The sequence below is a fragment of the Typopeltis vanoorti genome, chromosome 11 (genome assembly GCF_054136105.1).
Source record: "Typopeltis vanoorti isolate ZY-2024b chromosome 11, IOZ_Tvanoo_1.0, whole genome shotgun sequence".
NCBI lineage: Eukaryota > Metazoa > Arthropoda > Arachnida > Uropygi > Thelyphonidae > Typopeltis > Typopeltis vanoorti.
The window spans coordinates 44,917,950-44,976,533 of record NC_143559.1 but is presented as its reverse complement, the minus strand read 5'-3'; the positions used below and the strand labels follow the sequence as shown (position 1 = coordinate 44,976,533).

The window sequence follows — 58,584 nt, the reverse complement described above, 5'->3', positions numbered from 1 at the left end:
CATTAATAGATAATTATTGTGAATTACTCGTATCTATTATTGATAAAGATACGTATCAGTAATAAATATAGATAATAATAAATAGATAATTATTGCATTAACGTTATTGACGCAAGTACCTCATCGTTCTTAAGATATATCGAAACGACAATCTTTTTTTTTTCATAATGCATAAATGGTTATAAAAAAAAAACACGCCGACATCATCCACCAGAATTTACCTGATAAAATTAAAACCCTAATTATTGTGTATTGTGTATTGTGCATCGCCTTTGTATCATTCAGCGATGTATTTTATTTGGATGGGATTTACCTCCTGGTTCAAACACTCGATCACCTTCAACAGAAAATGATTTGATGATTTAAAATGTAGGCGATAGGAATTTTCTGCTGAAATTTTGCTTCTTAAAATCAACAGGGTAAACTGAAACTTTTATGGTCATAATTTAATTTTAGATTTAAAACTAAAAGTTGATGTTAGCAACAATCTTGCGGATATTTCGGACTGATCCTCAAGATTGATCGCTTTCATCCTAATTATGAATATTGGTATGTAATACTCCTTTAACATCAACCTTTTTTCCAAACGCTGTTCCATTAAATTAGCGAAATGCTGTTAGTAAGAGGCATGCTAATTATTTTTACAAAACACATTCTGCTGGAAAGAGGACACAAAAAGAAGCACACAATATTGCGTTTTATGTTGAATATCATGGAGTAATATCTACTCCGTAATATTTGTAAAATCGATGACATTCATTATTATAATTGTCGATAAATTCTATGGTTAGTTTTTATCTATCTGATGAAGGTGGAACCACCTAACTTTAGCTGGTTCTACCTTAGAGTCCCGTCTAAGATGCGAATAACCTTTATCAGATTTCCAACTCAAGATAAATTTATTCAAGCTCGTGCAAAGGAGGAAGGACTTTTCGTCTACTACCAAGCTAAACTTCCATGAAATAAATACAGTTTATTCATAAAAATATTTGGGGTTAACACTAATCACCTTATCCTAAAATTATGGTTATTAAAATCAAATTAGACAGGTCGTGAACTATAAGGACACAGTTAATATAGCACTCAAACCTATTTTCACTTCACCAACTACCAGCATCCAACGCAATGCCTGCTTTCAACCCATAAAAAATACCAAACATAAATAGTGAATGCTAAGCCAACTCTCTTCATAAAAGCTAACCCCAGCTTCGAAGTAGGTGGGAACAGCATGGCTTAATCAAATAAGCATCATTAGCCAATCACTACAATTAACTTCAAAATCACAACACCTTAACCGATAATAATAAGAATGATATTTATTACACATATATAATAAAATGTGAAATGCAGCAAGTAATCATATTAACTACCTTGTGTAACTGTGGGCAATATTTGTAAACGATTACAAATGTAGAATAAAAACCGTGATCGTTTTTATTCTACAAATATTCAATTATAAACATAAGAGTAAAAAGTGTAACATAAGAAATTACAGCACTGTTTCCTAAATATTATTAAATATAAATCATTCTCTGATAGGTAATGATAAGTAAAAGTAAAATGATGTACCAAATTGAACACGTGGTTGGTACAAAACTGTAAAGTTTAAAAATGTAAAGTCTCATTGTTCATGTCACAATAATAATTATTATTATTGTGAAAAGTGAAATGAATGTATTTAGCATTACTTATTTTATGTTAATAAAAAAAGTAATTGTTAATGTGAATTGTGAATTAAAATGGTTTAAATATTAAAATATAAATGACAAAAAGAAAAACAGCTATTTAACAGTTTTAATGTAAAACTGTAACTGTAAAATGTTTTTGTTAGCGTTACTATTAATTTTAACATTAATTATAATGGTACATTGTTAATCATAATAATTTTAATAACATGTAACAAAATGTACCATACACTCATATAATTGTTTTGAAAGATAATAAACTATGTTAAAAATATATTATCATTATCGTTTCGAAGTATAAGTTCGAAATATACGTTGGTCAACTACGCAATAAGAGGAGAACAAAGGAAGTCGCCATTTTAACAGTCACACCAGGATCGCCAAACAAATCTAGAATTATGAAGGGCTACAAATGCCAAGAAGACCTAACAGGTGAAGACAACTATATAACATGCAGGAACTACCAGAGAAATATGTTCGGGATTGTCTCCGAGGCCACTTGGCAGTGAAAGTCGAATGCGAAGCATGACGAGTGGAAGTGCCAACATTGTAGAGAAAACGGTTACAGGAAAATTCATCGAAAAACGAATTCATCGAAAGACAATTCATCGAAAAGGCAATTCTGCGAATGAACAATTCATCGAAAGATAATTCGTCGAAAATGCAATTCATCGAAAAACAATTCACCGAAAATTTCAAATTTTCGATAATGGTATGGTAAAAGTCATCCATTTAGAACCAAAAGTGAACCATGCAGACAGCTTCTTGTACCAACAACTTCTACTAAGTCATTTAAGTAAGAGAGTTTTTGTAATCCAGTAGATAATTTGGAAACATTATTTCTTTGTCGACCCGAATATAGCTGAACTGAAAACTGGAACGGTTCGACATTTTCTTGTAAAAGTTTTCAAATAGCGAATCTGAGTAAAATTCATCCCATAATAATTGCTGTATTGAAGTCGCATATTACTACTGGTAATAATAATAATAATAATGAATCCCGCATAGTTCAGTCGGTAAAAACGAAGCCGTTTAGTTAGAAAGACCTGGGCAGTTGGATCCCATTTACGCATAATTTTTATCAGTCCTGTTCTGCTAAAGGCAAGTTAGCAGGCATAATATAGATACGGGTGGGCTTTTCTTCCGGAAACAGGCAAATCAGTCCCATGAACAGACATGAAACAGTTATCGGACAAGAAAGACTATAAGAACCATATTGTCCTATAATTTTTCCCTATGAAAGTAGCATTGTAATCTCCTTATTCACGGTTCATGTTTTGTTCTAAATGGATCAATTTTCTCATAACATGTTCGAAAATTTAAAATTTTTGCTGAACTGTTTTTTCGATGAATTGCATTTGCGACGAATTGTCGTTCGATGAATTGTTCATTCGATGAATTGCATTTGCGACGAATTGTCGTTCGATGAATTGTTCATTCGATGAATTGCCTTTTTGATGAATTGTCTTTCGATGAATTGCCTTTTCGATGAACTCTCCGGATACCGTCAAGATTTGGATCAGTAAGTGTTTCTTTTAGTCTGTTGAATGATAGCCATGCAGCTTTCTTTCTTTCTGCTAGTTCTTCAGATAAATCCTTATTCATTTTTATTGTTTGTCCTAAGTACTTGTATGAGTCAACTTGTTCTATAGGAATGTTATCAATACATAGGTGACTGTCACTTGTGTAGATGTTTTTGATCCATTTTGATTTTTCTAGATTCATTTCTAATCCAATCTTACTGCTGTTTGTGAATACTTTTTCGCCCATTTCTTCTAGGTCTTTTGGGTTGTGGGATATCAGTGCTAGATCATCGGCAAACATAAGAATTTGTAGCTTTTCACCATTTATGCTTATTCCTCCGTTTAGGTCTATTTTTTTTCAGAATGTATTCTAAAGTGCTGGTAAATAGATTTGGGGAGATCACATCGCCTTGGCGGACCCCTCTCTTTATATCTATATTTATAGGTTGATCAAATAGGGTTATTTGTGTGGTCTGATTTTTGTTAATTTCTTTTATCATGTGGATATAATTTTCACATTTATTTCCAGTAAGACACTGATGACTGCATTGTGTTCTATGGTATCAAATGCTTATTTAAAATCAATAAAGAGGAAACATAGAGGGATTCGGTATTCTCTGCATTTTTCTGTTAGTTGTGAAATGACCTGGATATGATCTATTGTGGAGAAGCCTCTTCTGAATCCTGCCTGCTCTCTGCTGGAGTTGTCTTCTAGAGCGTTTTTGGATTCTGTTCAGTATTATTCTGTTCATTGTCTTATATATGTAAGAGAGATTGGACGATAGTTTTTTATGTCTTCCTTGTTCCCTTTTTTGAATAGAAGTATGGTTTTTGAAGTTTTCCATTCCTCTGGAATCTTTCTTTGAAGTACCACGTGAATTTGGCAGCCAAGGCTTTGAAAATAATTGGTCCACCTTGTTGGATTTCTTCAGCCTTAACATGATCAAGTCCTGAGGCTTTTCCTTGACTCATTTTCTTAAGGGCATGTTCTATTTCTTCTGGAAGTATATCTGGTATATTGATTGGTTTTAGAATGATAGGTTCTGAAACTTGGCACTTAGTTGCATAGCGATCATTATAAAAATTCTTCAAAATTTCTTCTATCCTTTTTCTATTAGTATGTTTTTCTTCATTTTGATCCTGTAAAGCAGATGGAATTGACTGTTTAAAATTTAAGTCTTTCTCTATTTTTTTCAGGCTAGTTTTTGTCTGCACTGCTTCTCTTAATTTTTGTATCCAGTTTACTATGTATATTATATTTTGTCGTTTCCATTTTTGTTTTACCTTTTCCATTCCAGGGTCGTTTCCCATAGAATCAATCCGATTAGCTTTTTCCCAGCTTACAAGTAGGATTATGTTCTGCATGTCAGGGGACTAGCCTGACGATGGAACAGTTCAGTGGTAGGGCTCTGCTACCTTAAGGCTTCAAAACTAGCCTTCTTCCGAATTTAAACCTATAGGAGGAATAGGGTATATTGAAGGGGGGAAAGAGTATATTAGAGTAGAATTATAGTAAGGTTTATAGATAGGACATAGTTGTAAGGCCAGAAATGAAAAGACCCCATGTCCCCGAGTATTCTAATAGCGTAAGGGTCATAAAATAAGAAGAGTTGGCTGATAAGGCCTTATAGGAAAGATTAAAGTAACTGGATCTTACTCAAAGAAAAAGAAGGAGAGGATAGATCCAGCTAGGGGTTTATGAGAGTGCCGCTTCCCTTACAATCAAGATGATTGTCCCTTATGGCCCTGTTGGTCACGAGTCCTTATTCAGTAAATTCGGACCACCCCACCATACACACACACACACACACACACACACACACACACACACGCACACACACACACACGCACACACACACACACGCACACACACACAAACATGGTGGGCTCCCCTATCCCCCACCCAGGGGACGCGCTCTCTAGGGGTTACAGGGTCCCCCGAGAGATCAACGATACATTTTACTATAATAGTACTGTGCTCTTGGGGAATTCAATGGTGGTCTTGTGGAATGACGCTACGATAAAGAAGTGGTCAGCTAATTTAGTAGTGATGACCGATGACGTATATGTGTTTATGTGGTCTATGCATGAATTTGTTAGTGAGTCATTTAGAATTTCTTCTCTTGTTGGGATGCTTATAGTCGGGTTTATATATGTCAAGATATCTGTTAGTGGTTGGAGAGCTACGGTCGAGGGTGTTAATGTTAATACCGCCTATTAGCATAAGTATATTGGTAAGTGATCATTGATGTCATTTAGTGATTTTTCTAATTCTTGTAGGAAGCTGAGAGGGTTTCTCTCTGTGGGGGGTAATATTGTGTTTATCATGTATTTGGGGTTGTAGTTGAGATTTCCAAATGTAGTGTTTTTGCATGCTCGGAAGTGGTTATAGTTTCGGCCACACTGTGTTTTTCATTTACAAATGTAATTATGTCGCCTCCTCTTTATTGTGGTCAACGTAATGTGTAGCGTTGGTAACTGTTAATGCTTTACGCAGAAGCTTCTGTTTCACATATGAAACTTCTCTCAAGATTAGAACATGTTAGAAGTTGTTCAGTTCAGAATTTGTACAAAAGTTATCTATCCGATTATTTAAAGATTCGGATACAACACAGTTAAAGTTGTCCTGTTGAATATCTTCGGCAGGATTTATTGTAACCATATTAGTGTGAGAAAATAGTGTAAAGCTTGTTCTTTGTAGGTACAGAAAGAGATGAAGGGAGAATTAAGCATCAAATTGGGAGATGGGTTAGATCGGAGTCACAGGAGATAATATGAATACGATTATTATCGTCCTTTTTCATACACACCTGGGAATCTTTACTCCATACAGACTTATCGTTTTTTTTTGTCGTTTTTTCTCCTCGCTTGCTACAATACGTTTCTGTAATATGGAGTGCAGTTTTCAGTTATGTACATTGGAGTTGAGAGTTACCTGTTACTAAGAATTAAAGTTGTTGACTTTATCTTCTTGTTCGCAGTTAGGATGCGATTTCTCAAGCTTTTGCTGGTGAATGGTACGATTATGTCAGTGAATTTGACCGGTATCCCGATTGGTGAGCCATTTGATTGTATTAGGGACTTCAGATCTTCTGTACAAAATATAACTTCAGATCTTCTGGAGTCCCTAATTTCGTTTTTCCGTTCCCTTTTTTCGTTCTTTCTGTAAGACATTTTTCATTTGAGATTTGAGGGTTTTCACTTCTTTTCTGAGGTCTTCGTTCTCGTGCGTAAGAGTTTGCAGTTCCATTGCTTCCATTACTACTAACAGATCAGATTTAATAAAGCGCAATTCGAAGTCTTTCTTCGACGCGTTATATTGTAAATCGTGTTCCTAATCCTTTTCTTCCATATATGAATTAAATATTTCTTTCGCTGTGTTTTAAAGGAATCTAAATTATCAGTATCAATAACAGTCAGGTGACAAATTGACGAACCCTTCCTTATTTCGCTGCTTTTGCTCGGGAATTGATTTTTGCATCTCAAATTTCTAGCCACTGTGGGCAGCGCCATTCGGTGTGTTTAGTTAATTCTTTTCCCTTCCAAGTGCTTTGAATAATTCTGGAACTCTGGTAGTTTAACCTCTGTTGACAACCAGAGCAGTATGGACAATGGCTAAAGGCATTTTTTGCAGGACGTAGTGTTCGCGTGCTGTTCTACCATCTTGATTGTCTGATAGAATAACACATGAACGGGCTGTTGAATAAATGGGAGGATATAGGATCGGAATCTAATTATTGACTTGGATAAATGGGTTACTGATGTGCAGCTATTTTAGGTACAAATCTCAACATTTAAGGTGATCGGATGTCAATCCCACTGATTACTTCATGAACCATTGTTGTTCACTTTATACTTTAATGATATTGGGAAAAAAAATGACAAGTCTTCAAATTGCTTGTTTCCTCAAAGAGGAAAGGACAATCGGAGATTCTACAGCAATAGAATTATGCATAGAATAACTGACAAGGATAGAGTTCTTGGATGTATTGTTAATCGTAAACTGAATTTCAAGGGTCAGCGGAAAATTTGTAAATATTTCTCACAGCAACATTGTGTGTGTGTGTGTGTGTGTGTGTGTGTGTGTGTGTGTGTGTGTGTGTGTGTGTGTGTGTGTGTGTGTGTGTGTGTGTGTGTGTGTGTGTGTGTGTGTGTGTGTGTGTGTGTGTGTGTGTGTGTGTGTGTGTGTGTGTGTGTGTGTGTGTGTGTGTGTGTGTGTGTGTGTGTGTGTGTGTGTGTGTGTGTGTGTGTGTGTGTGTGTGTGTGTGTGTGTGTGTGTTGCGTTTTCCTCCTAATAGTATCCCGACCAGGAGGTAATTTATTCCTACATGCTCCAATGCATGCAATGCGTATATTTCATATAGCTTCCAAGTACTGATTAACATTTACATTTCCAATTTTGTATCAGCATTCATATATATATTTATATTTTTACATCTATGTGTACATGTTCTGACCTTTACATCCATATTTATATTTATACTTTTATATATACATATATTGACACTATATAATTCATACAATATCAGTAATTTATGTTACTTTAGAACGACTGGTAGTTGATCTTAATTTCAAATTGAATTAGTTCTGAGTAATACTTTTCGATAAGTCTCTATTTTGACACCGGCCACTTGTCTCCAGAAGTAATGACGTGTTGCAGTAGGGGCATCCGTATGGAGTACCAATAGCTGACAGTCCTGACGTATGTGGTCAACAGTCTGTTGAAGGCGTGACCTACAAATACATGATGGTGATTCCAGGATATGGAATCTGTGTAAGTAGCGTCTTAGTTTTCCATGTCCCGTTAGTAGTGTGGTTACACCTGGAGAAATGGATTGTTTTATCAGCCGGAGTCTGCTTCTGATGCTAGGAAAGAATTCTTTTGTTGTTGATCGGTTTTTTTGATGTTTTGCATTCTTCTTACCAGACGTCTAATCTTCTTTATTCTGCAAGTGTTTTTATAGCAGATTTCGAGTACTTTTGGTAACTTGTTTCTAGCCGCTTCTTTAGCCATCTGATCCGCTCTCTCGTTTCTTGCAACCCCTGTATGAGCGTTCACCCAGCAGAACTTGATTTCCCATCCCGATAGAGTGAGATTCCAAACCAGCATTCTTGTCTGTTCTATCAACGCTATATGGTTGTTCTGGTTTTTATGTCGTTTATAGTGCTTCTACTGTCACTGTAAATTGTTGTTGTTATTTGATGAGAGGTGTTGACTTCTCAATTCCTGGAGATATATAAGCGAATGAATGATAGCAAGTTTTTCTGCTTGGTTGTTGGAACAGAAGGGATGCAGTCTAGAACGGCGTTCTTGTATAATGGACTGTCTCTTATATGCAATGAAAGAACATCCAACATTCCCTCCGGTTTTGCTTCCATCAGTATATATATGTGGAATTCGTCACTTTCAAAGCTTTCCTTCTCCTTTAATATTTGTTTTCTTAGCTGGGAGAGGCCACTTACTGTAGTGAAGCGGACGTTCTTAGTAATATGGATCGATTTTGGAATTTCCATTATATCTTCCGGAAGTGACTACGTATATTAGAGATAATTGTTGTATTTTCAAGCAGATCGGTGGTGTTAGAGCTGCAATAAAGGCGATGAACTTTGTTTAGCTTTTGTCGATATTTCTTTGATTTTAGTGAATGTTTCCAAGCAGATGCAACATAAGATATTAATGGTAGTATAGCTTCGGTATGTATTGTTTTCAGCGCTCGTTGGCTTAATCCCCACTTAATCCTTTTTATGTCATTTTATGACTTTGTAAGAAGGTTTACAATTTGTTAGATTTTTTCGGCGACATATGAGATGTGTTTATTGAAGGTGAATTTTTCGTCTATTATTACTCCTAGGTATTTTAGCTCACTGGCTACCTCGAGAACTTCTCCCCTTAGGAAGACTGTAATAGGTTATTTCGATTTTTTACGTGAGATATAGAGCACTTTACACTTGCTGCTATTGAATGTAACTTTTTTCTCGCGTGCCCACTCTTCAATTTTAAAGAGTTCTTCGTTGGTCGTTACTTCTAGATGTAAGCCGTCGCGTCCCCGAATCATTATAATAGCATCATCAGCGAAAGCTATGACGTTTGTTTCAGTAGTGAAAGGAAGTACTAATAGCGAGTCGTACTGGATGTTCCAGAGGCGTCCACAGCAGAAGCCTTGAGAGCAGCCTCGTTTGACTTCTTTCCTTATAGCTTCTTCGTATCAATTTCACTGGGAATATCATATATTATGAGCCTAGGAAGATGTTTCTTACTGGGATTTGCTACTACCGTGTCTTTGCATTCCTTAGATATTTCATTATGTAGCAACTCTATGTCAGCCTTTTCTTTGGATTTAATTAACACACACCTCCGTTATTAATACTTTTCATTTTTGTGATTCCGATTTTTATTTTACTTGGGTCTATTTTTTCTTTAATGCTATTTTTGGTTTCTTCGCTGTTTAGTTGAGCTATCGGTTTTTCTCTTAATTGATAATTTATTTATAGGATTATTTTCGGATTCGTCGTTGTTTTTAGCATTGTTTTTAACTTTAACATGAGCTAAGTTAGCCTGTCCTTGGTTGTTTGTAGTAGTCTGTTGTTTAGTTGCATTTTTTATTTTATTAAATGTCTTCGTTATTTCGCTCACTGCAGTTAGTATTTTTTATATCATTGTACTTAAAATTAATCACAATTTCTATTTTTGATGGGCATTATGAATTTCATGTTATCAATACTGCGCGCGAAGATATTTCATGGGTGTCACTGTTTCATGAATTATGCAATATGTTTGATCAGTTATGGTCAGTTGATTAGAATCTCTTGGTTCTCTATTTTTTCACTGCTGATAGAGCCATGGGCATGGCCAAGTGACACTAAAGGAATACTAAAATCTAGTTTTCTTATTTTTTTACATGTTAGTTTAGTCAATACACGACCAAAACCATAAATTTCATTTAAAAAAAGAACATTCTTCAAATCTCGAAATTTCTTTTATTTATTAAGTTTCTGCATAAATATTACAATAATTTATTCTCTTTTCAGGAGACATAAAGGCTGAATTTTCGGCACGTAAGTCACGTATGAAATCCCTTCCAAGTCAATAGTGGTTCCATCTGTTGGCATAATGTGAAAACGTTGAAGAATAGTTGTAAAATATAAAAAGACTTCAACCATCCCAAGAATCTCACCAGGACATGACCGTTTACCTATTAATTAAAATATATTATATTAAAAACAGCAAGTTTTTCTATAACAGTATGTGTTTTTCTGCATATATATATATATATATATATATATATATATATATATATATATATATATATATATATATATATATATATATATATATATATATATATATATATATATATATATATATATATATATATATATATATATATATATATATATTTCACCTTTACCACGAGTTGCCTAAACTTGTACTACTTTACGGGTCACTTAGACTTGCACTGCGTGCAGGCGCAAACTTGACTTAATTGTCTGTTTGCTTACTCGGGAAATGGAGTAAAACCTGGTTTAAAATAGCTTGGCATCTTAACATATATTATACCCAAGGTAAAAAACTTCCTACATACAGTATATATATATATATATTTCCCAAGGAAGTAAACGTTTTTGCTTGTGAAATACATTTACGTCTGAGCTACTTCTATATAGAAGTTAATAACTTAATATCACTTGCCTTAGTATATCCCATAATGCAAACCACACACCCGTTTCTTTTTACATCTTTCTTTGAAATCATTATCCTCCATATACAAGTAGCTCAGACGTGAATATATTTCACGCACAAAACTTTGTTTTGCTTCCTTGGGAAAAGAATTAAATCCGAGTATAACATTTCTTGGTATCTTTAACGTATGTTACACTATTACACCCAAGATAAAAACTTTCTCTCTCTCTCTCTCTCTCTCTCTCTCTCTCTTTAGAAATTTTCATAGCATATTGATTCGATTACAATTGATAATATAAAAAAGCAGAGGCAAGAAAGACGATATCACCAATATCAAATTCCTCTTCAAAATACTGAAGACGATTAAATAAATGCATAACTTATGGAAACTCTACACTCCTTATCAGGGGATTAAGTGGCAACAAACGGAGGTTTCTTTAAAAATATGTACATTTTGTGCAACTTACTCTGCACAGTTTTATTTTCTTCAAACGTTTATATGTGGCAAATAATTTCAGTTACATCATTATGTCTCCTTTCCTAAATCTTTCATTTTGGAATCCATTTCCGTAAGCAAACGAATTACCTTACTAGGGTGGTATGAATCGTTCTCGGCTTCGACCATAGATGATGCCACTATCGGCAAGATTTATTTTTAAGTTGGTACATCTGTCGTAAGCATCCATGTGAAACGCAAGTCATTCTATCACGTTGTTTGTTTTATACAGCTGTCTGAAGCAAAAATGTTGTATGTATATCCCTTGAAATGAATAAAATTGAGTATCATGCGGTTATAAAATTCTTTGTAAAAGAAGTTTTAAACCCAAAAGAAATTCATACGCAGTTTATAAAAGTTTATGGGCATCTTCTGATTCGTTTTCGACAAACAAGAAATGGGCTGCTGAGTTTAAACGTGGCAGAACCAGCCTTGAAGATGATCCGCGTGAAGGACGTCCAGAAAGTGTAACAACACCAGAAATCATTGATCAACTGCAAGATATCGTATTGGATGACCTGCGATTCAAAGTGCGTAAAATTGCTGAGACTAAAGGCATTTCAAAAGAATGTGTAGGACATATTTTGCATGAATAATTGCAAATGAAAAAGATTTGCGCAAGATGGGTGCCGCGCTTGCTCCCAGCAGATCAAAAACACACTGGCATGAAAATCTCTGAACAGTGCTTGGAGCGTTTTAACAAGAATGAAACTGATTTTGTGCGTCGATTTATTACTATGAATGAGACGTGGATTCACCATTACACATCAGAATTCAAACAGCAGTCAAAACAGTTGGCAGAAGCGGATTGTTCATCGCCAAAAGGACAAAGTCGGTTCCATCAGCAGGAAAGGTCATGGCATCGGTGTGTTGGGATGCTAAAGGCATATTGTTTAATAGTTATCTTGAAAAGGGTAAAGCAATAACCGGGGAACACTATTCCTCTTTTAACCAGACTAGATGAAAAAAGTCGTGAGAAACGAACCGCTTTCCAGGGGACAAATTCATCTTTCATCAGGACAATGCACCTGCCCACAAAGGTGTTTTTGTAGTGGGAAAATTAAGGGATCTGCACTATGAATTGTTGGAGCATCCATCCTATTCCCCAGATTTGGCTCCTTCTGACTTCTACCTCTTTCCAAAACTAAAACACTTCCTCGCTGGTCAGCGTTCTTCTTCGAATCAAGAGATGATTGCAGCTGTAGAGGGGTATTCTACAGGGACGGGATAATGGCGCTGGAATATCGCTGGAATAAATATATTTGTTTCGATATAATCTCCCTCTTAAGGGAGATTATATTGAAACATGAAAATAATTTTGAAATTATAAATGCGTTTTTTCATTGTTAGACTGCTAACCTTTCAGACCACCCTCGTATGTCCGCAAAAACCACTTACAACTTATTCACTTCATTTCTGCAGCCTCAGAATATATATATATATATATATATATATATACAGAGAGAGAGAGAGAGAGAGAGAGAGAGAGAGTTCCTCCTATAAATAAACCAACAATCTCTGTCTCTAACATGCATTATTCCTATTCCCAACTTGCTGATAGTACCCTTTGCCCTACTTTTACACTTTTAAAATCTTTTCGTGCTCTGATAATTCACGCTTCAATATCTTCTAGTAGGGCGACGATAACCTGGAAAATGACAGCAAAAGGCAACTCTGTCTCATTTCTCTGAAAAAGGACCATACTTCATCTTTCCTCACTTTTGTAAATATGCTTCTCATCAACCAGGATCAGTTTTCTCTTGTAATGTTGTCTTTCATATCTAAACTATTCTGGCAAAAGCACATCAAACCCATGGCTTCTGCTCCAAAAGCATTGATTTGTTTTCGTTCTGAACAGTATTTTTATCCTACTGAATCCGTTCACTATCTGTTGCTGAAATCCGACTAATGTGATACTATTGTTTGGTGGTAGTCCTCCCTACGTATAGATGATTGTATTCATAAAAAAGCAATCCGTTTAATTGATGCCCTCCCTCTGTCCACGACTGTCTCCTGCAGTTAACCCGTAAGCGATCTGCTGTTGCATTATATCTTTTCTCCTGGGCACCGCTCCAGAAAACTAGTCACTACCATTCTTTCAATTTCTTCATATCACAAAATATCACGAGCAGCTGCTGCTTCACACCCATATACAGTTCAGTTCCAAACACTTTAAACCAAATTTGCATACTCCCACTTCATTCCCTCCACCTCCGCTTCATTCCCTCAACATCTTGCCCGACTTCATTCCAAAATTAAAAAAGTAATAGTCCATAACACTAGGATTCCAAGTTCCAAATCAGTCATTTAAACTATCATTATCACTGTGTGTATATATATATATATATATATATATATATATATATATATATATATATATATATATATATATATATATATATATGTTTTTTTATAAATAAGTTTTTTTTTTACCTTTGGTAATAATGTACATTAGGGTTACCAAGTAATTTTATAAACTTGGTTATTTTACTACTAATTTTGGTATCCCTAATGTACATTACCCAAGGTAAAAAAAAACTTATTTACATCTATATCTCCTCCAGAGATTCTTATTCAAAATAAAAACACCTTGAAGCAACTTGTATAGGTAAAGTTGATAAGGTTCTGTATTACTAAAACCTTCTTATATTTAGAGTCTAGCTACTCACTGAGGAGACCTCAAAAAAGGTTGAAACCGGTCTGGGTAGTGACCCCACCCATAGTGTATTGCAGTATACATCTCTTAGTGAGATGTGCTTTACATTACGGAAAATAATAAGAATAGTGATCAGATCTTACCCACCTTTACAATGAGTTGTCCTGGTGTTGCACTACCTTTAGACTTGAACTACGTTCAGGCGCAAACTTAACTGTTTGCTTACTTGGGATTAGGAGTAAAATAACCAAGTTTATAAAATTACTTGGTAACTCTAATATAATATATACAGTAATCCCTCGATTAATGCGCCCCTGATTAGTGCGTTTTCGATTAGTGCGTCATTTTTTTTGTATACTCAAATTAGTTTAGTGTGCTTATATACATCTTAAAAATAAATTTTACAGATTTTAAACATTTTTCTATCTAAACATTTTTATGGTTAACTATTTTAAAAAATCACTTACCAGAATTAAATAATTTAGTTACCGATTTAAAACATTTTACAAAGTTATTTTTAATGACATGCTACACTACTTCCATATACACTATGTTCGAAAATCGAGACCCTTCGACATTTCTGCGCATGTCACAAAAAGGATAATCCATTCCGATAATAGGGTAATCAATCCGTATTGTGGGATGAGTTGTTTATTATTACACGTCGGAAAATTAACATCTCTTTTATTAACATTGTAGTTTTTAAAGTGGTAACTATTTTGCTTGTATAAAAGGAAATTTATTTTTTATTAAATTTATTATAAGGAAATTTATTATATTATATAATATTATAAGGTATTTATTAAAAGGAAATTAACGTGATTTCGCGTGTTGGCGACCAATTCGTACGTCCTTCATTTCTTTATACGCTTCAATGATAACGTCCAAGAATTGATTAAATCTCATTCTGAAGAATTGAGTGAATCCGACCTGCTAAATTTAGATGCACAGCGGAGAGATCCGGAAGTATATGAAGAAAAGTTAACCACTGATAGTCATCCTAAAGAGATTTCACAGAAACAATTTGAAAATATTTTTCGTACAATCGAAGATTTCAAGCAGATGCTTAGAGACTGACCCTGATCAAGATAGAAGCAGTAAAATTTGAAGAAGAGCAGAAGAGGCAATAGGACCATACTGTCGGTTGTATGAAAAAAAAGAAACAAAATGCCCGCAAAGTATGTTAGCTCAATTCTTTGTTAAGAAGTAGAATAATAAAATTTATATTCTGAATATGTTTTATTGTCTTTCAGCTTCATGGTTTTCCTTTAACTACGCCCTGAGACATACCTTAATTCTTTTATAAAAAAAATTAAGGGTCAAAAAAGAAATGTTACGAACGAATTATACTTTTCTCCAAAGGTTATTATATACGATTAGTGCGTTTTCGATTAATGCGCCTGTTTTAAAGAACGCATTAGGGATTGCTGTATATATTAGTGCTAACACTAATAATGTACGAAAAGAAATCCATATACCGGGATTCCAAGGAAGAGCAGAGGCACACAATCCGAACATCAGAACAATGAACAAGGCAACTCGTCTGACCTGATGCAAAGAGTGTGTTAACTGGACAATTGACGGTTCGTAAACGGTACTCTGGAGCGACGAATAAAGATTCACCTGTTTCTTGTCTGACGTCAGGGTGTATGTGCGGAGGCAGCTGGTTTGGATTGAGACCACTGTTCGTTGTTCGTAGGTCTACACTGTGGAGTTTTTATAGAAGGGCCACATGGTACTATCAAGACGACAATACCAAATGCAACACAACTGCAGATTTTACAGAATGGTATGAAGTTATGGATGTTAAAAGACTGCCCTGGCCTGCCCAGAGTGCTGACCTCAACGCGATGAAACAACTGTGAGACGGATTGAAGCAAAGATTGAGGTACAGAGCAGAACCATCTCTATCTGTAGCCGAACTCACTGTTGCTTTGATGGAGGAATGGAAACAAATTCCACCTGATGTCTGCCGCACATTGGTGGAAATCAAGGCGGCAAATCAAGAGACTCAAGGTGGAAATCCTACCCCAAAATGTGCAAGAGGTTATCAAAGCCAAAGGTGGACATATCCGATATTAGGATTCGCCTGTTGGTATTCATTGTAAATTGCTATAGTATCCAGACAATTATTGGTAGATAGTACACAATTGTCTTACTTCCATATTGACAATGTGACACCTGCATTGATTTAGCAGCATCTCCAACGATCTAGCACCCATTGATGAAATTTCTATAGGGCTTGGTTGAAAATTCGAATTCTCTCTCCCACCTTGGATTTTACCTTAAATTTTACCGAAAGGGGAATCTCGACTACAGAACGGAAATAGTAGAATGGTTGTGAAAATGTTTATAAATGTACGTGATCCATCCAGTGCAACAGTTACAGGATGATTCTTCCAGGAAATGCATCACCATTAATACTGTGCCGACCACAGCATATCATTTAGCGGCTAGGACTGTAGTGAATGTTCTAAATTAGACAAAACGGAAGGTGACCTTCATTATACCAGAAGTAGAAATGAAGGATCTCTCAGGGGACCCTGTAACCCCTAGAGAGCGCGTCCCCTGGGTGGCGGATAGGGGAGCTCACCATGTGTGTGTGTGTACATGCGCGTGCGTGTGTGTGTGTATATATATATATATATATATGGTGGGGTGGTCCGAATATACTGAATAAGGACTCGTGGACCAACAGGGCCATAAGGGGCAATCATCTTGATTGTAAGGGAAGCGGCACTCCCATGGATCCCTAGCTGGATCTATCCTCTCCTTCTTCTACTTTGAGGAAGATCCACTTACATTAATCTTTCCTATAAGGCCTTATCAGCCAACTCCTCTTACTTCATGACCCTTATGCTATTAGAGTACTCGAGGGCCATGGGGTCTTTTCATTTCTGGCCTTACAACTATGCCCTCTCTATAAACCTTACTATATTTCTTCTATAATCTACTCTTTCCCCTTCAATATACCCTATTCCTCCTATGGGTTTAAATTCGGAAGAAGGCTAGTTCAGAAGCCTTAAGGTAGCAGCCTTACCACTGAACTATTCCATCGTCAGGCTAGTCCCCTGACATGGAGAACATAATCCTACTTGTAAGCTGACAGAAAAAGATAATCGGATTGAATCTATGGGAAACGACCCTAGAATGGAAAAGGGAAAACGAAAATGGAAACGACAAAATATAATACACATAGCAAACTGGAATGTAAGAGGAATAGCATATAAAGAAAGAGAATTAGACCCGTTACTAAATGAATGAAATTTTAAAATAGCAGTAATCACTGAAATAAAAAAGAAATTAAAAGGAACTATGAGAACTGAAAATTTTAATGTGATATACAGTGGAGTCGACAGAGACCAAAGAGCACAAGCAGGAGTCATGATTTGGATTCATAACTCCCTTTCAAAACAGTTAAAACATACATTATGGAATGAAAGTATAATAGAAGCTAGAATAAAAATAGATAGAGGTTATTTAACAAAAATTGGTTTATATGCCCCAGAAGAAGGAAGAGAACAGGATAATATTGATTTTTATAATCAGCTACAAAACATATACAATAAAATAAATAAAAATGATTACATAATTTTAGCAGGAGACTTAAATGCAAGAATAGGAAACACGAAAATTAATAATAATATAGGAATACATGGAGAACATACTCTAAACAGGAATGGTTAAAAAATTGATTGACTTTGTAGTTTATAATAACCAAAAATTAATGAATTCCTTTTTTAATCATAAAGACATACATAAATATACTTGTGCAGCAAGAGGATGGAAATCAATATTAGATTACTTCATATTAAACGAAAAGACATCAAAATTTTCACTAGATGTTAGAGTTCACAGAGGATATGAAATAAGCAGTGACCACTTCCTTGTTAAAATAAAATTAAGATTACCACCTAAATGGCTACAAGTAACAAGAACAGAAAGAAAAATTGAAACATTTGCTTATAAAACTAGACTATTGAATGACACAAATGTACAATGGCTATATTAACAAAGAATTAACCAATATCTAGAAAAAGAAAACAAAATGAAGAAATAGAAATAGAATGGCTTAATATAAAAACGATACTAAATGCAGCAGCAAATGAAAGCTTAGGAAAGACCAAAAAATTCAATAAAAGAAAAAAAAACTGAAGATCTGGGATGATAGAATCAAATAAATAATTAAAAAGGAAAAAGAAGCCTATCACAAATGGTTAAGCAGTAAAAGATTAGAAGATGAAATAGAATATAAAAGAATAAGAGCCATAGCTAAAAGAGAAGTCATAAAAAGACATAGAGAATCATGGAATAAATTTGTTTCTAATTTAGAATATGATTTATATAAAATAAGACCCAATATGTATAAGATTTTGAAACACCTAAATGCAGATACCAAAGAAAACATTAAATTAAACACTGAATTAAAATTAGAATAATTTCTAAATTATTACACAGAACTGTGGACAGACAAATATTTAAAAAAAGACAACTGGCAAACAATTGACGAAAATGAAAAGGAAATAACTGAAGAAGAATTAGAAATCAGCCTGAAAGAAACAAGAAACGGAAAATCACCTGGAGAAGATAAGCTAGGTTCAGAACTATATAAATACGCAGGAACAAGATTCAAAAAAAAAGACTCTTATTATTTTTAAATAACATTTACTCAACTGGTATCCCCCCAATAGAATGGAAAAAAGCAATTGTGATTCCTATCTTTAAGAAAGGTAATAGAGATGACCCTAAAAACTATAGAGGTATCAGTATACTAAATTCATGTTACAAAATATACAGCAGAATCTTAAATAACAAACTAACGAAATATTCCGAAAACTTTATTCTAGAGGTACAGAATGGATTTAGAAAATTACGATCATGTATAGACCCAGCCTTTTGCCTAAAATAAATAGTAGAGAAAAGAAGAGAATATAACTTGGAAACACATATTGCATTTATTGACTTTAAAAAAGTATTTGACAAAGTTAAAAGAAACATATTATTTAACATATTAAAAGAAAGACAAATACCAAATAATATCCTAAAAGCTATCACAAGTATATATGAAAATAATCAAATACAAATATGATTAAATCACGAGCTATCATATACAAGAGAGATAAACCAAGGGGTCCGACAGGGATGTCCCTTCTCAGCAACTCTTTTTAATATCTACTTAAATGAAATAATAATAATATAATGGAGTAAAAATTTACACCAAGGAATTAAACTTTCACCTACAGTTAACTTAAACACTCTCCTCTTTGCAGACGACCAAATAATAATTACAAATTCTGAAGATAACTTACAGAAAGTTATTTTAAATCTAAATGAGATATTCAAAGATTATGGTCTGATAATATCAACAGAAAAATCAAAAACTATGGCCTTTAAAGGACAAGATCCGCAAGAACAAAAATAGTAATAGATAACAAGATCTTAGAACAGGTGAATTCATTTAACTACCTAGGATATATGATCACTTATGAAAATGAAAAAGATATAAACATAAAAAGTGCAAAATATTTAAAACTAACAGGTGTAATTAACTCTATATTTAAACCAAACCTAGTTCAAAAACAAACCAGGCTAAAAGTATACAATACATTAGCCTTAACGGTCTTAATGTATGGAAGCGAAATCTGGACAATAAAACAAAAAGACAAACAAAGATTAATAACAGCAGAAATGAAGTTTATGAGAAAAACTGCAAAGTATACTCTATTTGATCACAAAAGAAACGAAGATATTATGAAAGAATTAAACCAAGAACCAGTAACAGAAAAAATTAAAAAATATTAACAGAAATTGATGGAACACGTTCAAAGAATGAAAAAAGAAAGTTTACCAAAACAAGCCTTAAATTAGGAAAAGGAAAACCAGGACGTCCTCTTAAACGATTCAACGATGACTTCTAAGGCCGGAACAGGCCATACTAGGCCTAAATCCTTGATACGTATGATGATGATGAGAAATGAAGGATATTCAGAATTAAATTTTTTTCACAAATATTGGTCTCCAATAGTTAGCTTGACGTCATTCTGCTTGATGCTATTCTTGTTAAATCTTCTTGCGTGAAACAAGAAAAGATCAGTTCTGGCTCTTGGAATCCTGATTTCCCATCAGTCATTTCTTCCAACCTCCAATCGCTCTGTTCCATTCTGAATAACGTCAGTTGCTACCTAGGCTCATTGTCAAATTCAGGGAGTGAGTGAAGAACAAAAATGATCGATTAGGAAACGTTCTTCTTCAAAATAAAAATAACAAATTAAAATATATTCATATCAAGGAAGCTGATTCACAACAAAAACCAGTGGATGGGTATAGAATGTAATGATGTCATCAGAAATAACATCATGCTAATAAAATTGAAAAATTCGAAACATTAAGAAGAGATGAATTTAAATGAAAAATACAACAGCTATATTACACCATCTTTGATTCATTGCAGAAAGAATGTCAACATCTGTTTAACACTTTCATTGCCAAGCTGAAAATTGGAATTTCGTGTGGTGGCCAATTTTTTTTTTATTTAGTTAGCGCCGTCCACGTGATAACGCGTGATCGGCAGTTTGGTGAGAACTCGCATCGCGTGATCGCGCGATATCGTTCATTGCCAAGCTGAAAATTGGAATTTCGTGTGGCGGCCAACTTTTTTTTTATTTCTTTTATTTAGTTAACGACGTCCACGCGATAACGCGTGATCGGCCGTTTGGTGAGATCTCGCATCGCGCGATATCGCGTGTTTGGCAATGAACATGTTAAAAAGAATGGCACTGTTGAAAAGCATGACTCTTAAAACACTTCGGCAGTTCTTCGTCTTAAACGGACGTAATAGGGCCATTATAGCAACTGAAGCTAATTTCTGTAAGGAGTGCAACGCAAGGAAATCCTCAAATGAGATGACTAAATATTTATCCAACCACACTGTTCTGGTTCTGACACGCAATAAATATCATACGAATAATTTGAAACCAAGAAATTGGTTACAAATTATTGGTATGATTTAAAATACACAATCAAAAGTTCGGAATTGTGGTCATTTCTAGCGCATTCATTAGTATCTAATCTATGCTTAGTACATGATCTTATTACCTGGTTGTCACCAAACAACATCCAATGAAAATACGCTCACTAAATCTCACTTATTTGAACGGGCATTTGAAAATGTCCGTGAAACCTTTCTGTTCCATATTCACAGACAGATTGGTGTACGCGAATAGCTACCGTCCATCATCAGAGGAGCGTGTGCCAATACAAGTGCATTCCCTTAGTTCAGCGGTTTTTGTGATCTTAGACAAAATGCATAAAAATATTTTTAAAAAAGCCATTAAAACTAGGGCAAAGATGTAGGAATCTAGAGAGTCGAACATCTTTGCCCTGGTTTTAATGCCTTTACTTTTTCAGGTGGGTCGACTGTTCGTATGTCCACAAGATATATAAGTTCCTCATCCATGACAGAAAGTAAAGTATTATAATACGCAGATTACATAATCGATCCCTGAACAGATCATGATTCAATATACATTGTTTTTTTACTTCTTTTGTCAGTTTACTTACTGTCAAATCTAACATGATACAAATAAATATTTATAAAAGATAAGATGTTCAGGGCAACTGCATTGGAGTGATTCCCAAAAAATAACCTCTTAGTATACTTGAAATTCCTTTTTCGATCTCCTGTATTTCAAATTCAAATGCTATTCAAATTCAAATTCAAAGTACTGAAACGATAGAAGTTTTAAATATCAGATCACTTTCGTTTTCTGCCAGAGCACAGCATTTATCATATAATCTTTCATGCTCATCTATACAGAGTTAGTTTAGATGTATTACCGAAGCTGAAGAAAAGCAATCATACAGAACTCTCCCCACCCTACCCCCCCATCCCATTTTTGGTCCAATCACATAAACGTAAACCTTCTGATATTACCTTGGATTTCGCTTTCAACTGTTGAGGAAAATGATGGCTAGAATGGCCCAAGATCCGATTTTGTTTCAGAATGTTGAAGCACTGTATACCTAATCCTGAGATTATTCCATCATTCGGTGTGAGATTCTACTCCCAAATGACAGAAAAACGTGCATTTACAATGATACTCTGATGACACAAAATGACAATAACAGCTTAACGAAGTCCAAACGATATTTTATCAAGCCGATTAGCGTAAAGGCTAATCACATCGATCATCACTGACCTCTGGATTTTGGTTACAATTGAAAGAATCCTTCAGTTGCTTGATCGAGGTGAAAAAGAAACAAAATAGCCTTTGGTTTCATAATGACTTTAATTCGCTGAGAGCTTTTCTCTATGTCTACTAGTATCGCCTGTCTCTTCTTTTCCCTAATACTATTTGGCTCTTTTGGCCTCCCATACCAGTATTACTCTAGACTTGCAATGAACATACCTTCCCTTTTTTCACGTTACTTGTGAAAAAAGCAATAATGCTCAAGTATGTTGAGCATTATTGCATACCTGTGCAGTTTGATGTATAGTCATCTGCCTCCATATTCAAGTAGCCTAATCGCAAAAGTATGTAATTCACACATAAAGTTTGTTTGCTCATAACAACACCTACAGTATAATTGTCTCCTACCAGTTCTAATGCGTATAACTCTTAATGAGAACATTACACGTGGGATGATTCTTTTTCTCAACAATATGGAATCTCCATAACTCCGGGCAACCTGAAACATCTGTTTATCCAAACCCACTTGAATCAAACATATGATTTATCGAAAAACTCTTCCGAAATGTTTTCAAATACAAATAATTAACATAAATACATAAAGATACTATTACGCGATAAACCTTTCTATTTTAAATAAACGATTCCAAAGAGTAATTCTAATAAGCATATTCTAATGAATATACCTGGTAGAATTTCGATAGAATTAGCCACTAAAAATCATGGTAAGTTCTCATTGGTAATATAATTAATTATAGCCTTTCTTCTAACTTTCAGTTTAAAAAACTGAAAAATCTATGAGGGTTTCACATCCTTGAGGAAATATTATATCCTAGTTCTCTCAAAGTAAACTAGGTATCTTCTAGATTGCTCGGTGTGCTGTTCACTACAAACAAGTATTTTAGTCAATTTTACTTACCCATGGAAAATGGAATTAAATATTCTGGTTTTTCCACTGACTTTCCATCTGATGACAGAAATCTGTCTGGAATAAATTCATCTGGATTTTCCCAGTAGTTTGGATCGTGATGAACTGCCCACAAGTTAGCGATTATGATTGTATCTTTCGGAATATGGTAACCTGCTATGGTTGTGTCTTCAGCAGCACTAAAAAGTAAAAGACAAATACGTATGCCTAATGTTTTACAGAATCCATATTAAACTACATTTATACAGATAACTGAAGAGCAGCAAATGTATGTCAAACAGGTTAAATTCGAGATTTTTTGATAATTATTGTTTTTCTCGTAAGTTATCTCTGATAATTAAATTATCAGAAGCAAATTTGTGACTACGTTTTCGATTATTTAATTCACAATAGTTTGTTGTATTTCAGAAGAAGTTAGAAGTGCTATTTTGAGCTTCCACAAGTTACATCCTCAGTTGCAGGTATCCTTGCTTATTTACTTTTACTGGATAACATTTTTTTTAAATATCTGATATTTAATTCTTAAATGCTAGTATGGAATTTCGTAGTACGTACGAAATTCTCCACTAGCTCTCTTCAGGCTGGCTATATTAACGTTGTCTAGTTATGATATCATTCCTAGACATAAGAACATAGTCATCACTTTATATAGTTCAAAAGTGATTTTACATACAGAACAATGGAGAAATAGAATGTATTTTCTTTGGTGATGAAACGGAAATATGTGCAGCATGTATAATTAATAACTGCCTTCTCTAATTATTACCTAACCTTCTCTAAATAATTCCGAACAGGCCCCATGCATTTCTTAAAGACTTGCACAAAGTTCGAGGTGTTTTGCGTCAATCCCTGACAGCATTTGTAGAAAGAGCAGTATAGAAATAACAAGATCTGAACGCCTTGCTGTTTGTACGTTGTTGTATAAAGTCTGTAGGAGGTTATTAATTGGATTAAGAGATATGTAGACACGATAGAATCCTATTTTCTGTTCTAATTGCTGCTTGAGCAAATCACTTTATTGTTGCTCCTTTATTGACTATTTCAGAACAACTTTGTTACACAAGTTACTACAAGTATTTTGTTACTGCCCAATCTCCGAATTAGAATGATAATTCAAAAGAATTTACGAGGACTTCAAAGATTGAGACTTTTAAATTATTGTGATTATGCTAAAGCAACATAGTCTTTGAAACGAAAATGTGGTATAGCTGTTCATCGGGTGTGTTCTGTAGCTGGCTTTTCTATTTTATCAGAGTCCCAGATTTCTAGCAGCTTGCTATATCCTTACGAGTACAACCTACTCAAAGTCCAAGTCTGTTGTGTGTCTTAGTTACTCGGATTGGGCATACGCCGAAAGTAGTGGTCGATATAATTCACAGTAGTAGTAGAAATATCAGTAGAACAAATGTTCAAAGAAAAGTCAGTATTTATAAGAACTTTATTTAATGTAAAGTGAAAACAACGAATTATACCCATGTGTAATTTCTCTTAAACATTACACTTCCGTATTTGTTGTAATTGTGCACTTAACGTAACAAATAACTTACCACCTTCTCAGAGGCAACGAAGCAACTGTTCTCCATCTTGACACCTCCAGTAATGTTGAGAAAGTATAGGGAAGTTTAGAACGATCGTCCCAGCAAGGCATCTTTTCCTTCTCTATTGCAGAATCGATTTCTTCCTGAACACGACGCTGAACTTCAGGATAGGCGGCCATTGTGAAAATAGTCCATAAAAGAGTTGAAGCAACAGTTTCGCTTCCTGCCGTAAATAATACCATAATATTCCCCAACATCATCGTTTCTGAAATATATAATCAGAAAATCCTCTCTAATGCAACCTGCCTTCTGGAACAGAATTATCATAAGCAATGTGTTTTTCAATGATGGAAAAATTATATTACATTATAATGTGATTCAAAAACTGAATCACATTACACTTTTATAATCTCTAGATTATAAAATTCAGAAATTTTATAATCTAGAGATTATAAAAAAGGTTTCAAATTTTTCTTAAACAAAAATTCAGTCAATATTGCTTAACATTCTGGAATTTGAATATATAGATGACGCAAGTTGGAGTAACCCAATATATTTAAAAATGTTTATAAATATAGCATCAATGTTACGATTTCCATAACTTCAATGTTATGATTTCGTCATTTAAAGATTTTCATAAATTAGTGTTTTCTTTCTCTGCAAGTAAAATCATTTCAAAGTTACAGTCAGAAATCATTTAACACTGATATTTTTGTTTATCATTTTAAAACTAATTAGCGAGAGACAGAGACGACAAGCAAAATTTATGGATATCAGCAGTTTGCAGTTTCTCCTTGAAAAAAGTCCGTCGTATTTTTTATTAAAGATTATATATATCTATCTGTACATGATATCATTTACACTTGAAGTAATACTCCGTAACTAAAGGAAATACAAAAACAGTATTCCTTAGCGGGAAAATAAAATTCAGAAAACACTGCAAGACAAAAATTTCCATCACATAAAACTTTCACAAACAATCACGATTTGATTCAAAGCAGCTGCTGATTTCAACTATAAATTCTCAAACATAAAGAGACTTTTAGTTTGTTAATGTTTGAGAATTCATTAATAACCAGACCACTGCGTAAAATTAAAAAGGCCCTCCTTCTTTAGAACTCCCACGGAAAAAGAAAGAAAATAAATATGGTATGGATAGATGACAATAAGGCATTTCATTTTCTCCACATTCCTTGATCCTAAAATCAATACTAATATTGTAATTAGCAAAAAAATTCGTTCGTTTCTAGCTGCTGCTATGAAATTATTGAAAATAATTTCAATAGTCAACAATGAACGATTCGAAGATGTTAGCATTAAACGTGAAATTTTCCAAAGTGATTCCTTGTCATCATTACTCTTGAACATTTTTGACATCATCGTGTGTGATTATGAAGAAAACAAAACTTGAATATGAAACTCTTAAATATATAAATTAAAATTAAATATTAAAATGGAACATGGTACTATTTTATCTATTAAAGGAGGAAAAATTAAAGACGCCAGCAATTTCAATTTTGATCAACAGATATATACTGTATATAAAAGCCATTTCATCTAACTAAGATTCTGAGAACAAAATTTAATGGATTGAACACGATTCCAGGAATGAATTCTTGGGATATGCAAGTGATCCGTACACAGCTGGCATAATATACTGGACAAAAGAAAATCTGGAAAAATTGGACCGCTAAACTAGAAAATCAATGACCATGCATCATGCATTACATCCAGGAAGTGATGTAGACCTGCTGTACCAACCAAGAAAAATAGATGGGGGGAGGGGGGATTCAGCTAGGTGAGACAGACTGTTGAAGAAATAGAAATTAGTTTAAAAAATTACATCGACAATAGAGCTGAGCAAACGCTTCAATCCATTTCACAAAAAGGCCCTTTAAAAGCAATAGAAATAAATCCGATTACAAAAAGGAAAGGAGTTTTTTCAAAGATTTTAAATGCTAATTCACTGTTTTTAACGCTTATAATTTCTATCATATTTAGGATTCATAGGTAAAATAATGTCAGTATTTCCTTATTGCTCATTCTTATTCTTTAGGCTTTTAAATTCTGAGATTTTACGTTTAAGTTTTTCAGTGTCTAATTTACCTTAACTTACACTAATGTCATCAGCTTTATTGAGTAACTTTGTCCAACGTTGTTGCCCTTCACTTCTAATTAGCTAGCCGCTCCCCTTCCTCAGTGTCATTAGAAACTTACAACCAGTAGTTTGCAACTGCAGAATTTTTTTTTACTAAAGAGCATGTGTGTGTGTGACTACAGTGATAAAATGAAAAATGTAAGAGCATTTATATATATTTAAATGAAAACTACTAAACCATTTCCCACTTACAGCATGTTTACACATTAAGCCAATGTCGGTCAACATGCTAACTAGCAACTGTCACTAATTGTGAGTAGTATTAACTATCAATAATATCGATATTCGAGTAAGCGCTGAACGAGGATCTGTTTTATTTATGATTCAGTCGATTTTATTTTGTAAAACAATGTTTCATCGATATGATCAAGATTCTCTTTTAGGCTTGCAATGTGACATTACTTATGGTTGGGAATATCATGTAGTGAATACCTAGAAGCCTGAGAACTCTTCTAAGGTATGTTCAGATGATGATATGTTAGCCTATTGTCAGAGAGAAACAGAAGACATTTTTACCTACCGGAGACAGAAGGAGAAAGAAAAACACAAATTTTCACTCTTCAGTTGCATATTCAATAGTAAATTTTTTGTGCACACTTGTCGAAAACGAATAAGCCTATGACGAAAATGCATCATGAAAACAACTTATAAAATTACTACTGATATATCTAAGCAAATGGTATTTCACTAGAGATTGTGTGCTCAGAACACACTGATACTTTCTTTATGCTTGTGCAGAACTGTAATTAAAATTAAATTGGGAAACAAAAATCAAGTTAACCTAATAATATTTTTCAAGACAATTAAGATATGTACCAGTAAAGGAATTGTGGGGAGCTGCTTTCCTTTTATCCATTTCCTTCTGATAATCTTCATACGCCGGAACACTCATTTCAGTATTTCTGATTTGATTAACCATCTCTCTGTAAATTAAAGTGATATTTTTAAAGCCAATAGAGAAATTTAAAATGCATGCTTAAAAATACAACTTGGGATTGAAATTTGGTGAAAACTTATAAATATATAAAGAAAATATATTGCTGCCTATCTTTTTAATTCATACGTATTGTTCTACTTCCTTCAATACTTTATTTTCAATAATTATTGCTAGTTTGTTGTATATTTAATTTTAAACTTTTTTTAATTTTATATATAAATTACCAACCAACTTATTATTTTTTATATATCACTATCACTCACACTAATGAGACGCCACAAGCCCTAAAGCAAGTGAATGCCGTCTGTGAGGCAGTTTGTTTTCACTTTATTTTCATTTTGAAGAGATGCAGAGACAGCAACCTTATTCCTAACTGCATCAAGCTTCAAAAGAAATTTACTTCCGCTAAAGCACTTCGCATCTGTGCACGTACAGAAAAAGCTATACTTAGAGAACAAATTCAAACAGCCCGCAAAAATTTAGCAATGACCTAAAATCAAGTTCTAAATTTACAATTCGAACTCTCTAGTTATATGAATCCGGATATTTTGAATGTGTTTGAAAGAATAACTGATAATTCAGCTAAACATATTCGAAACTATTAAAGAAAAACGTAAGGCCAAATTTCGTACTTTAAAACAATGACGAAATTTGAATGCCAATCATACAAATCATACAAAGCAACTCTAACAGTGAACAATAAACTAGTGAGACGAGGAGCGACCCAACTACATGCAAGCAATAGTCATGTGATCAACCTATCTAGACACACATTAAATAACGGTCAACTTGCATTACTGGACAAAGGTCTAAACTTCACAGCAGCACCCAGAACTGTTAATAAACTGGAGATTATATACAACATAAAAAGAAGCATTAAATCTCTTCCAAATAATATAGTTCGTTTAGAAACCAGCAGTGTGCGTTGAATAAAAAGAAACCCATATGTAACCACCATCTTACAAAAACAGAACTAGCAGCAATCAAATCATTAAAACCTAATCAAGACATAATTATAACAAAATCGGACCCAGGCAATGCAACGGTCGTAATTGACAGATCAACTTACATCCATCAGATGAATCAATTAGTCTCTTGTGAACTATAATCCGACGAACAGGATAAAGAAATAAGCTGCGAAATTATTTAAGTCTGTCACTTCTTGGTCGTCAGAAAATGCTTATAAAAACTTATACTGTTTTAAGGCTGTTAAGAAACTTATATCCCATTACACCCGTTCTTCCAGAATATATGATGTCCCCAAGGTCAGGGATGTTGCTAGATTAGATGGAGCCCTGACGTAAACAACTAAATATCGCTCCTGATGGATTATAAGACAAAAATATAAGAAAATCTCTAATTGCTATTTTGTTTTTATTACAAGAGAAATATTAATTCAGAACAATTATATAATAATATTAATTAATGTTTCAGACTAAATATTTGGATAGACGTAAAAGTTTATAAAACTCACATCGTACGATACTTTGTGGGTTGTTTCCTTGAGTATTCAATTAGTGGGTTGTTCCAAAATGTTTAGTTTTAGTATGTACGACTATCATTTTTTTTATTATTAAAATATAATAAGCACATATTTAACTGTCAATGAGAAATGGCGCCATTTTGTTCCCTAAATTAAACGTCGTATATTTCTAAAATATCTTGTTGCCTTAATACGGCTCCTACCGCAATATGGCTGAACGAGCACCCTTATTAAGCGGCGCCGTGAGGCAGGCTACCTCTGTGCTACACCCTGTCGATGGTACTGCCCGAGGTACATAAACAAAACGTTCCGCTTCGGCCGATAGTTGAAGGAATAGTCAGCCCTAATTATCACCTAGCAAAGAAATTAACATCAACACTCAAGGAGTTGGTAGATCATTCTCCCTCATATATAAAGAACACACAACACTTTATGAACAAAATTAAAAACATAACGCTTTACAAAGATGATTTATTAGTCAGTTTGACAAAATATATTTTACCTACAAAAAGAAGATACGGCTATTAGCTCACCTCAATCTGCAATCCCCCCCCCACACACACACACCGATTGCTAACTTGTATGTGGAAGTTTTTGATTCCTTTACTCTAAAACCTAAAGTTTGGCTAAGATACAATTGACGATATTTTCTTTATCTGGCCACACGGTCACCAAACTTTAAACACTTTCCTTAGCTACCTGAACAAACAACATGAGCGCACACAATTTACCATTGAATTTGAAAATCAGAACTCGCTCCCTATCCCAGATACACTAGTCACACGTCTTCCTTCAGACTGTCTATCCTTCATTGTTTACGGCAAACCTACACATACCGGTCAATACATACATGCTAACTCATATCACCACACTTCGCAAAAATTTGGAATAATTAACACCCTCAAAAACAGAACTATAACAATTAGCTTTAATGAACAAGCTCTTAAACAAGAATTAAAAATTATTAGCAATACATTTATAAATAATGGCTATAGCAAAAATACTATTAATAAAGTTGTTCATAAAAAAACTTCATCAAAAAATAATGTAGATTACAGTGAAACCATAGCTATCCCATACATTAAAGGATTATCAGAAAAGATCAATAGAATCCTACACTATTATAATGTTGATGATACTTTTAAACTACCTTTAAAATTAAAAAAAAAAACATATTCAGCTCTTCTAAGGATCCTCTCCACATCCCCATTGGCACATCCTGTTGTTTACTGCATCTATTGCACCTATAACTTACCTTATATTGGGGAAACTGTACATACACCTATCCGTAAAAAAGAGCACAAACGACACATTAAATATAACAATTTTGGTGAAGCATGCCTCTCAGATCACCCTCTTAACACACTACACCAAACTGATCGGAAAACGTACTTGCTCGTTACTTCATACAAAAACCTGGTATGAATGGAAATTTAAAGAAGCTGTGAAATTTTCATTAACCACCCTAATTTAACAATAATGGTGGGATAAAATTCCCAAGAATTTGGATGGCACACATCCGGCCCACATAGTTTCCAACAAGCCTGACTTTAGGACTCTAAGCAATTTTCAGCTTTTATTGGTCACTATACACACCAGTTGGTTATAATTTATATGAATACTTATATAAGTAATTTTTAATTTTAATTTATTATTTATTAATATTTCTCCTTTTTGTAAACATGTTGCTCTCCAGCTTAATTCAATTTTGACCTAATAGATATTAATGATAATAATTTGCATGTATATAATATTTTTTATTTTTTTTATTAATTTATTGATTTCTAAAATATTTACATATACAATAAACATCTTGAGTGATATTGCAATTTATAATTTTACAGAATTCAGCACTAAGTGCTGCTTTTTGTACAACATTGGATTTCAATTAAAAATTTAAATAATATTTTTTGCCTCTATTATGTATTTACAAAACACGTTATTCGAATATTAACAATAAAGATTATACTGAATTTTTTTGTGTAATAATTTTTTAATAATATATATATATATATATATATTTTTTTTTTTAATAATAATGACAATTTATTTATTGCTAAAGTTTTTATACATACAATAAATATCTTGTGTGACACTGCACCTTATAATTTTACAGACTTCAGCACTAAGTGCTGCAATTTCTACATTGGATTGCAATTAAAATTTTAATAATACTTTTTTGCCTTTATATTATGTATTTACAACACATGTTCTTATAATATTAACAATGAAGATTATACAGACTTTTTTGTATAATTTTTTTTTCAAAGTTTGGGAAAGACTAATTATACAAACAAATTTCTGCATTTGTTCATAAGGATTACTTGTAGATGAGTGAGGCAAGTTAATCCCACCTACTTCCAAGCTTGGGTTAGCTTTTATGAAGAGAGTGGGATTTAGCCTTCACTATGTATGTTGTTGCTCCTGTTTATGTATGGGACGTAGGCATTGGATGCTAGGGATTTGTGATGTGTGTATATTAGTGTTAATGGTATCTTAACTTTGTTGGTATATTTTCCAGAGTTCGTTTTTTAATGTTCTGTAGATATCTATGTGTTTTAAATTTCTTGGTAGGTTGTTGAGCTGCGTGGGTATCTGATGTGATCTCACAAAAGAACCGTATGAGATGTTGTAGGTCGTGTTATACGATATGTGTCTCTGTTGTTTCGATAGGTGATGTTGAAGTAATTCCTTGTTAATGTCATGTAGTGTTTCAGGTTTTTAATGCTCAGAAGTCTGTGTCGCCATGTGCTTGTCGGATATTGGTTGTTGCGTGTAAGGTGTCCGTATCACTGCTGACACGATTTTTCTGTGTAATGTTTCTAATTTTGTTAGGTGGCTCTTTGATGTATTTGCATAGACTGTTATTCCGTATCTGAGTAGGGATTCGCAGATACCGTGATATAGGAGTTTTTATGTTGGATGGAATAATTTATTTCACTTGGAAGAGTTTTGCTGCGATGATCCGGAGTGTAGATGATCTATCCTTTGGTGTGTAGGTATTCTATATGTTTTGTCCATTTAAGGTGGGAATCTATATAGAGACCGAGGTATTTTGCGTGTATTACAGGTTTGATTTCGGAACATTGGCAGGTATTTTTGTTGTTAATGCAGCGATATGTCTGACAACGTATCGATAGTAATGCGGGGGAGTATGATTCTTGGGTTGTGTATCATCAACATCTGTGTTTTGGTGCCGTTGATTAGAATTGCGTTTTGGTGGAAGTATGTTGTGATTTCATTTAGGTCTTGTTGTGCTTTGCAGAGTGCTGTGTTAATGTCTGTGTGGTTTGTTAGTAGTGCAGTGTCATCTGCGTATTGAAATATTTGACTTCTTATGGATATGATATGAACATCTTTAATGTATATGTTGAATAGTGTGGGTGATAATATGGCACCTTGAGGTACACCGTGTTTTACTTGTATACTCCGACTGTGACATGTAACTATTTTTGTTACTTTTGTTTTGTTTGAGAGGTAGTTCTTGAACCATGTATGCAGTGTTCCTCTTATACTTAATGAGTACAGTTTGGTGAGTAGTATGTTATGTTCACGTGTGTCAAATGCTTTGGTTAGGTCCAGCAATATAAGGACGGCGTACCTGTTTTTGTCGAGAGCTTTGTTCATTGTGTCGGCGATGTCTTCTAATAAAATAATGGTGCTTTTTGTTTTCTGAAAGCCGTATTGGTTTTTGTGAGATGATGTTGTACTTCTGTAAATAGTTCTGTAGTCTGGTGTGTGTTATTTTTCCTAGAAATTTTGAGATGACTGGTAGTGTAGCTATTGGTCTGGTCTGTAGTTCTGAGTATCGTTTTTTCTTTTGCCGTGTTTGTACATTGGCGTAATTACTGCAGTTTTTAGTTGTTGTGGAATAATGCCTGTGTCGAATATTATGTTCCCGAGTTTCAAAAATATTGGATTCATTTGTTCAAAGTGTGTTATAAGGTGTGCGAGTCTTATTTTGTCTATTCCTGGAGTGGTCTTTGGTTTTAGTTTTAGGAGTGCTTCTTTCAGTCCCTGTTTTGTTACCGGTGGAAAATACATCGTTTGTTGTTGACTTTGTGTCGGTAGTTTTTTGTTGATCGTTGGTAGTTCCTTTTTTTTTTTGAGTTGTGTGATGTTGTTTGTGAAAGCATGGTTGAATGAGTCTGCTTGTTTCTCTTGGTTTGTGTTCTGACCGAAGCTTTTAGCAATAAAAACTTGTGCTGAAGTTTTCTTTTTTCGAGTTACTATTTCGTTGAGTGAAGCCCATGTTTGCTTAATATTGTCGTTACATTCCATGAATTTTTGGAATTAGTCGCGTCTTTTCGCCCTATTAATTTTTGTTGTTAGTTGATTTCTTGTGTTTTTGTATAAGGTTTGTAAATGTGTGTTACTGGGTGACGTTTTAAGTTTTTCCCATAGATTTTCTTTTACAGTAATACTATTTAGTTTGTCGTCCTTTATCGATGGATTGTGTCTGTTTGTCGCTTCGTTTGAGGGATCATTTATTACAGGATCATTTATTTTAAGTAGGGAATTTCATTCTGTATTTTTTACTTGTGTGAGTGGTTATCGACAATGCTCTTTAGTATGATCGCGTTTTGTCGACTTTTGTGGTGGTGTGAGGGGGGGGGGGGTAAGAAACGTAATAAAACGAAGTTGAGACACAGTAGTGATCGGCAATTTTGACGTTAATTACTGATGATATATATGTATGGATTGGATCCCGTATGTCGATATAATCAATGCATGATTTTGTTAGGGAGTTATTCAATATTTCTTCTCTTGTTGGGGAGTTTATGGTAGGGTTTATGTTGTACTTCTTCTTCTTCTTCTTCTGCAGCTTCTCCCACTTAAGTGGGGTCACTGTTTCTTATGAGTCTCCTCCACACCTTCCTGTCTTGGGCTGTCACCACATCCAAGTTCTTCATCTTCAAGTCCTCTTCTACCAGCTCCCTCCATCTCTTCTTTGGCCGCCCACGCTTCCGCCTTCCTTGCACATCCATCTGCATGACCCTTCTTCCCACATATTCGTCCTCCCTCCTCATCACATGACCAAACCATCTCAACCTTGCCTCCTGTATTTTCGCTCCTAAGTTCGTAACTTTCACTGTTCCCCTGACATAGTCATTTCTCAGATGATCCTTTCTGGTCACACCGCACATCCACCTAAGCATTCTCATCTCTGCTACTTCCATCCTGCTAATGTTATTTTTCCTCAGGGCCACAGTTTCTATAGCATATGTCATAGCTGGCCTCACTACTGTCCTATAAATTTTGCCTTTCCGATTGATCGGCACCCTCTTATCACATAACACTCCAGCCATCTCCCTCCAGTTCCTCCAACCTGCTTGTATCCTGCATCCCACTTCCTTCTCACCTCCTCCATCTTCTTCCACTGTCGAACCTAAGTATCTAAAGTCTCTCACCTTCCTGATGACATTTCCTTCCAGCTCCAGGTCTGCCTCCTGGCCACCGCCCACTGCGCAACACATATACTCTGTCTTACTTCTGCTCAGTCTCATACCTCTCTCTTCCAGTACTTTTCTCCATCTTTCCAGTTTAGTTCCCGCTTCTTCTCTTGAATCTGCACACGGCAAGATGTCATCTGCATACAACATTGTCAAAGGTGCATCTTCTCTCACCTCCTCTGTTACCACCTCCATCACAATATTAAACAGAAACGGACTTAATGCTGACCCTTGATGCAAGCCAACTGTTACTTGAAACTTTCTGTCTGTCCCAAACAGGTCCGAACACTTGTCTTCACATTTCTGTACATTTCCTGCACCAACCTGACATATTTCTCCGGCACCTTCTTCTCCCTCAGACACCTCCAGACTTCTTGCCTTGGCACTCTATCGTATGCTTTCTCCAGATCAATAAATACCAGATGTAGCTCCCTTTGTTTCTCTCGATATTTTTCCATCATCTGTCGTAACCCAAAGATAGCATCTGTTGTTGATCTACCAGGCATGAAGCCAAATTGTTCCTTTGCAATCTCCACCTCCTCCCTCAATCTACCATCAAGAACCCTTTCTAGGATCTTCATTGTGTGGGACATTAACTTTATTCCTCTGTAATTTTTACAGTCTTGTGCATCCCCTTTACCCTTGTAGATGGGAACAAGAGTACTCTCCCTCCATTCCTCGGGTATATTTTCCTGTTGGCAAACTTTCATGAACAGGTCCCACAGCAGGTCAATTCCCTCTTCCCCCAGTGCCTTCCATGCCTCCACTGGAATTCTGTCGGGGCCCACCGCTTTTCCATTCCTCATCCTCTTCATGGCCTCCGTCACTTCCATTCTACTGATGTTCTGCACCATCCCCTCAGAAGGCTGCCCATCTCCTCTGTGAGTCCTTGCATTTTCCTCATTCAGAAGTCCCTCAAAGTATATTTTCCATCTGTTTCTTATGTCCACATCCCTCCATAATACTCTTCCTTCAGCATCTTTGATCTGCCTCACATGTAAGATGTCCTTAGCTGCTTTATTTCTACATTTCGCTAGTTGGTAAATTTTTCTCTGTCCTTCCTTTGTTTCTAATTGATCATACAGAACTTGATATGCCATGGTCTTCGCCTGTGCCACAACTCTCTTGGCTTCTTGCTTTCTCTGTTTGTACACCTCTCTGTCCTCTTCCACTCTTGACTCATCCCACTTCTGCTTTGCCTTCCTCTTAGCTGTCACTGCCACTTGTACATCATTATTCCACCACCAACCCTCCTTCTGCTCTCTAATCTTTCCAGATGTCTCACCAAGCACCTCGATTGCACAGCTCAGGATTACTTTTGAATTATGTTTCCACCAATCTTGTACACTTTCCAGTCCATCCGAAATCCTCTCTAACACTATCTCCCTAAAACGATTCCTCACACTCTCTTCTTTTAAGCGAAACCACTTAATTGTCTTCATCCCATGGCAACCAGAAGTTCTTATCTTCGATCTTAATTTAAAGTCTGCGCACAGCAGTCGGTGTTGTTGTGCTACTTGATCTGTTGGAATTACCTTACAATTTGTCACAACCTTAAGATGTTTTCTTCTAGTCAAAATGTAGTCAATTTGTGAGCTGTTTTTACCACTTCTAAATGTTATCAAATGTTCTTCCCTCTTGAAGAAAAACGAGTTCACAATTGCCAGATCAAACGCTACTGCAAAGTCCACAACCCTCTCTCCTTCCTGGTTCATCATTCCCACTCCGTGGCCACCATGCACCCTTTCACAGTCTCTATTCTGTCTTACTATGTGCCCGTTCAAGTCTCCTCCGACAATCACCATCTCATTTTCTTCCAATTCCCTCATTTCTTCATCTAACACGTTCCAGAACTCATCTTTTTCCTCTGCTGTACAACCAACTTGTGGGGCATATACACATAATACGTCCACCCGCTCTTCTCCAAGACCCAATTTCATTCGCATGATCCTGTCGTTCCTTCTACCCACGTCCAGTACTTCACCCTTTCGCTCCAGAGTAGAACAATTTATATCCATCTCCCAGTTCCTTTGCCTTTCCCCCTTTCCACCTTGTCTCCTGCACACATAAAATGTCCAACTTCCTCTTCCTCATCATGTCTGCCACCTCTCTTCCCCTTCCAGTCATGCTTCCAACATTCAGTGTTCCCACTCGCAACATCCTCTCCACCTGCTGGGCTCGCTTCTTTAACCGCACCCGCCCTTGATGCGGTAGCCCTCTTCCACTTCTCACAGCTGTAGGGCGATGTGGCTGCGCGTCGCTTAAGGGGTACGCCCTAGCCCTTATATCATTTTCTCTTCGACTCATAATCATAGTTTGAGTTGGCACTGAAGTTGTACAACCGGATGCCCTTCCTGACGTCAACCCTCGCATTTATCCGGGCTTGGGACCGGCACCTATTGAGGCTAGCTTGCCTCCTTTGGTGGCTGCATAAGACGAAATGACTTAGCAAGATAGGAAAGACTCACCCCTAGCCCTCGAATACTCTAATAGCATCAGGGGGAAGGAGCAAGGAGAGGAGAAAGAAGCAAAGAAAGAAGAGGAGGGACCAGTCTACAGAATAATATAACAGATATATATTACATGAAGTAAGGCATGGTCCAGCATCAGGTACCTCGGGTTTGCCATGCCCGTACTCACTAAAGTGAGCCCTTGAGGTTTATGTTGTACTGACTTAGTATATCAAGATATGTGTTAGTGGTTGAAGAAGCATGGTCAAGAGTATTTATGTTAATGTTTCCTATTAGGATGAGCCTGTGTGTTGTACGGGGTTCAATGCCGCTTATATTGGCTCTGATATTGGCTATTGTGTATAAGGTCTCCAAATCGCTGTGAAACTGTAATGTTTCTAATTTTGTTAGGTTGCTGTTTGATGTGTTTGCGTCGACCGTTATACGTAGAGATTCACAGATAACATGATATGGGAGTTTTTTAGAGATTCACAGAGTAGAGATTCACAGATAACATGATATGAGAGTTTTTTTATGTTAGATAGAATCATGTCTTTTAATTGGAAGAGTTTTGCTGCGATGATGCGGAGCTTAGTATATAGGTAATCTATATATTTTGTCCAGTTAAGGTGACAATCTATATAAAGGACAAGGTATTTTGCATGTGTTATGGGTTTCATTTCGGGACATTGGCAGGTATTTTTGTTGTTAATGCAGTGGTATGTGTGACAGTGTAGCGATAGTGGTGGGAGCGCGTGCTTCTCGGATTATGTATTATTAACATCTGTGTCTTGGTGCTGTTGATTATAATTGAGTTTTGGTGTGTTTGTGATTTCATTTAGGTGTTGGGCTTTGGCGAGAGAAGTTTACACGGCTCTTGCCAAAGTCTGTCTGAATTGCTAGTAGCGCGGTGTCATCTGCCTACTGAAATATTTGACTTCGTGGGGGACAAGTTATGAACATCGTTAACGTATATGTTGAATAGAGTGGGTGATAATATGGCACACCTTGAGGAACACCGTGTTTTATTTGTATACCCCGACTGTTACATGCACTTATTTTTATTACTTTTGTTCTGTTTGAGAGATTGTTCCTGAATCAGGTATGCAGTGTTCCTCTTATCCCGATTGAGTATAGTTTAATCAGTAGTATGTCATGTTCAAGTGTATCAAAATCTTTGGTTAAATCAAGCAGTATAAGGACAGCGTAGTTGTCTTTTTCGAGGACCTTGTTTATGGCGTCAAAGATGTCTCCTAATAAAGTGATGGTGTTTTTTGTTTTGAAGGCTGTATTGGTTTAGTCAGATAATGTTGTGCTTCCGTAAATAGTTCTGTAGTCTGGTGTGTGTTATTTTTTCTAGAATTTTTGAAATGGCAGGTAGGTTAGCTATTGGTTCTGTGTCATTTATTTTTCCATGTTTGTAAAGTGGAGTAATTATCGCAGTTTTTAGTTGTTGTGGAATAATGCCAGTGTCGAATATTATGTTCATGAGTCTCAAAAGTATTGGATTTATTTCTTCGAAGTGTGTTAAAATGTCTATGAGTCTGTAAATTTTGTCTGTTCCTGGAGTCGTCTTTGGCTTTAGCTGTAAGAGTGTTTCCTTCAGTTCTAGTTTGTTACAGGTAGAAAATACATAGTTTGCTGGTCACTTTGTGTTGATAATTTTGTGTTTATCGTTGGTCTCTCTCTATGTTCATTGGGCATCTACAGATGCCGTGTGGTCACTCCGATGCTCGGTGATGTGCCACACTAGGCCTCACCATGTAGTTCTGCTGTTTGTTTTCTAGAGGCCTCAACTCTCTGCAGATTAGTCACTCCACACACACACACCATCCATCCATCCAGCTCATTGATGGTCTACTCCTGCCTCTTTTTACAGGAACGTTATCTCTTATTACTGTTCTGAGAAGTCCCTCTATCCTTTCTATGTGACCAAAATATTTTAACTTTCTTCTGTCAGTATAATTCAGGAGCCTTAAAGTTCTACTGATCTATTCTAACCCATTCATTTGTATCGTTAGTAGATTATCTTTTCTGATTTATGTGATATTGTTTCTGATGGCATGGTTGAGTTTTTTGGGGGGTTTTTTGCCCTATAAATCTGTTAGTTCCTCTTGGTTTATATCCTGACCGAAGCTTTTTACAATAAAATCTTCTGCTGATTTTTTCTTTTTTCGAGTTAGTATTTCGTTAAGTATAGCCCATGTTTGGTTCATATTGAGATTATATTTTGTAAATTTTTGGAAGTAGCAGTAGTGTCTTTTTGCCCTACGAATTTTTGCTGTTAGTTGAATTCTTGTGTTTTTATATAATCTTTGTTACAGGGAGACTATTTTAGTCTTTTCCATAGATTTTCCTTTGCAATAATACTATGTGAATGTCGCCATTTATCCACTGATTATAGTCTGTTTGTCTCCTCGTTTGTGTAGGCTTTTTTGTATATTTCTGTGAACATTAGTTGGAGGTTCTCACAAAAAGTTACAGGGTCATTTATTCTGAGTACGTAATTCCAGTCTGTATTTTTTACAAAGCTGTCGACAATGCTCTTTAATATGATCGAGTGTTGTAAACTTAAGTGGTGGTCGTGGGACGGGGAGGGGAGGTAACGTAATGAAAAGAATTGAGACAAAGTTGTCATCGGCAATTTTGACGTTAGTTACTGATGATGTATATGAATCGATGGGAGCAAGTATGTTGATATGGTCAATGCATGATTGTGTTAGTGAAATGTTGAGTATTTCTTCTCTGGTTGGTGAGTTCATGGTAGGGTTTATGTTGTACTTAGTATATCAAGGTATGCATCAGTGGTTGAAGAAGCGCGGTCAAGACTATTTATGTTAATGTCCCCTATTAGGATGAGCCTATGTGTTGTACGGAGTTCAATGCCACTTAGCCATGATTCGAATTCATGCAGAGAGCTGAGTGGATTATTATCTGGTGTCCTGTGTATTGTGTATTTGATGCTACTTTTGTCGTTTCGATGCTATTTGTGATTTCCAAAATTAGTGTTTCCGCATGTTCGAAATGCGTGTGGTTTTCGGTCACACTATATTTTCTTTGATAAATGCCATGATGCCAGCTCGTCTTTTGTTTGGTCTACATAAGTTGTAGGTTTGTTAATTATTAATGTTGAATGCGTAAATTTCTGTGTCGTTTTTTGCAACTTCTGTCAGTATTAGAGCATATATTTTGGTCAGGTTGAAGTTGAGCAGTGTTATCAATGTAAGCCAATGTTTCTTTATACTTAGTATGTTTCTTTGTATTATAGTGAAGTCGGTATTGGTGGAAATCTTGTCTCTCCATTACTTCAAAGCGTGAAAGACCTTGAAGTTTATATTGTCAGATTGGATATGTTCACATAGATTTGAGATCTCCATTATATAGTTTTTAAGGTGATTTTAAATATTGTTCTTAAGGAGGTGGGGAGAAAATGTTTTATATTGGTAGGTTCCATAGGTCAGATTCTCTTGCAATTATATAAACTCAAGTGTTTTATTTCTGTCTCATAAATATCTGTGGATTGTTAGTTCACAGTAACTTGTATTTGTTTCTCTGTTTTTGATTTCCTTGCTTGGTATAAAAGATATTTTGTAGTATGGAGTCTAGTGTTCAGATATATAGATTGGTGTTGGGAGTTTCTTGTCAGTTAGGATCGATGTTGTCGGCCTTGTTTTCTTGCTTGCTGCAAGAATGGAGTCTCTCCGACTCCTGCTGGTAAAACTAGCGATGATTGGTGGTGGTCTCTCTTTGATTTTTTATGGGCCTCGATTAATAGAGGCGATGTCAGTGGTTGTGACTGGAATGCCAATTTTGGTGGCAATCAGTTGCACTGTGTTGTTGCTTAAGTCTTCTGTCTTATCTTTTGGTATTCCCTCTATTTGAAATTCTTTTTGTAGTATGTGTTCGATTTGGTATTTCATGGTGTTTACCTCTTTCCACCATTCCTCATTTTCGCGCTTGAGATGTTTCTAACTGTACAGTTAATTTCGTATTTATGTCTCGGACAGTTCCTAACATTTCTTCAAGGGTCACGTTATTGTACTGTGTGTAATGTTCTTACTCCTCAAATGTTTTGTTAATTAGTTCCAATTGTGTATTTAGCAGGTCTTTAACCATGAGCTTGAATGACTCTAAGTTATCTGTAATTTTAGGATCAGAAAGGGGCTTACCTTGATGTGCCTCGTAGCTTTTGCTTGATGTCTGTTCTTTGTTCTTCATTTTTTCAGGGCATTGTAGACAACACCATTCAGTTCCGTTTTGCAGCTCCTTTTGCTTTCCACGTGCTTTCTGATATCCCAGAGCACTGACAGTGTTGTCTTCGTCCGAATCCAGAGTAATGCGACCCATCCCCTTCGTCGCTTAATGGCTCATTGCACTTGCTACAGCTCATTGTGCTTGTCCTTCTGTGCCTCGATGACCTTTGCACTTTCTTCCCTTTAGCAACTGCAGTGCGACTTTTAAAATGGCGATGTCTTTTATTCTTTGCTGGTTGCTGACAGTAGTTCACTCTGACTTTCAGCACACATGATGTGGTTATCACTTTGCCGATTTCAAGTAATTAACCGTATCTGTCTTCAGTGTAACAAGTAGAATTAAATAGCAGCACTTTCAAATTAAATACATGAATTAAAACAACTTTAAACCTAATACGAATAATAATAATAGGACTCTAGCTTTAATGTTGTAAGGGTTTTTTCCCAACAGAGATCAGGCCAATAATTGTAACGGTAAGTCTGTAACTTTAGTATGCCATGTAGATTGTACTGCAGCTTGCTGCTTTGTATATATGTGTATACTCCAGATGATGACCTTCATGTGAAGGTCGAAACGTCGATTGTTTATTTTGGTTTATATTATACTAAAGTTTTACTCTTCCATGAAAGTTCTTTCTATAAGTTTCAAAGTTTCATAATGTATTTGTTTTCATTACTTGCCAGTTAGTATTTATAGCACTGTACAAATATTTAACATAAGTGAAATATTTTCTTTATTAAAATATTTCAGCGGGAAGTATTTTAATAAAGAAAATAATAACGGTTTGTAGTCACATTCCTATAACCCAAAATACGCGTTGTACATATTGGGCCTCTCTAGCTTCCAAGAACAGTAGAAAATCGATGGAATTATGAAAGATTTGAGTTGTTAAAACGTTCCAGAGACTCTACAAGATTCACCCAGAATTTTATTTTGCGTCGCGATGCAATGGCGCTGCTGGAGAGGCTGTCGTTATTGTAAACATGGCGTCACTGTCGGAGAAAGCGCCAGTTATGTAGTGGTTAGCTGAGCTGAAATCAACCAAAGCAGTTTCGTCAGGTGTACAAACAGGCAGCGTCCAACCCCAAGAATATCCTTTTGTGGAAAGAAAATTTCCTAACGACAGGAAGCGTTTCGAAACAACGTGGAGGAGAGAAGCAACCAATATCGGAAGAGAAGGTAGAGAACATTCGCGAGACCTTTGTGCAAAGCCCGACAAAAATGGATGACTTGCAACCGCACGTTCTCTTTCAACAGGATGGTGCCCCCGAGACACTGGCATTTGGAGGACAGTGCAAGTCTTGACAGGGTCTTCTCTTCCCTCAGCTTGGATCGGAAGTAAGGGACTGATCCCCTGGCCACCACTATCGCCGAATCTCACCCCACTCGATTTATTCTTGTTGGGGTATGTGAAGGACACCGTCTATGCAACTAGAAAACCTGTGGACAGCCTATAAAACCTAAATTATCATATTTCTGCTGCTGTATCCTCCATCACCCTAGACATGCTTCAGAGAATCTTGTCGGAGATAGACTATCGACTTCATATTTTGCGTGCTACTGAAAGAGCACACGTAGATGTGTACTGATTTTTTTTCTACAAAATCGTGGTGAGTGTTCCTTCTTATTTCTACAATTTCGACACGATGGTCCGTACACGTAAGTATTAGTAGTAGTAACACATTGAAACTAGGGAGGTCTAAGGTGTACATCTTGTATATCAGCAATCCTTAATGAAACACTCTGCAAATGGAAAGTGTTTATTGTTGTAATAAAAGTTGTAAATAATGTTTTGTCTTCAGAATTGTCGTCTTTAATCATTACCAAAACAATTCAGATCATAACTTCAGGATAACTTGACCAGTTCAGGAACTAATTGTTTGTAGAAGAGCTAAATCTTGGCTACAATCTTACGTATTTTGTATGACTTCGAGGAAATTTATTTTGCTTGGGAGTTCAAAAAGTGGACAGTAATTCAGAAAAAATTTGTGTATGGTAATTTCCGAGTAATGTGGGATTTCTTAACGGTTACTGAATTATGAAAATCATGCTTTCTATCGCTGATTACTGTATGTCTACACATTCCCAATTGCGACCTCCTATCTTTCTTTAAAATATGATTTTGTCGTATAAATATCGATTGTTGCATATAATATAATGTAAGCTCTTCGAGTGAAGATAAAATGACACTATATACCTTTGGATATGGCTGCATTTCAGACCTTTCAAAAATACTCTGCAGGATCTGGGAATTATACGGACTTGTACGAACAATTATGGAATTGTACGGACATCTATAGACATCTTGTACACCTACTAACTCACTGACAGAATTGACGTGCTCGTCTTAATAGTGGAATTTAATGAAATGAGAACAGCAATATTAGACGACTGATCTTCTGCTTGTTCATTTTATTTTTCATCCTAAATCAGTCAGCTACTGGATGAAGGTCTCCTCCAGTTTTCTCCATTCTATTCACTTTTTTTGCTTTCCTCGTGTAGTGCATTCCAGCACTCATAACATAACTAATTTTGGTTTTCCGATTTATCTGCTGCTACTATAGCTTTCCATTCTCTTTTATATTTTACGCCACCTTGTGTTATTCTATTTTGAATGCATAACGTATTTGCTAAACTTGTGTACAACTGTTTCTGATTTTATCAAATGAGACAGTGCCCCCCCCTCTCTCTCTCTCTCTCTCTCTCTCTCTCTCTCTCTCTCTCTCTCTCTCTCTCTATGTTGCACAAAGCATTTTCCTTTCTATTCTTGTCTAGTTAATTTTCGACATGTGAAGTATATCTTTTATTAAAGTCCAGGTTTCACTTTCGTCTCCAATTACAATATCCTTCTTCATCTTCCCAAAAGCTATTCAATATACTTGGATCATTTTTATTTTAACATCTTTGATTTTATGATTTGTTCCCGACAAACCTAGGAATTTCCTCTGTGCAGATTTTCTTATAAACGAATTAAGAAACAGTTTAGAGACTCCGTAGCTCATTCGGTATAGACGAAGCCATTTGGTCAGAAAAGCTTGGGTTCGATTCCCGTCTAGGACGTGAGGAAACCTTTATCTGATTTCTTTCGTCTAAAAGTGAGTTAGCCGAGGTGAGGTTTTTTCCTTACGGAAACTCGGGTTTTTCCTCCCCCAGAACAGGCAAACCGGCTCCGTGAACACATACTATTCTACAGTCAAAAATATATATTAAGAAGTTCCTCATTGGAGGGCACAACCTCAATCCCTCCTAAGGGACGGAGGAGGAAAATGGGTGCACCCCACACGACAACATCAACAACCAATAGTTTTGATATTTTCGTTTTTTCTTGCATTGACCAAAAGGGGTTAATATCGTTTCTCTCTCTCTCTCTCTCTCTCTCTCTCTCTCTCTCTCTCTCTCTCTCTCTCTCTCGTTCTTAACAGCAAGGTTTAGAACGAGAGAGAGAGAGAGAGTTACAGCTAAAAGAATTGCATTATTCTCAATTTGGGAAATCATAAGGCGTTGCAGGATTTCAGCGAATGGTACGTTTTTTAAAAAAATCGAAAATAAAAGTGCTGCTGCACTTTTGTTCGGATTTTTTTTTTCAAGATGAACACACTGAATGCACACATCTTAAATTGATTAACATGGACTTAAAATATTTTATCGTTTCGCTATAGGAAAACGGAATGAAAAAATCCTAATTTCTCTGATATTTATCAAACATTAAGCTATTTCATGTTATAATGAAAAATATCAATATTATCATATTGTACTCCTATAACATATATGTATTTAGCAGATGAATGTATATTTCATTATACGCAAGACTTTAAATGTACTTACCTGGCAACGTTCTCTCCTTTATCATAAACGTTGATATAAGGAAACCAGTTCAAAAGAAAATATAGTAGCCACTTCACTAAAGGAAAATAGGTAATCACATCAAAATGGCTGAAATATTTTTGTCCTGTGATCATTAAATTGATAAGAAAATCCGTTCTATCACGAAACTGATCAAATACTGGTCCGACTATTATCCGTCCTAAAGCTTTTGTTATAGTGGTAAGCACACGCTCGTTTAAATAGCACGGCTGCCCTTTGTATTCCTCAAGTTCTTTGATGAAATCCTGCAATTCTTCCTGTAATTTAAAACAGTAAGTAAATTGTTAGGAACAATGATAATTTATTCACTCCTGTAAATAAGGAAAAAAATAGCACAAATAGATTTCCTTGTATATAAATTCATTCAATTCAATAGTTAATATTCCCAGGGGCGGCTCGTGCATAGGCACTAAGGAACTGAAATATCCCTAATTTTTCTTGATACATAAATATATTTATTAATTTATTTATATTTGCTTGTAATATTTAATTTTATCATCAGCAATCCTATACAATTCTCATATTTTGTATAAAAAACAATAAAAATCCATTTTGTAGCACTTAGGAGGGCGAAGGAGGCTAGCAGCACTGTGTTTACCACAGTATCATATTGCTACGCGCGCAAGCATATGTACCTCATAGTGAGATGCGAGCTTTTAGCGTAATGCGGCACTGTCCGATGCGCACTTTCATTGTTATTTATATGCAGTTTGCGCCAGTAGTAGGGTGTTCGTAGTGCTTATCGTGTTTACTCCGTCTCTTTAAATATTTGGACATTACAATTAAAGATATAACATTTGTTATAGATTTTATTTTAGAACATTTTTGGGGTTATGATAATGGATTTTATTTTTAAGTAATTTTGAATTATACCAAGCTGTATAAGTTTATCGATAATAAACAATATTTTTTCATGTTTAATTTTTTTTAATTTTTACCATAATTTTATCCAAAGTTGCAGCACCCCCCAACCCCCGATTTCAAGCCAAGAGTCGCTACTGAATATTCCGTTACGCAATTATTTCCCTTCATGATCGTTTTCAGTTGATCAGCCATAACGTATACAATCCTTCTTGAAGAAGCACACCTTAGCACTTCCGGTGCAGCACTAAAACGTAGACTAACTCACCCTGATAAATTTACATTCTCCAAGCAGCAGCTTCCAAAAGTCTGCAAATCCGATACACGTGTTTGCAAAATTTTTTCAAAGCAAGTGCGTCACATTTGAATAATCTGTATCGTAGTAATATTGTGACACAAACCAATGGACGCTGTGAAATCCTGATTAAGAGAATCCGTTTATAATCTGTATCGTAGTAATATTGTGACACAAACCAATGGACGCTGTGAAATCCTGATTAAGAGAATCCGTTTATAATCTGTATCGTAGTAATACTGTGGCACAAACCAATGGACGCTGCGAAATTCTGATTATGAGAATCCGTTTATACAACTGGTAAACCTATCAGCATTCCAATCCCTTGTTCCAGCAGTTTTTTTATTAGCCAGCTGAAAGTTTATACGTTTGCTATGCATTTTATTGGACTGCTTCATGATTTTAACCATTGTTTTTTCATCTGTTAATGATTTTAGCTACAGTTAAAGTAGAACGCTACAATTGTTCTGTAGGTGTACACTTTATTGATGTCTCATGTGCCAGACTATGATACTGAAAAATAGGAGATTTTTAATTAATATATTTTTTTTAATTCTGAGTGTTTTTATTATATTTTATTTATTTACTTCGAATGTACCTATATATTTATTGCACAAGGGTTCACTCCGATTGGTGCAATGACCCTTTTTTTTACTATTGCTTTCAGAATCCAAATAAATCACTGACTCAAGACCAAAATACAAAATAAATACATTTAATATAACAAAACAATATATATATATATATATATATATATATATATATATATACATTAAGGACCCGATGTCCTTAATGCAGATGAAACAATCACACATCAAACTTCTCGGCAAGCATGCGCACTCCTTGAAAATGGCAAGCGAGAAACTAAATATAATGGCTGACACGTTGTTTCGGTTAGCATAACGAGGATGTCTTTTCAAAACACAACACTTGATAAATTTAAACTACAACAAAATTGTTTAAAGTAACACAACTATTCAAATCCGGTAAGTATACATAAATTTTTAACTGCTTTACATATCACTTTGACAAAACAATTTCAATAACGGGCACATCGCAAGTGCCGACAATGTGTGTTATGAAACCAAAACTAATAAACTTACTAACATAAACCATTTGTAAAAATATTCAATTTTTATTTGTATATAATACTGTATTGTATTACAGTATTATATACAACGGAAGCACTCGTTATTTATATTATTGTTTATTGATTTTATATTGTTGTCTTATTTCGATGCGTATTATCCAACTTTACTTTCATCTGATCCTTCTAGGAGCCTCAAAATATGTAAAAACAATAGGAGAAGATACTCGATATCCCTGTATACAGGTTCATACGTAAAGCTAACCAATTAGGGTTTTTCTAATCCATTTATCCCTTGTAATCCTAGCTATTAAATATCCATTTTAGGTCAGCATATTGCAGAGAGTACACCGGATAAAGGGATTAAAAAATTAATTCGTTATTCTAATTCTGAACACCATATACAGGAATGTTTATTTTTCTCCTATTGTTTTACAGATGTTGATGTTCCCGGAAGGCCGTGAGATGATAGTTCAGTTGCACAGTACTCATCGAAATAGAAAGCGATGTCAAATCAGTAAACCTGATATAAACCACGAGTGCTGGCATTGTACAGCATGCAGTATAGTTAAAGTTTCTAAATAAAAAACCAACAATAAATGTCTCTTGGGATTTCTCATAGGATTACTTCCACGCTGCCAGCCCATGGCATAGGTAGACTATATAGGTTTCACTGAATTCACGAAGGATTCCTAAAATGAAATTACATTTATCAATATCTATTAATTTAGAGAACAATACCTGTATGTTTTCTTCCACACCACGTCTACCAATTCCTGAAAGCTTTAGAACATGAAGCAAAATAAATTTCCGCTGTTCTCTCCATTGGTTACCGTTTGCAGAACCAACACCTAAATAACAGACAATCTTCGATTAAGAAGAGTTTTTTTAATTAGATTATTATTGGAAATGATTTTGTGATCATAAGAAATGGGACTATTTCGAGACATATAAAGTCGAAAAGTTGAAATTGGCGTATGTTTTTGAACCAAGTTTCATCAACTTTCGGAAGACGAAGTATCCGGCAGACTATTCCCAAGGAAAATGTTGATCTCATTCATGAACATTTTGTTCGAAGTCCACTAATAGGTATCGGAGGGAAATTTGGTATCAACTACTTACAGTAAGAAAAGTGTTGAGAAAGTGATTGAACTTTATCCCATACAATGTCCAATTGCGAAATGAACCATTATGCAAGCGTGATAATTCGATGCGAAACGAAAAGAAACAAGCTTCATGTTCACATCTGGGAACTCACCTGTCACATGTTAATATCGAAGTTCAACATTAATCTCCCTAAAAGATTGGGGATTTGTTTCTTTGCTTGTTTGTTTGCTTTCTTTTATTTTTATGTCAGTAACGAAATCATACGACCCTATGTGGAGTCTACATCAACTTTAGAAACAATGGTCATGGCGCCTGTTAATGGATGAATTTCCAGGAGAACTTCGTTTGGGAGCATGACGCTGCTACTCGTCATTTCTACTTGGTTGTGAAATCACTAATAGACGCAGATCTTCTATGAGATTGGGTAGGATAAACATGAACTATTCTTGTCCAGATTGATTTTTCCACCTCACTTTCTAGATATTTGTGGTCTTAAGGATATGTGCGAGACCATAGTTGCAACGTACTTCGAGAAACATTCGATTGCTAGGGTTGATATTTGCATACTGATTATGTAATTGGTAGACCACATCTTAATAACTTTAGATGAAACTTGATGACCTTCTATAATTTTTTGTATCTGTCTAGAAAATAAACCCATTTCGTATAATCAAAATAAATTATAATAAACATTATAATATTTTTATGTATAATGTCAATATTGAAAGATTTACTAGCATAATTGCACAAAAATTAATACTCAATGAATTTATGAATGTTACGCATAGGAAATGTTCTGTTTTGTCAAACAATCGCCATCTTACGCTATAGAACTTTAGAGTATCTGTGGATTAACGTTATCTGCTGCAAGACATGGTTTTCCAATGTTTCCAACATATATATATATATATATATATATATATATAAGGGAAACATTGAGTGAATCATCCGAGGCCTGGGAACACTGCATTAATATGAAATGCGGAGGGAACACTCCAGCCATTAGACGAATTGCGCGACCTGTGATAAAACTGCAAATGAGTTACAAAAAACAGAAAACCACACAAAATACTAATAAGAGCCCTCGATGCCTCAATACCCTATTGAATATATTGGAAATATCAAATTCGGCAACGCATATTTCCCAAACCTTTTCACAACACATGTCCAGAGGTGGATGGTGTAGCCCAGAAACTTTATTATGTATCTCCACTGGTGAAATCCAATTTGGTAGTCGTTGATTAGTTGACAGTTCTGCAATTGTCGAAGTGACCCTCTCCGTTACTTTTGATGATATTAAGAACAATAGGTCGACGGTTGGATGCTAGACACATATCACCTTTTTTTTCGTACTGGCTGTACATGAGATTAGTTCCCTGCTGCAGATTGAATGCATGTGATTATAATAAAATATGCAAATGATAAAGAGTGCGTGTTAGTTGAGGAGCACCTCTTTAGTACAACTAATGGGATTCCATTGGGACCAGGAACTATAAAGACATCCACATTGTTCAAATTCTTCTATTTGCTGATGATAAGCTATAGGCAACATGCTACAAAATGTTCTGAGTTAAGAATGATACTATTTGCCTTCATCATGTATGTAAGAAAAGAAAGATGCCAGGAAGTCAGCCTTACCTTCAGGTGATTTTGCGATGATATTGTTTGAAAGAGATATAGGGACATATTTACTCCCAACGGCTTTTTCAAGGGATCATTAGGCACGACTGCATTGGCGCAAATGGCAGCTTTTTATTAATTTATTCCTACTGGAGTCAGATAGTTTTACTTAAGGTTTTTGCAAGTATGCGAGATTTAGTATAGGCTGTAAATGAAACTGGAGTTTTTGTCTCAAACGACTTATCATAATCTGTTTTCTTTTCTTGGCCGCACTTGCACACTTTTTTGGAAACCGTAGCTTACATATAGCGCGGGATCTTTGAACAGAGGGAGGAGTAAAACGTCGATTCAAACATGAACAGTCTCCTTAAGGAGTTCAAAACAAGTATCTGAATCCGAATTAGGGAAATAGTAGTATAACCATGAAAACGAGGAGTAAAAGTCTCAGAAATCTTCCAACTTACCATTTTTAGTGCCTGCTGAGATGAATTATTTGTTTTAATCGTTACAGTAATTATATTTGATTCTCTTTCAGCGCATTTTCAGTGGAATTTGAAAAGGAGACCAGTTAGAAATGTCAACATTGAAGTCGTCAAGGAAGGTGACGTCGATGATAAAAACTTTATGCCATCAAGAAATCATAGGGATGCAAATGACGTTCAGAATTTAAGAACTATTCAGATATCATACAAAAGCAGAAGAACCTCCTTTTGGTGAAAGGAATCGTACAAGTTGTAATTTGAAGTTAAGATGGCGATGGTTGTGATGACAGAGATATCGAGTTCTGTCAAAACCAAATTAGGTTTAGATATCTGCAGATGATGACGCATTTCATTTGGATTGGTGTTTATACCAAGAATGTTTCGAACAATATTTTGGAAATTTTTGCGGGAGGCGTGTTATCTAATATACCCACAGCAACGCTACATTTATATAGGTTTAAAGTTTAAAGGTAAGGTTTAGAAGTTTAAAGAAAAAGGAGAAGGGATGGGAACACTGGGAGAATATGTAGATTTGAACTTCTACAGTGCTAAATTATTACAGATGAGAAATAGTACCCTTCGAGAAAAAATGGTGCATATTTATTGGAATCTTAAGAATGATGATATGTGACGTGCTTATTTCAGGAGAGGATAAATATCTACGTCATCCGTTAAGAGATATCTGAAGGACCCAAGGCTATGAAGCAATACATTTGCCTGTAAATTGTGGATGCTCGTTTATCGGGTTTGTGGGATTAAAAAAACGCAGTTTCCGAGAGACAAATCTTTCCCACCTCTGCATGAGATGGGCTTACACACTTTCAGATGAAACAGATATTTGACATTGCGTGGCGATCTGGATAAAATATGCAGGTGTTCCTCAGTCCCCTCAGGTTAAAATATGAGACGATTGTGTTTTAGTGACAAAATTATGCTCGCCGTACTGAAAGATGGCAAAATAATTTAGCCTTAATTATGAAAGCTTGGAATATGCTGTATGAGCTCTGTAAGGTTTATCGAATGAAAAGAGGAATGGAGAAGGGTTTTAATGGGAAAATAATGGAAATATTTGAACGTGTGAACGCACTCAAAGAAGTCAGGCTCAAAGTACGAAGATCTGGTATACGTCGGCATTCATGAGGAAATCTGAAGAGAGAAAACCTCAACAATAACATGCAGTGAATGAAATTGGCAGTCAGACCAAAAAAGTGGATATTAAATCATAAAATGGTATAATTTGGTAAGTAATATATAATTATTACTAATAAAAGCCTAGCGTTACAATATTTTATCAGAACTTTCCATCTCTCCAGCGTCTCCAATTTATGGAATAAAATCTCCTGCGGATTGATATTGGTAGAATCAATACCGAGGGGCATTGATTTAAATGGTAAGCTACCAGTTGGTGATAGAGTAACTAGTTAGTGACCTGCATTATTTTCGATAGAACTGAGGTAAATGAAATCAACGAAGAATCAGGAAAAGACCGGAAGTTGTTGCCCAGCAAGTTTGTTTTGTCCAAGCTTTCTCTCTATACCTCACTTCTGAGATCACAAAGAAACTCTTTCAAATAAAATACAGAAGTGGGATATTTAACTTTTCTTGTTTACTATCAACTATTTTTCCCTGTTACTACTGTAAGTTATTTTTATAAGGAGATTAAAATGTTGATGCATTTTTTTATTCTTAACCTAAGTGATAAACATTTGATTGTAATTTTCAGTTCTGTTGTTGCCATAGTTGTGTTGGTCATAATTCAATGAATCTGTTAATAGTCTGATTGATATTTCCTCTGCGGCATGTTACGGATATCCCCTCAAAAAATATGAATCTAGTAGAGAACCCTTTTTTCAAATGGAATTTAATGATAATGCCTAAATCAGATAATGCCTAAATGAGACTTCATTGGCATAGACCTCTTGGTGTAATTCTGAAATAATAATATTATAATATTATTTATAAATATATAAAAATACATAAATATATATATATAAATATATAAGAATTTGTATATACAAATATACCCAAAATATATAAAATACGGTATCTTGTTAAATAACTTTAATTGTCTTATCATAACGTAATAATAATTAATATTGTTAAGAGATGCAATACTGATGTTATAGATTTAAATTAATGTAACATTTAATGGAACTTACTCTTTTTTCCAGGAAATGGATGAAGCTGAAATGGTTCTGGTCTGTTCAATATTGCTGAGTTTCTAAAAGCTTCTTTTACGCTCTGAAAGTCTCCTAAGATCACAACAAGACGACTTCCAACGTACAAACTGAGAGAACCAAGAAACAGAATTGTAGTGCTCGGAAAAACATTGCTAACATAATGTAAATAAAGTCTTTCTAATTATCGTCAAGGTGTTAATAACATCTATCAATAATTGTTATTTGAATATAAGAAATATGACGTAGTCAAGTACTGTAATCAGTTGACATATATGCTGCTTAGTGTACTTTCCAATCGTGCTCCTGTTTTCTTTTATTTTTAATTTATCTACAGCCTTTCCTCTATAAATCTAGTAAATTGCAATGATTCAACAATTCAAGTGTATGGTGGCATACATCTTTATAATTGTTTATGCATAAGTGGATATTAACATATCTTTTAACTATGGTGAAACAGATGATGCCACGAATATAATTATAACACTTACTTTTATGATAGACAGATTTAATTAAAAAATTGCATGTGTCTAAAATAGTGATTTACTTAAAATAAGTGCCTGTTTGGCCAAGGATGATGTACATGTTTAAATTTTTTTATTCTGTGTGACTAAACTACCAATCTTTTGTTATTTGAATTTGAATTCCAATTCAAATAACAGAAATGGTTTCACAAAAAGTAGGTATGTAATACAGACTCTCTACTAAAAACAACGTAGGATTCATCAGCGCATTTTAAATTTACCTAATGCAAACAAATAATTAAGAAAATAGAAGAACTCAACTGTTTTCTAGCGCACATGTACATTTCATCATCATCATCATCATCACGAATCATGGGCTCACTGCCCGTTGATGTCTGATGCCTGTTTCACTATCTTCTTCCACCTTTCTTTGTCCAGTGCACAGTGTCGCAGTTTTTGTACACCCATTCCACACCAGTCTTTTATATCGTCTATCCATTCTCTGTATGGTCTACCTCTTCTGTTTAAACCATCCAAAATACCAAACATAAATGTCTTTATCTTCCGGTCCTCACTCATTCTACAGATGTGTTCAAATAATTGCAGCTTCCGTTTTATAATCTTCTGCATTAGATTCTGTTTTGGTTGTATCTTCCGATAGAGCTCTTCATTGGTGATTTTCTATACCCATCCTATTCTTAGAATCTTCCTGTAACAAGTTCTTTCAAATTACAAAATTCTTTTTCTTGATTCCTTATTTATTACCCACGTTTCTGATCCGTACAGAACACCGCTGAAGATGCATGTTTCCAATACTCTTAGTTTTGTTTACAAACTGATCACTTTACTTTTCCAGATGTTATCCGTGGCCTTCAGATTTGTTCTTCCCTTTGCAATCCTGATCTTTATTTCTTTTTTACAGTCCAAGTCATATGTCAGTTTACTTCCCAAATATGTGAATTGTTCTACATTTTCTATATCAGTTCCATCCACTTGTATCTTTGTTTTATGTTCTTCTCACCAAATACCATTGTCTTTGTTTTTTCAAAGTTCATAACAAGTCCAAATCTCTTCCCTTCCTCATTTAACAGTTTCAGTGTTTTTTGTAGTTCTCTTTCGTCTTCTTCAATAATACGAATGTCACCTGCAAATCTCATATTGTTAATTCTCATTCCGTGTACAGATATTCCTTTCGCATCTTCTTTCATTTTATCCATTGCTCTGTCTAAATGTGCGATGAAAATGCTTGGTGATATTGGGTCCTCCTGTCTAGTACCTCTGCTTGTTTTAAACCATTTCCCCAAATCATCACCTATTCTAACTGCTGCAACTGCATTCTGCTAATCATCTTTTAATATAGTTATTAGTTTTTTATCAATTCCATAGGATTCCAGAACTGCTAATGTCGCTTTCTGGTCAATACTGTCAAGTACATTTACTGCGAAGAATGTGTACATGAACTGAAAAATGATAAAAATATAAAATAGCAAATGCAACTGATCGAAAGGTCACACACACAGATATCGGCACTTCACAAATCAGAACTGACTAATATCCTAAAAAAATAAATAAACTCTACTAAATCATTATTATATAGACAGTAATTGTTTCTACAACTTCCAGAAACTGCTCGATGCATAATACTCCCTAGAAATGATTTCATTTCTTCTGATACAGTGCAGATTACGAACTGATATCTTTTCTTCTATGTGTTATGAGAAATCAATTTCTATTTCCAATTGGCTTAAAGATTTATATTTCCTTAGCATAAACTTACCATAATTTCACCGTCTTAGCAGCCAAGATAACCAGATGTTGTGATTCGTTCCATAGGTTGCTTCATAAAGAAATACGGATTAACATTGCAAAAATCTCATCGAGTTAAACATTGAGTAAAAGACACGTTGAGTTAAAATACAAGGCAAAATGCATTAAGTGAAACGATACATACGTTAATTAATTAAATTAATTAAATATAATTCGGTATGCTGCAGACAACAAAGAGCAAATATCCAAGAAAAGAATGAGAGCATTAGTAAAAAAAGCACGACTAAGTCTGCTGTAAACGAATGCTTGAATTTACCTCAGCTTCGAAAAACTTACCTGAACACATTGCCATATTTCTTAGCAATATCGATAAGTTGAAAATGATCGTTCTTTTTAAGAAATGGCCAGTATCCAAATACAGGCATTCCAACTGGACCAGGAGGAAGTCTTCGCTTATGAGAACAAAAATAGGAAACCAAGACAACAAGAACGATAATCGCCGATAAAACGGTTGTGGGTGCTGCAATATAAGAGCCGAGAAGATTCAAGTACTGAAATGCCATTATTCTCATCCACACATAGACTCAGTTAATTGTCCTCACTCAGAAGACCTTGAAACAACTTATATAGAGATCGACAAAACGACCTCTATTGGCATATATATGTGCAACCTATTGGATTCTTTCCTAATGCGCCTTAGAGTTTATCCCCAACCCAGGAATCAGGAGTTAATCCATTGCACAAGCAAGAATTTCATAATTGAAAATCATTAATAATATTTTATCATTCATTACGCAGTTAAATCAATGATATTAAATGTAAAGCATGTTACTAATTTATATCTGAATATATTGAATATATTCTATATGATTACAGTCTTTGCCTGTATAATTGCGCAATTTTAAAATACCATTAAGAAGATAACTCTTTTCGTGACATTCGCAACGAATTGAAGGACATTTACAGTCCAAAATAAGTATCTGTCCACGAATGACACTTTTTCATGGAAACAAAACTAACCGTAAACCTATCATTTATTTATATCATCAACATACTGCGTTGTAGGACTGTTAATGAACATTAGGCATACATTTTAAAGTATAGTCTTTGTTCAATCAGGTGTCACAATCATTTTAATCAAATTGCAAAATAATTTCACTTTTTTCATTTGGTAATTGCTTATGACAATTGTCTACATGACAATTGTCATAAGCAATTTATTTTTATAATAATCACTTACTCACCTTATAATTTGTTTGTTCTTGAGAAATAACCAGCAGACGGAATGCAGTTGGGCAACTACCACGGGATGATTACGAGTGCGAGGGAAGCGGGTAAACAACTAATGATCACCAATATGTATTCCGAGGTTCATAGAAAGAATGTACGCTTTCGCGCCTCGTCATTTCAGTTGAAAGAAAAATGATTCTCTCCACACCAGCCTCTTATCGAAAGTCCTCTGCCACCACCAATGAACAATCCAACAGGAAATTAGTAAAACGAACAAGGTAATGAGCAGAAAATCACCAGCTGTCACCCAAGGAAAATGTAAGAAATATCACTTGTTTTAATGTACTTTCAACAATATAATCCACTTTTGCAACAACATCTTCTTATGGATAGAACACATTTCCACGTAGAAAGATATATCGTATTTCGTCAAACCGATTGCAGTAACTATGAACCTATCTATCAAAAAATTCGTTCTGAAAATAAACTGCTTTTGGCTTCTTTAAATTTAAAGAATTACTCTTTTTGTCTCTAGACAAAAGAGCAAAACTTCAGAAGGCTTTTCAACAATGACATATTCTTTCACAATATTTTACCAAATATGACAGACATCATAGAAATGTGCAGAGACAATGTGGTTGGTGTTTTCACAGAATGACAACACGTGATCGCATATACAGACGCCTACATAGTGAACCTTCAACATCACGACTTGAATATAAAAAACAAGACAGTCTGATTTTCAGAACTGTTTCGACAGAAGTAATTAGAGAAGTACTGCAATAAAATTCTGACCTATCATTAATATGCAATTAATGTGAAAGAGAAAATATATATAACAGTATGATTTCATCCATGAATCATATGATGAAGGCAACGTTTTTTAAAACATTAAAAAATTTTATTTATTTTTACCCTAAGAAGTCTACGCCAACTTTGTGTCATAGTCAGAACTGTTCATGCATTTTATTTGGATCTGGTTTTCATCCTCGTTGTAACATAAATATATTTCAGCTTAGAATAAAATGCTGACCATGCATGTAAGTGCCAAGGATTTCCTTTCAGTCGAGAAAGAAAATTTTCTTTCTAGAATGCAACTAGCATCTCTCAATATCAGTCTATTATAACTAAATCGGCTTCTTCTTAAAAGATCTGGAAAATACAAATCGTGTCCATCTTAAACGTATATCTACAGTTCATTTATCATCCATATGATGGAAGTATATTAGCCATTATAACCACCTAGCCAGTTTCGGCTAACCAGACGTTATGGCTGACAGGGTCTAGGCCGCTGATGAGGAGTATCCACGTATAGGGATTATTCTCATTGACATCACTGGATTATCTTTTGATAACCAGAATTGTTTTGGAACACACATTACCCTATATCAGGGTTTCCCAAACTTCTTCCTAAAGTGGAGCATTAAAGCAAAAAAAAACTATTTTGCGGTGCCGTCAACTTAGTGAAACATAAGCATGAAAAAAGGGAGAAATCAATAAACATTCGCCATTTTACAATTCAACAGTTTGAGCATTACCGTCACTCGTTGTATTTGAACTACTTGCACTCTCATTATATTTTTTTCATTTTCAACCACTTATCCATTTTGAAGATGGGAGATGAGATTAGATGAGAGCTACCCTGGGCACTCAAGTACTAATAAACAATTAAAAATAATAGACATAAATGTGTAATCGGGGGAAACCACAAACACAATTTTTTGGACCAACTAACTAACCATAAATGAACCTACGAAGTTGGTTTAACATTCAACAAATAAGACCGAAATACAACATGCTCCTGATAATTGGAATCTTCCATAAAATTCTATGCCCAATTTGTGTCATAATCAGAACGTTTTCCTGAATACCTCCTAGATAAATTATAATTTTTCACAAATGATTGGTCAAGGTTTCTACCGAACTCACCGGCAGCACAGTAGAATGAATACAAAGTACGGTAAAGTGAATTGGAAAATCAGAAACCTTAAACTCTGTCCCTAAAATCTCTGTCCATTCTCTTGATATAAAATTTTACATATCACCCGTCATCAAATAACAACTACCCATGTTAAGGTGTCTGCTGACTCAAACAAAAAAACTGCTAGCAAAAAATAGCTATAAACAAACAAATATCGCATTCGATTCATTAGTTTAAACAAGATTCGCTGAGCCCTAGAATTTCTCCGCGGAGCCCAC

General features: G+C 35.1%; 1 protein-coding gene across 1 annotated transcript; it reads right to left on the bottom strand.

Moving 5' to 3' along the window:
• Positions 1-10,222: 10,222 nt before the first annotated feature.
• Positions 10,223-55,718, bottom strand: LOC150101488 (cytochrome P450 18a1-like). Its single transcript, XM_090400808.1, has 6 exons — positions 55,492-55,718; positions 52,907-53,034; positions 48,280-48,389; positions 45,257-45,552; positions 23,150-23,337; positions 10,223-10,401 (listed from the first exon to the last, which is right to left on the bottom strand). The coding sequence occupies exons 1-6, from the start codon at positions 55,716-55,718 to the stop codon at positions 10,223-10,225; spliced, it is 1,128 nt and encodes a 375-aa protein (XP_090256934.1).
• Positions 55,719-58,584: the final 2,866 nt, after the last annotated feature.

Bases quoted from the DNA above. Each gene is read 5' to 3' on its own strand.
- LOC150101488 (XM_090400808.1), bottom strand. From the start codon at position 55,718: ATGGCATTTCAGTACTTGAATCTTCTCGGCTCTTATATTGCAGCACCC. The intron at 48,390-52,906 runs GTAAGTTCCATT...TCTGTTATTTAG, and splicing joins TCCATTTCCTGGAAAAAAGA to GTGTTGGTTCTGCAAACGGT. The intron at 10,402-23,149 runs GTAAGTAAAATT...TTTAATTAATAG, and splicing joins TTTAATTCCATTTTCCATGG to GTAAACGGTCATGTCCTGGT.